General features: G+C 44.3%; 3 protein-coding genes, 1 long non-coding RNA gene and 1 pseudogene across 4 annotated transcripts; 2 read left to right on the top strand and 3 right to left on the bottom strand.

The window, feature by feature from the left end:
• Positions 3,756–4,239, top strand: LOC110435332. Its single transcript, XR_002452978.1, has 2 exons — positions 3,756–3,825; positions 3,903–4,239. It is a non-coding gene; the product is annotated as an uncharacterized LOC110435332 (long non-coding RNA).
• LOC8082057 (G-type lectin S-receptor-like serine/threonine-protein kinase At1g61480) lies at positions 13,226–18,573 on the bottom strand. The gene is made up of 9 exons (XM_021461713.1): positions 18,451–18,573; positions 17,730–18,162; positions 17,544–17,607; positions 16,374–16,462; positions 15,370–15,631; positions 15,029–15,251; positions 14,776–14,932; positions 14,421–14,617; positions 13,226–14,203 (listed from the first exon to the last, which is right to left on the bottom strand). The coding sequence occupies exons 2-9, from the start codon at positions 18,153–18,155 to the stop codon at positions 13,474–13,476; spliced, it is 2,148 nt and encodes a 715-aa protein (XP_021317388.1). The 5' UTR covers positions 18,156–18,162; positions 18,451–18,573; the 3' UTR covers positions 13,226–13,473.
• On the bottom strand, positions 28,679–33,620 carry LOC8082058 (annotated as a pseudogene).
• Positions 42,005–45,598, top strand: LOC8082059 (disease resistance RPP8-like protein 3). Its single transcript, XM_021462169.1, has 3 exons — positions 42,005–42,677; positions 42,706–44,945; positions 45,185–45,598. Exons 1-3 carry the CDS (start codon positions 42,197–42,199, stop codon positions 45,293–45,295), a joined length of 2,832 nt encoding a protein of 943 aa, XP_021317844.1. The 5' UTR covers positions 42,005–42,196; the 3' UTR covers positions 45,296–45,598.
• On the bottom strand, positions 53,515–56,163 carry LOC8082060 (putative disease resistance protein At1g59780). Its single transcript, XM_021462170.1, has one exon. It carries the CDS (start codon positions 56,161–56,163, stop codon positions 53,515–53,517), a length of 2,649 nt encoding a protein of 882 aa, XP_021317845.1.

Here is a 71,843-nt window from a genome sequence, read left to right on the forward strand (position 1 = left end):
TTGAGGTTGCTGCAGCTCGAGATCTGGAGGAGACGTTGTCTGACGTCGAAGCTTCTGTCGGTGATTTGATCAGTGCGAAGGAGTTTGAGGAGATGGCGGCGATTACTTTTGAGTTCGGGCAGTCGACTGTGAGAGCGGAGGATATTGCTGACATGGTTGAGGCTAGGTTTTTCAAGGAAGGTCGGGCGGAGGCTCCTCCTGCGGGTCAGACGGTGCCTGCGCCTGAAGAGGGGTATGCGGTGGTATTCAGGGACTTCTTTACTTGCGGACTTCGGATGCCTCCGTATCATTTCCTTCGCGAAGTGATGGAGAGTTTCAACGTGGAGCTGCAGCATTTCAGCCCTAATGGGATACTGACCCTTAGTAAATTTTCCTGGGCGTGCGAATCCTACGGAGCTATGCCCCACATCGACACTTTCTGCTCGTACTTTGAGCTCCAGCGCCAGCCTAAAAAGGTGAAGGATGCCGAAGGTGTTGAGTGCATTGCGCAGTTTGGAAGCTGCGCGTTCATGCCGCGACGCACAATGCCTGGGCCAAGGTGCGAGATCTCCTACTGCCAAAAGGGGAAGTGGGAGAAGGATTGGATGAGAGCCTGGTTCTACGTGAGGACCCCCGCTGCGTCGAAGACTTTGGATGACGGCAGCGTTGATAAAGTTTATCCTTACGCGTCACTGATGAAGGAGTTGAAGCCTTTCTCGAAGGTTGATCCTTCGCAGGAGATGTCGGAGGAGCGACTTGCTTGTGACAAGGCATTTGCGCTGGCATGCCGATATTCCGGAGGTCGGGATTTGGTTGAGGAGATGGTCGCTGCTGACTATTGGCCACTTGGCCGCAGGACCGATGAGTTCACCATTGAGATGGTGCAAGTTCCTGTGTTTGGTCCTCCGGAGGGGTTGCCGTTTCCCCGGTTTGGCGCCGGTATTCCGGAGGATGAGACCAAGGAGTCCTTCCTTGATCGCGTGGAGGTTTCTGCGCGGAGGATCGTCGGGAAGATCTCGGAGAAGGAATATCTCCAGCGGAGGTCTGCGCTCGGGACGATGCCCCGGTTTAACCGCGTTTTTGAGGAATTGGGGATCGAGTATGAGGATTATGTTATTCCTCCGGATGTTTTGCTTGGGTTGGAGAAGAAGAAGGACTCCTCGAAGGCTGTCGCCTTGGCGGAGTCGAAGAAGAGGAGAGGGGGTGGCGCAGTCAAGCAGCTTGCGAAGAAGCGGAGGGCGGAGGTTGTGCTAGAGACTCCTGTGGAGTCTTCCTCCGCCCGCTCATCTGGTGCCGAGTCGAACTCGGTAGCTTCTGCACCTGCGGAGGCCGCTGCTGCTGGTGGGGCTCCTGAAGTTGAAGCTTCGCATGCGGTCTCCTCTGTGCGCGCGCCTTTCGCGTCTCTTCTTGGGGAGGAGTCTTCCGACGCGGAGGCCCCTGAGGCGAGCCCTGCGCGGGAGGCGAATCCTGCAGCGTCTGAGGGTCCGCGCGTTGCTTCGGTTGGCGGAGGGTCTCCGCCTAGGGAGGTTCAGGTGGAGTCCAGTGACGAAGCTGAGTCCGCCTCCGTTCGGAGGATCAGGAGGGCGGAGGCTCCCCTTCGTCCGGCTGGTGATGGTATTAACTCGTTATACATGGGTAATGATTTTTTGTTGATTATTTTGTTTTTTATGCAAGTTTTGATTGACTTGTTCTCATGTTTTTGGTTTATCTTTCAGCGGAAGTTTTTGCTGGGCTGGCTACCGCGGAGGAGATGGCTAAAGGCGCCAGCGTTGCGCAGGAGGGGCTTGCCGTTCCTCCGCCGCGTGAGCCTGCGCCTTCTGCGTTGGCCAACAGGCCTTCGCCTGCTGATGTTATTGGTCCTGGTGAGTTTCCTCTTTTTTGGTTTCAACGGTTTGGTTTGTTTTTGGCATCTTATTCTAAGGTTTGTTTTTGTTATGTGCAGGTGCTTCTGAACCTTCGATCACAGGTTGGACTGATGCCTTGCGCGAGGTTCATTCCTTGGTCGGAGGTTAGTGTTCTGGCCTCCGCCAATGGTTTTTTGTTTCTTACGATGGTTTTTCTTAATTGTTTTTGGTTTACAGATCGTTTTCGTCAGAAGCTTCGCGGCATGGACTTTGACACGCTCCTTCGCGTGCAATATGAGCACCATAGTCTTGTAAGTTTGCGCTTTGTTGTATCTTCCTTCGCGGTTTTTCACTCGGAGGTTTGTTGTAACTATTTATTTTTGAGCAGGGTCATCACATGGCTGCCGCCTTAGAGGAGCGTTGCTCCCGGGAGGTTATCTGCCGTGATGAGGCAATTGGTGTTCTGAAGAAGGAGAACGAGACCTTGGAGGCTGAGAAGGCTCGTCTGTCGGAGGAGGTTAGGGAGTTTTCCTCCGTCAGGAGGGAGGTTGACTCCCTGAAAAAGGAGAGGGATGACTACAAGGCTGGGTCGGAGGCTCTAAAGAAGGAGAAAGAGGATGCCGAAGCTTCGGTGGCGGTCCTCCGCACAAGTGTTGCTGAGGCGGGGAGAGTTAGGGACGTAGCCCTGCAGCGAGCTGAGAAGGCGGAGGACATTGCTGAACGCCTTCGCAAAGAGCTTGACGCTGAGCGGACGTCTGCAGCTGAGCTGCAGACTCGCATACAGAAGGCGGAAGCGGAGGCTGCAGCTATTGTCGGGCTCTATGCCGACTCGCTTGCGAAGTTTGGGGGAAGCACCTCTGCTCCTCCGCCCGGCGGCGATGTTGGGGCTGCCCTCGCGTGGCTGAAGTCTCATATCCGCATGCTCCCCGACTTTGTCGGAGGTGCTGTTGATTTTGGGGCTTTGGCCGCGGTTAGCTCCTTCGCTAGGCTTTTGCGCCGCGGAGGTTGCTCTCACGCGGAGGGAGTCGCCAAGGAGGATTTTGCCGCGGCGGAGGACGTTGGCGAAGGGACCCCTTCCCTGCGCAAATCTGTCCGGAACTTTATTAGTTCGTTCTGGATTAGGTTTGGGCGGGATGAGGCGAAGAAAATGGCGGAGGATCGTCGAGCTGAGGTTTGTATTATTTGGTTATTTCTTTTTGTACTTTGCTTCGCTGCTTTGCAATGTTAATTAAGATGGGTATTTTGTAGGAGATTGCGAAGAAGAAGGCTAAGGTTGTCAAGGCCGGTCCTTCGCGTCCACCGAGTGAGGCGTGTCCTCCGACCCAGCCTGAAGCGGAGGCTCGTGATACTGGTGCCAAAGCTCCGGAGGGATCTGGTGCCAAGGTTTCAGAGACGCCCGAGGCTCCTGCTCCTCCTCCGCCTCAGGTGTGAGGCTTTTTAGTTTTTAGGTTTTTCTTAGTCTTTTTTGCGTCCAAGCATGTGACGCTTTTTTGTAAGTAAGGCCGGAGGTTGTGTTTTATTTTGTAAAGACTGCTGAAAATATAATATATTGAGTTGTTTTCAGATAAGCCTTTGTTTTACACTTTGATCCTGCGCAGGTCTCTGGCGGAGGACCTGCGCAGGATCGTTTCATTACTCCCCTTTCGTTTTTTTACAAAGGGATTTATGTTTCTGGCGAATTGTGGGAGTATTGGCAAGTTGCCTTCCCTAACATGAGATTGGTGGATATGTTCGAGTTTGTTGGATATGATATTGATGGCGAAGGATCTGGATTTATCCAGTCGTTTGCGCGCCGAGGTTCATGGCCTCCGGCTTAGGTGGATGATTTTGTTTTTCTTTTCGTTTATCGTAGGTTTTGGTTATATTTTTTATGACATGATTTGATGTGTTTATGTAGTTGCCATATCCTATCCTTCGCATCTTTAGTGAGAGGGATAGGGTACGCTGGGTGGCGGAGGCTTCTGAGGATGTTGCTGAGCCTTTTCTTCAAGGTTTTCCGGAGGTTCGAAAGCTTCGTTTGGCTTTTTAGTTTTATCCTTCGTTTTTGTTGGATTTGAAGTTGTTATTTTCTGCGCGCAGGTTGTGAATTCCTCTCCGTTGGAAGATCTTCCTTCGAACTTTGTCGAAGGAAGTTACGTTACCCCGGTGACGTTCAAGCGTGGAGATTTGTACGCGAGGGGTTATCTAATTGACTGGTGGCGCCACAAGTATCCTACGCGTAGTATAGATGACTTAGTTGATTTCCTTGTTCGTGATTACTGTGATGATCTTAGGCTTTTTCCAGATTCGTATGTTAGAATTGTGCGAGGGTCTTAGAACCTTCGGCGTTTTACGGTCGGAGGATGTTTCTCATTTTTTGTTGTAAGCTTGTGTTATGTACATTGTATACGGTTAATAAAGATCAGACATTTTTACTGCATGGTCTTCGCGTCTTTTAATTTTGACAACCTTCGCGCTTATAATTTGTATGTGACTCATAGATCCTTCGGTTGTTTAGTTGAAGGAGGATTTTTAAGTTGAACTTGTACAAGCTACCTGTAACCTTCGACTTTTTCTGGGTCGAAGGATGATTTTATTCATTTTATGTAAACGAACTTTTGTAATGATTTCTTCATTGATAATAAAGTTTTTAAGTTTGCTACAACCTTCGATCTCATTTTTATTACAACCTTCGCGCTACAGCACTTATATATTGCAACGTTACGGTGGTGTTGATCCTAAGGATCTTTGTGTTGCTGTGGCTTGCTTGTTCTTGATGCCTGATGTTGCGAAGGAGTTGTTGATTTTCTCTTTCGCGGAGGATCGCCGCTTCTTGGCCTTAGAACCTTCGACTTTTTTGGCGCGAAGGATCCTTCGCCGAATTGTGCTATTTTTTTCCTTTGCTCGACTCCCGTGGAGTGTTGTCGAGGAGAACCTTCGGCTGTTTAAGTCGGAGGTTCTGAAGGGATGTTACGAGACTTCGTGCGATACCCTTCAGAGACCTCTGAGTCTGACTTCCATTGTTTCTGTTGTGGCTGTTCACGACTTTGTGGTCGATGTTCATCACAACGCCGTAGTTCTAGTATTACGAAGCTTCGTGCGATACAAACTTGTGTTGGTGTTGTGAGGCTAACTCCTGCTTCCATGGTGGCCTAGGATTTTGCTTTTTGACTGCTAGGTTTGCACTCGATGCTCGGGTCTTTGTGTGCTGATCCTGATTGAGGGTGGTGGTAAGGTGAGCCTGGTTTTATAGGCTTTCACGCATTTATTTTATGTACTCCGTTAGGTCAAAATTTATTATCGGGTTATTGATGGTTGTTGTGGTAGTTGGTTTTGCTGTGTCTGAGAGAGGGTTATTGTAGTTCCGTTTGAATTTCACACTTTGTTTGTTGGGGGTCTGCTTAGAGTAGCAGGATACCTTCGACCTTATTTTGGTGAAGGTTTTGTGAATTTTGTTGGGGTCTGTCCTGTGAATGTTAGACCTCTGCTGCCTTTTGGCGAAAATAATGTGGTTCCTGATGCCTGATTCTCCTCAGGTCTTTGTCAGGTTTGAAGGTTTTGCTCCTTCTGGCCATGTTGTGATGCCTGAGAAGGACAGGACTTTTTCACTTTTTTGGCCGTGTTATCCTTGCTGCCCGGCTCTTGGCTAGGTCTTTTGCTAAGGATCTGGTGTTTTTTCACCTTTGAGGACGTTCCGAGCTTTCTGAGCTGTTGAATGAAAGCTGCGGAGGGTCCTTGTGATGACGTGATGTTTTGTCGAATGCTGCAGCCTCGTTGCTGGCTGTTTTTCGACTTTTTGGGATTTGGTTCTGGGGTGGATTCCTCTTTATATTTCAGAGGTTTTTACATAGGTTCTGCCTCGTTAAAAACCTCACCTCCTGGTAGGAGTACCCCTGTGAGGAAAAGAGTGCAGACCTTGGAATGCGAAAAAGTAGAGAAAAAGAAAACTAGCGTATTTAGGGATGTGGATGCCGCCGCTTATTTTGCAGGGGTCATCCTTACACTCAAATGTAAAATCTACGTAGGTTGTCGACGTTCCACGTGTGGGTGGAGGTTCTTCCTTCGAGGTCTTTCAGGTAGTAGGATCCCGACCTTCCTGCTTGTATTGCTGTGTAAGGTCCTTCCCACTTGGGTTGAAATTTACCAGCGTTTGGGTGATCTCCTTTTTTCCTGAGCACCAGGTCTCCGTTTTGTATGTCTTTTCGTACTACCTTGCGGTCTCTCCAATTCTTGGTTTCTCGTTGATACCTTGCAATGTTCTCCACTGCCTCAAGTCTTATTGATTCTAAGGTTTCCTTGCAGTACTCTTCATCTTCAGCCAACTGCTGCTTCATGGAACGCAGGCTTTGGTGTTTGATTTCTTCGGGCAACATTGCCTCTTCCCCATACAAGAGCTTGAATGGAGTAAATCCAGTTGTTCTTGAAACTGTTGTGTTATGTGACCATACAACTCTTGGTAGTTCTTCAGCCCATTTCCCCTTGCGTAGGTTGAGTAAGGTCTTGGAGATTGCGGAGAATATTGTTCTGTTTGCTCTCTCTACGGCCCCGTTTGACTCTGGGTGATAAACAGACGCGAAAGCAATTTTGGTTCCTAAGTGATGGCAGAATTCCTTGAACCTGTCTGAATCAAACTGCTTCCCGTTGTCAACTGTGAGCAAGCGTGGGACTCCGAATCTGCAGACTATGTTCTGCCAGAAAAATTTCCTGATTGTTTCAGAGGTTATGGTTGCCAGTGGCTTGGCTTCAATCCATCTTGTGAAGTATTCGATGGCCACGACTGCGAATTTGTTTCCCCCCTGGGCAGTTGGCATTGGCCCTACCAGGTCCATTCCCCATCTCTGCAACGGCCATGATGCTGGTATGAGCTGAGTTAGTGCTGAAGGTCCTGACTGAATTGGTGAGAAGGTTTGGCAGGCTTTGCATGTCTTCACTATTTTTTCAGCATCTTTAATGTGAGTTGGCCAGTAGAAGCCTTGTCTTAGTGCTTTAGCAGACAACGCGCGGGGTCCAATGTGAGACCCGCACATCCCTGAGTGTATTTCTTGTAGGAGTTCTCTGCCCTCGCTTTGTGATATGCATCTCAGCAAAGGTTGGACTACGCCTTTCTTGTACAGGATCCCGTTAATGGAGGTGTAATTCCTTGCTCTTGCCTCCATCCTCTTGGATGTTGCTTCGTCATCTACAGCTGTCTCGCCTTTGAGGCAATCAGCTATTGCCTGCCTCCAATCTTCGCTTTCTGTCAGCAGGACTGAGCGAAAGGCTTTTGGCAACGATTCGGTTGCGGGTGTTGTGACAATCTGGTGGAAGGTTCCTTCTGGCAAGGGGGTGTTGTTGGCTGCTGCCTTCGCTAGCTCGTCTGCTTCGTAGTTTTCGGCTCTTGGAATGTACTGCAGAGTGAATCCCTTGAACCTTCTCTCCAGGCCTCTTACGACGGCCAGATACCTTGCCAGCTCCGGGTTGTGTGCTAGGTATTCCTTCTCCACTTGCCCTGCCACCACCTGGGAGTCTGTTTTGATGAGTAGGGTTTTTGCTCCCGAAGCCTTAGCTTTGTTTAGCCCGAGGATGAGACCTTCATACTCGGCTATGTTGTTTGTTGCTTTGAATTCGAGCCGTACAGCGAACTTTAGTTTGAGTCCAGATGGTGTGATTAGGACGGCTGCTGCTCCTGCTCCCGCTTGGCCCCAGGCGCCATCTGTATACAGCGTCCACGGCTGATCGACTACCTTCTCCTCGTTTTTGTCCGAAGGTGTCCAATCTGCCATGAAGTCAGCCAGGGCTTGAGATTTGATGGAGGTTCTGGGGACATAGGTGATATCAAACTGTGATAGTTCGGCCGCCCATTTTCCTATACGTCCGGAAGCCTCTTTGTTCCTAAGGATATCACCCAATGGCTGTGAGGTGGGCACTTTAATCTCATGGCTTTGGAAGTAATGCTTGAGCTTCCTTGATGCACACAGGACCGCGTACGCGATTTTTTCTATCTCCGTGTAGTTCAGTTTTGCTCCTGACAGAGCTTCGGATACGTAGTAAACGGGTCTTTGCACCGTTCCCTTAGTACCGCTTGTCTCGTGCACTAGAACACCGCTGACAGCGTGCTCGGAAGCAGCCACATACAGTAGTAGTGGAGTGTCTGGCTCGGGCACTGTTACCACCAGGTTGGTTGCAATGTAATTCTTGAGTTGCCTGAAGGCCTCTGATTGTTCCGGACCCCATTCTGTTTTACCTTCTCCTCTCAGCACTTTGAAGAATGGGAGGCTCCGTTCTGCCGATCTTGATATGAATCTGTTGAGGGCTGCTATTCGGCCGGTCAGTCTTTGCACTTCTTTCTTGTTTGAAGGTTCTGCCATTGACATGATTGCTTTTGTCTTGTCTGGGTTAGCTCTAATTCCTTCGGAGCTGATGATATACCCCAGCATTTTTCCCTTGCTGACCCCAAATACACACTTCTCCGGGTTGAGTTTCAGCCCGGCAGATCTAAGGTTGACGAAGGTTTCCTGCAGGTCCTTGATATGATCTTCCTTGCGCTTGCTCATGATGACAACATCGTCGACGTAGGCTATGATGTTCCTCTGTAGCTGACTTCCTAGAACCTTCCCCATCATTCTGGAGAAGGTTGCTCCAGCGTTTTTGAGACCTTCTGGCATTCTGGTGTAGCAATACGTGCCGAATGGTGTCGTGAAGCTTGCCTTTCCTTCGTCTTCTTTTTTGAGCCAAATTTGGTGGTAACCAGAGAAACAGTCCAGCAGTGAGAATCTCTGACAACCAGCTGCTTTGTCCATAGAGGTATCTATCCTTGGCAAGGGGAAGGAGTCTTTGACACAAGCCTTGTTGAGATCTGTAAAATCTATGCACATTCTCATTTTGCCATTTTTCTTGGGGACCAAGACCACATTTGCCAACCATTCCGGGTATATGACTTCTCTGATGACCTTTGCGTCCAGGAGTCTTTGTACTTCTGCCTTCGCGGCTAAGGTTCTTTCTTCAGACATTTTCCTCTGTCTCTGCTTCTTCGGCCTCATTCTCAGATCGATGTCCAGCGAATGCTCTATTATGTCTCTGCTGACTCCTTGTAGGTCAGCGGCACTCCAAGCGAAGATATCTTGGTTCTTTTGCAATACGTCTAGCAGTTCGAGTTCTTCCTCTCTACCAAGGGTGGCGGAGATGGTGACCTTCTTATCTGGAACAGCTTCCTGCAGAGGGATACACTTCGTTTCCTCCTGATCAGCCAGGTCTGTTTTCCCCCTTGGCATGTCTGGCGGCTGGGAAGCTTCATGCTGCGCAGAGTCTACGGAGTTTATGTTCCGGAAGGATTTGTAGATTGCTTTTTCTATGTTCCTTGCCTCCTTTTGACTTCCGTGAACCGTTATCACTCCGTGCAGAGCCGGGATTTTCATGCATAGGTATCCCATATGAGCGGCTGCATTGAACTTGTTCAAGAATCCTCGCCCGAATATGGCATTATATGGGTAGTGCAAGTCTACCACATCGAAGGTGACGTACTCTGTTCTTGCGTTCTCTGTCGTGCCGAAGGATACGGGCAAGGCGACCTTTCCCAGAGCATGTATCTGCTTTCCTCCGAACCCGATTAAAGGTGACTCCGAAGGTTGGAGTTGGCTTCTGCTGAGCTTCATTTGGTCGAAGGTTCCAGCAAATATTATGTCTGCGGAACTCCCTGAATCCACTAAGATCCTGCTTACTCCCCAACCCGCAACATTTGTTGTTATGACCAAGGCGTCTGTGTGAGGGTAGCTTTCCAATCTTAGGTCTTCCTCGGTGAAGGTTATTGGGGTTCTGGACCAATCAGTGCATCTCACTGGCCCTTGAACTGCAACGTTGTTGATGAGCCTGAGGTGATCCTTCTTCTGTTTCTTTGTCTGGAACTCCATTGAGGATCCCCCAGCTATTGGTAAGATCATTCCAATTGTGGGCAGGGGTGTATGAGGGCCGATCTGGTTATCAGGGTGGGGTTCGGTTTTTGGTGGTGGTGGGGCTTGGAGTAGCTGTAGCTGGTTTGGGGGAGGAGGTAGTGACTGCTGGTGGGGTTGCGGGGTTTCGATGTACGTGATATGTGGAGGTCGTGGAGGAACATAGTTTGATGGAAGGTTGTGGTTCGCGGTTTGCTGAGCTGGGCGCCAAGCCGGCAGGAAGCTGGGGTAGTAAGCGGAGGCTAGCGCGCTGGACTGAAGTGGAGCTGGGTGCTGCTGGCTTGAACCTCCGACATATGAATGGTAGAAGGTTTGAGGGAATGTGTGATTTACTTCCCGAGGCTGAGCAACTGGTATCGGAGGTTGCGAAGCTGACCTGCTCTTGATCCTCTCCTGAGTTTCTTTTGCATCTGGGCAATCTCTGGTGGAGTGACCCTTCTCCTCTCCATGGAAGAAACAATACTGTTTCCGTGGTCGCTGACTTTGATTTTTTCGCCATCCCGCATTTCGACCCCCTCTTCCGGCTTGATTGGGTGTGCGTTCCGAGCTCCGCGCTTCCACTGGCGGACGGTTATTTTCCGGCCTGTCATTTTTTGGTTGCTCGATATTCATCATCTGTCCACCAGCCTCTCGCTGTGGCCGGCGCTCATCCTGGCTGAGGTTCTTCTTTTGTGAATTTCTATCATTGCTCTGCTTCTTCTGAGAGTTTTGGTCTTCCAACCTTTTGCGGTAGTCGTTGTCTGATCTGCAATACTTCTCAAACTCGTGATACAGCTCGTGCATGGATGCTGGCTTTTCTCTGGCCAAGTGAGCCGCGAAGGGCCCTATGCGAAGACCCTTGATGGCCGCTTCAATGGCAACCTCCTCCGGCACGCCAGGTGCTCTCGCCTTAGTCTGCACGAACCTTTGGAAGTACTCCCGCAGTGCCTCTCCCTGACTCTGGCGACACTGGAACAGGTCCGTGGAGGTTAGTGATTCAACTGCAAATCCCTGGAAATTCGCTAAAATCTTGTCTCGAAGGTTCTCCCATGAATAGATCGACCCGGGTCTCAGCATCGAATACCATGCCAAGGCATCTCCCTCGGCTGCGATCACGAAGGATTTTGCCATCACAGTCTCGTTCCCTCCAGCTGAGGCCACGGCTGCCTCGAAACTCATCAGGAATTGGCGCGGATCGGCCTTTCCGCTGAACTTAGGGAGCGTGATTGGTTTGTAGGTTGTTGGCCAAGGCGAGGTCTGCAATCCTTCGGACAGAGGGGAACGGAGGTCCAGCGTGCCCCGCCGCATGCTGCCATAGCTCGTCGGCTGCACATCTAATGTTGGGCCGGCGCTGTTCAGAACGGCGGGCTGAATTATCGGCTGAGCTGGAGGTTGCATGCTAAGGATTTCTGCCTGCAGGAGCGAAAGCTGCTGCCTGATCTCGGCCGCTTGCGTCGCGGCTACCGCTGCCTCTTGGCTGGCGGCGTAGGCAGCAGCGATCCGGTCTCGCTCTTGCTGAAGGTTCCGCAACTGCGCTTGCAGCTGCTGGAGCTCTTGCGTGACCGGGGGTTGTGCCGGGTCTGCGGCGGGAGGAGGTTCCTGGCGTGTTTCCGGCTGCTCGTTCTCTGGCTGCTCGCCCTCAGAACCTTCTCCCTCCACGGTCGCGTACGCGCTCCGTACGGCCCTCCTTGGCCTTCCTCTCCTGGAGGGCTCTCCCCGAGGTCTTGTGGTGCTTGTTCTCTTTCCAGCCATCGCAGGTTATACTTCGGCCCCACGGTGGGCGCCAATGTTGGGGAGGTGCTCGCCGCACTCCCCAGCAGTACGACGAATGATGAACCTTCTCACTCGGTGCCGTGAGAGGTCTAAGCTTCAACAGGCAGTAGGCTCAACAGTAGTTGAATACAATGAATGCTCTCTCTCTATTAATGGCGGTATCACGCCCCTTATATAGGGCTCGGAAACCAACCTAATGACATTTACATAAATGCCCCGTGACGGTGGGGGAATATTCCGGTATATCCTTTCATCGCAGTCTACTGACCCTAATGCACCTGCGTAATTTCACATTGCGAACCCTTCGTTCATCCTCTGACTGGGGCCTCGGCAGGTTGGAGGCTTGGATCCTCCGCCCGGTTGCGGATCCTCCGACGCTTTGTGTCGGAGGTTGTCCGACCCGGCCACCCCGGGAGTTCCTCCTTAGCCTGGTCTAGTCGGAGGTTCCTTGGCCTGGCTGCGTCCTCCCGCCATCCTCGGACCCGGGAGGGTCGGAGGTTCCAATCTTTCCTCGCTCGTGGACCTCCGCCGATGTCTCAGTCCCTGCACACATACTGCACGACCAGACGAGTCGTCAACATTAGCATTTCCCGTCGAAGGATATCCTCCGACGTTTCAGGCGTCGGAGGTTCCTCAGGTGAAGGATAACCTCCGACGCTACCAGGGGGAAGGATGCAGCTTTTCCCCAACACACTGTATCCGAAGAGAGATGGATACGTGACCCACTTGGGCTTAAGCTAGGCTTGTTTTGGTCGCCCGGGACCGGTAAAAATAATAATACTGAGAAATGATTAATTAATTAATTTGGGTGGGCTGCTTTCACATGTGTGCAATTTTACAAGACAAAAAAAGACTTCTCATAACAAAAAATATAGAGACAGATGTTCAAAAAAAAAAATAGAGACAGTAGCGCAGGGTGCTGCCACAAAGGAACATACTCCGAGGATGCAGTCCAGAACGCGAAATGACAACCGATAGAGGAAAAAACATGCATAAACAACACGACGAGCGTTGTTATTACCTGCCGGCTAATTAAATCACCCGCTAGATCAGGCACTAATGCTCCGGCCGCCGTCGACGAAGATGACTTGGCCAGTGGCGTAGGTCGCCGCCACCATGCCAAGGAACGGCACCTTCGACGCCACCTCCACTGGCTCGCCGCGCGCTGTATGGGGACCCTGGATAACGATTGCTCCGCGGCCTCCGGTGGTGCCTATTAGGATTATGTACATGTCATGTCAACAACTAATTTCATGTAGGCAATCTCTTATGACGACACCTCTGAAACTTCCATCGACATTTCAGATGGCGCCTTTCATAGTAGGCTTGTATACTTACATGGAGCATGTTGTAGATGCACCTATATATGGCAGCAGTGATGGCACTAAAGGAGGTCGTATTGCTTTTAGCTCAACAGATGGGATGCAATGATTTTATTAATTATATACTCATATAGTCTGGAGATTGTGGACACAATTAATGAAAAGCGGCATCGCATCTATAGCAGGGGCATCAATTTTTGATGAATGTTTCCAGCTATATGACAAAATTTTGAATCAATATCTTTGGACCACTGCCATCGGGAAGCCAATAATGTTGTGCATGAGTTAGCTAGAGTAGCTTTATTAGTAAAAAAATTTGTATTCGGGTCGACGAACCCCCGATTTTATGCTTGAAAGCCTTGTAAACGATCGATGTAATGGCTTCAGAGACAGGTAGAGAAAGACGGGAACGTTTGCGCTGCCTGAACTGCCCGCAGCAATTTTCTGTTTAATCTTCTTGCTACTGAAATTAAAGGAGATAATACAGAGGAAATAGCCACACGCATTCCATGCATATGCATGCCGAGGCCGAACCGACCAGCTAGACTCCATGCATGCAATCGCCTTATTGTAATTACATATAAGAAGTATATATATATAAAACTTAGGTCTCACATTGGTAGCAGGATATGCATGAATTGAAACTTGTTGGACGTGCATGGTGCGCGCGCCTCATGGCCTGGTGGCCTCTAGGCGCGCATGCATGCATGGCTTCGGCTTGTGCGGGGAGCTGTGGCACCTGGAGCAGAATCTGTGGCCGCAGCTGCAGACCACGTCCATTGCAACCCCGATGCGGTCGTCGTCAAACATGATGGCAAGACCACATTTTGGGGCAGGGCACCACATTGTCCTGCCGCCACTGTTATCCAAGTAGGAGTCGAACAGGAACTTGAGGTACCATTTCTTTCCCTTGCTACCGTCCGGCAGTCTGTTGACGAGATCACGGAGGACGGGCACATTGCACGACGACGACGGGCACCGCAGCGGCAAGTAGTGCTGGACGCCTTTGTTCGCCAGCTCGTCCTCCAGGTGCGTGCTCCAGCACCCGTTGCAGTAGTAGTGAGAGCAGCCGGGCGACATGAGCAGCCCTGCGTTGAAAGAGCCGCGGCATTTCATGCAGGTCCTCACTTGGGTGCTCGGCTTCACGGGCTTCATGGCGGCATCGATTGTCAGACCCATGTCGTTGAGGAGCTTGTCGGGGCGGTCGTCGTCTTGCTGCTGCTGCTGCCACTCTGTCTGCACCCTTACGATCGACCAGTCGTAGTTCTGCAGCAGGAGCTCGGCGACTCCAGGCTGGATGCCCAGGGCCTTGGAGATCGCATCAATATCAAACTCTTGCTGGGTTTCCAGGACGTCTTGAGTAAAAACGGTGTACCCTTGATTCTTGTCCTGCGGCGATGTCCTGTTGAAATATACCAAAAGATTTTTTGGATATGCATGCATTCTTCCCACCCAACCCTCGAACTTATAGGTGTTATTGTTTGAGATAGGAGAACAATTATATATATATTGGAGGAGACATGGATATATATATTTGGTTTTTGTTTGATACACCTATATATATATATATATATATTATGTTTAAGAGAGCTAGCTCTTTGGAGAGACGATGGTCTTACCTAGTGCTGCCTGCTTCCCCCGTAGCAAGCATGGAAACAACCTGCTGCATGGACGGCCGGTGTTTGGGATCACGAAGAGAGCACAGCACCCCGACAAGCACACACTTTGTTGCCATCGCCACGTACTGGTCAGTTACCAGTTTCTTGTCGAATAAATTCGTGAATTCATTTTCCGGCTGTAGCTGTATCCTATTAATCTGTGCGCCAATGAAAAAAAAATATATGAAAGAAATGGATTATATGATCATCAGCTGTAAGTTTGAGAGAGACTGGTCATCAGTTACCAGTTTCTTGTCAAAGTTGCTACCTGTTGCCGTCATATGTGTTAATATATAGTGCGATACTACAAACTTACCCATTCTTCATGGCTACTCGGAAGACGGTTATGTTCCTTTGTTGTAGCGCACATGTGGCTAATGGTCTCAAGGAGCATGACACCAAAGGAGTACACATCGGACTTGGTTGACGCTCTAGGTTCATCTAGAGATAGTTCTGGAGCCCTATATCGCTTCCTGAGCAGTTAAATTAAGTGAAAAAAAAGGGTCAGACCGAACACGGTATGTATATATGTATAAGGATATTTAGTAGATTGGAATTGCGCATCTCACTCCAGGCCAGGTAAGGTTTTCACACCGAGACGGATCACATCTTCAGGGCCTAACTCCTTTGCTGTACCAAAATCATTGATCTTAGGAATCATATTATCGTCCAAGAGAATCGATTTTGGCTTCAGATCCAAGTGAACAACACGTTCCTTATGCATGTAGTGCACACCGTCGGCTATTCCTTGGATTATCTTGAAAACAGTGGGCCATTTAAAACGTTCTTTCCCTGCATAATACAATCGAAGGCGTTGAAGAAACTACTAGTTACAGTATGGTAATGTCATGAGAAAATTTTGTTCGCACATGTGAATTCTGATCAGAACTAAATTTTAGTGAAATTGTACCTTCAGTAACTCTGATCATGCTTCCTTTGGACATGTATCTGCTGACAAAACAAAGCTGACGATTTTCTTGAACTTCGACAGACGATTTGCCTTGGTCCACCACCAAAATATCATCGCTTTCAAAGCAATATCCCAGAAATTCAACAATGTTTCTATGCCGGAGCTTCAAAATCATTCTAAGCTCATTAACAAAGCGTTTCTTGGTGCCTGTCTTAACGTTAAGAAATTCCTTGATTGCAACTGACATCTTGTATAATTCACCCTGATATTTTTAAGTACAAAAAATAGATTAGCAAGTTATTAAATTATGCAATCATTTCCATAAAATAAGAGAAACAGAAAAAAATAAAATATCATCACGCCTTTAAGTAGCGGATTAGTTGGCTCGATTAAAATGATGATATTTCGTAATATTGTGACGTTCATGTTATCAAACTTCGATGGAATAAAAAGAAGAATTGCATGAACATGATGCCATGCATGCATGTTCTCTGTTTGTATTGTAACGCTATATATATATATATATATATATATACTGGATTAAAAAGAAATAGTTGTTTTCTATTAAGTCTTATTGAAGATAACCTTACCTATATTTGTTTATTTAAATATAATCAGAAATTAGTATCTTTGAAAAGCCAATAGAAAATTTTGTGCTTCATTTCTACTGTAATATGTTCGTTGCTCTGCTTTCTCTAGCAGTTACTCTCTCCATCTCAAATTATAGGTTTGCTCAAGTTTTTCTACTAGGTACGTTATTTTTTGTTATGTGTGTGTATATATATTAATACGTCAAAGTGCATAATAAAAAGCAGGTGTCTACAATATCCAAAATGACGAGGGTAAGTGTACTAATCATTTGTACAGAAATAATGGTTGTACCGTATCATGCGCGCGTCAACCTGCTAGCTCCTAAGAAAATCAAGTCTGGGAGTAATTGCCTGAAAGCCGTACCACAAATTAAAAAAAAAAACTGGCAACCAAGGACATAGCTAATTGGGTACCTTGTAGACAGCACTTTGGTTACTTTGAGAAATTGGTGATGACGATGTTTTGCAACGATCCAAATCAGACCAACTGTAGTCGCGTAAACCTGTCGTGCCAACACAATGACAGAGGCCAGTTTATTATATATATATATATAGTAGTTACTTCCATTTTCAATAAACCATATTACGTATATGTTCATATTTGTTTATCGATTTAAGTATGTTTATATACTCATATTAAACTATTCTAGATCTTACCATGATTTTTTTGAAGGAATCCATATTTTTCAATATATTACTAAAATGTTACTATTGTAGTATATATAATAAGCTTAACATATATTACTAAAATGTTACTACTTAAGTATAATCATATACTCCATGTACGTATACATACTTAACATATATATATCACCTTAGATAGTCCAGTATGATCATATACTTTGTCTACATATATTTCGTTCGGTCATATATACTATAAATCTAAAGATATATACAAGGGAGTAACTACTCCTAAAAGTACAAAGTAATTTCTCTCTCTCTCATATATATATATATATATATATATATATATATATATATATATATATATATATATATATATATATATATATATATATATATAGAGAGAGAGAGAGAGAGAGAGAAGAGAGAGATATAGAAACTAGTGGGTGTAGGGCACAAATTACGTTAAACAATAAACTTACACATTTGGATTTGTTTGGGAAAGCACGCACGCAAATGGTGCGTAGTACATGTTTGTTATGACAAGTAGTTTAGCACTAGCCTAAATTTGTTGTATGTTATGGATATTTCTAACAGTCCGTACTATTTTAATCACAATAAATAGTAGCCCTATATATATAATTCGGAGTTTGTGTGTTACTAGTTATCATCCCAGAGATTTTGTATTTGATTTGGTAGCTCGCGATTTGCTGAGCATGGGTCAGTTAATACCAGGCCCTGAGAAGCATATAAGTGTGAAAAAACCACTGATTTATTTTGATGGGAGAAAAATCCGAGATACCATATATTCACATGGTTATCTGAAGGATGATGAAGCATTCAGTGGACCTAGAATGCGTTCCAACTTTCGAGCCGATTGCGTACGTTGCCGACAAGTGTATTATGAAGAAACGGTGAAAATATCTAATTCAATATGCACCAGTACTAGCACCACCGTACCTGCTCTTCTTGTGGACGTTTTGTTTTGATTTGTAGCATCGTTAGTTGAATCATCAGTGCGATGCTGCTCCAATCGTCCGACCGAAATATATCAAATTAAATTAGAATAGATTGCAGTGCTATGACAGCGCCACACACACACACACATATGGTAATTAAAAGGGAAAGTAAAACGGCCGGTAGTACCTTGGATTGCAGAGACTCAAGGAGAGAAATAGCGTAATCTATTTTCTGATCCATCCTGCGAAACTGGTTGGTGGTGCTGACGCTGGCAACGAGGGCAGAGTGAAGCATACTCTGTGATAAATCTTGTCTCAGCTGGTTCAGCTTAGCGGCCGTGCGATTGGCCTGAAAGAATTGGACCAAGTCGTTGCCATCTTGGAGCTTCTTCACTTCCGTCTCCGTGCTCACCAGGGTGTCCTTGAAACGCTGTAAAGCTGCTTGCACGCTGGTGTCCATTACCCCCTCGGTTAGCGGTTCCAGTTCCTCGCGCAGCGCGTCCATGAGGCCACGCATCTCTCTGCACTTCTTCTTGTTCTTTGGAACCTTCATCATCATGGTACTGATGCTGTTCAGGACATTGATGATCTGCGTCACCAGACCGCCGTCCATCCTTACCCTGCCACCAGACACCATGATCAGCAGATTATCTATCTATCTATCTATCTATCTATCTATCTATCTATCTATGTGTGTGCACGTGCGTGCATGCGTATGTAGATGGTAACAAGACAGACACGCACATACGCACTCATATGATTCAAGAAGCGGTTGTTATAGAAAATATAATATCAAATGAAATGAAATGAAACGAATCGAGATTCAGATTATTAATTCATTCAAACAAGAAACAACACAATTATATATATATATATATATATATATATATATATATATATACACGTACCGATCGATCAAAACCAGCAGATTTCCGCAGCTTGTAATAGAATCGATCAGAGAGCTCCGAGCTGATCGACTGGATAGGTACTATCGAGGGTCGTCTGCACTAGCTTGTTGCTTAAGTGCAGTGAGTATAGTAGTGTCTAGTAACATGCAGGGACGACTGTATATAGAGGAGGGTGATCATCGAGGGGAAAGCTAGAGGGAGTGGGGGTGGGTGGTACGGGGATAAAGTATACGGAACGGAACGGAACATGTTAATTTGTGACGTGCATGTGAGAAGCACGATCGAGAAGCAACAAGCCTACACCTTCCTCCTCCACACCTTTCTGACTAGACCTCCAAAACTAAAAGTTGGACAAGAGGCTTCGGCACGCGCGCGGCTCCGATCCCCAACTAACTCATAAGGGCACTCACAATGCAGACTCTATCATAGAGTCTAAAGTTATTTATTACCTCGAACAATGTGGATTTAGAGTCTAAATAAGACTTAGAGTCTTATTTTTTCTACCTCTTTCTTTAATAAATATGCTGCCACATCAGCAAAATACCATAAATAATATGTAATTAATTGTCTTGGACTCTATGATAGAGTCTTGCATTGTGAGTGCCCTAATGCCTCCTTCAGTTATACTACTACTAATCAGCCAGTGCAAAACGGCACAAGATCCACTGTAGTAACCCAATCACGCGTTTGGCACAACTTCTCAGAATCTTCACACAAGTTGTTTGGAGCTATTTTTTGCTAAACGAGTGAAAATATTCACAAGTAGATCGTGTTTCTGAAAATATTGAATCATATGATAGGATGATGAGTGACGGATGGAACTAAAAATATCAGCTTCTCCAAGCGCCCCCCCCCCCTCCTCTCTCATAGGCCCCAATCTTCCTTCCGAGTAATGAGATTAAAGGCATTGTCAATCTTGCATACAGCTAGCTAAATACTCCCTCCGTCCCTGAAAGCTACAACTTCTAGAGTTGTCATAAGTCAAACTTTTAAAATTTTGTCCAAATTTATAGAAAAAAACGCTAAGATTTATAGTACCAAATTAATACCATTAGATTTATCATTGAATATATTTTTATAAGATACTCATTTTATGTATACATATCGATGTTCTTTTCTATAAAGTTGGTCAAAATTAAACAAGTTTGACTGACACAGATTCTAGGAATTGAAGCTTTCAGGGAGAGAGGGAGTAAGCCTTAGAAAAAAATAGAAATTAAAAGAACAATGTAGTGGAGGTTTACGTGGTATGTGAGAGGGCTATTATATTTTGGAGATTGTGTTAGACTAGTTATTTGAGAGTAGCTAACTAGTTGATTTTTCTCCTAGATAGCCAATAGAATTATTTGTAGACTAGCTATATATTTAGGAACCGTTGGGATGCTCTAAGCGATAGCTATCGTGCAGTCACTGCAATCTGGTTGTTGCTTGACCTTCTGTTTTGGATCTTAATGAGGTGCATGCCACTACCACATGTATTAATTGAGACACTATTACCTTCCTTCCATGAATTAAGACAGCGGACCATTTAATAAGTCCGCCGCCAAAATAAGAGCTATTTTTAGAGACGGACCAGCCTCAGGCTACTATTAGGTGTGAACCATTTTTATTATTTTTCAATTATTAGGTGTCATAGGTTCGTAACCACGATAGGCATTCTATTGTTTGACGGGGTTGATGTGTGTACTTCTAGTGGCTTAAGCACTCAAAACACTTAGTGACACAAGCGATTTGTCATGATTCGCGCTTATGAGCCCTACGTCTAACAATATGATGTTTTTCATGTTAGGAATGCTCAATCGAGAGTCCTTACAATGGGAAAATTAATCGAGAGCAAAACGTCGGGGGTAGCGCGCTAAGCTAATATAGGCGTTCACTCAGGCTCAGGACCAAGCACTCGGTTGTGTTGCATGATCGCTCGAGAAGGAGCCCATGCATCGTGTATACCGATGAGGGCATGAGGATACAATGTGTATGGTTCTTTGCCTAAGATGCTTCCTCCAGGCTTCTGGCCTTACATGAGCCAGCATTCACATCCAGCTATGTTAGGCTCTTATCTCACTAGGGAAAAACATCGTTTACAAAATTTCACTGAAATTTAACCAAAGTTCGTCCACATGGCCCTCAGCCGCTCTTTATTCTTAGCAAAACTATCAGGCACTTCCTTCGAACCTTCGAACCTTGCTTTTCGATCATGTCAGATTCTGTAAACATCTCTTTATACTTGTCCAGTTCTTTCGTGAGGAGGAGCAGATTGGTAAAGGTGTTATTGATTATGACTAGGTCACTGAATCTGATATTGGTGTAAGATTTTCCTTCATTTCTACAGTGGCATCCGGAAACACAAATAGCTATATACTGGAGCCTGCTATGACTAGGTCACTGAATCTGTTATTGATTTATGATTGTATCAATTAGCTGCAAATAGCTATATACGGGAGCCTGCTAGTATTACCTCCATCCGGAAACACAAATTCCAAGAAATTTTTAGACCAACTAAATAGTGTTGCCAACTTGGGATTAGTTGTATTTCCTCCATCCAGAAACAGAACTAGCGCGCATATGCCCCTCAAAGATTAGTTAGTTCGGTTGCCAACTTGATTAGTAATGCATAATTTAAAAAGACATACATGCCAGGCATTGGTTTTAAGCTTTTAGCTACCAATTGTATATGTGTCATTTTGCGCACATTGGAGTTTAAAATGCAAGTATAGATGGGGTTTAGAAGGCAGGCACATATAGATGGGGCTGAGGAATTTAGAATATCTTATAATTTGGTATAAATTTGACCTTTTGGTATCTTGTATTCAGGACCGAGGGAGTATCTTTTAATTAATTAGGTGATTGCACAGTTCAAGCTGGGATATATGTTGGACTATAAATTGGGTTTTTTAGCTTAGCTAGAGCTTTATTGTTACAAGTTCGTTATTACCTAACTTATCCAAAGATTGTTTCTCTCACATGGTTAACTAGTAAACCTTCACTTATTGTACCTAGAATTTGGTTACTAGATTCAAAATATATGTTTTGTATTGGATTTTAGGTTGTTTATAAATGGGCACTATAACCCAAAGTTTGGACGCTTTTGCTCAATTTTCAATGTGATTGCAAATTGGTGCTCAGCCCATATGAATTCCAGAGCTATGTCCCGTTTTTTTTTCGTATGTGCAGAAATTAATAACAACCGATACTACCAACTATGAATGCACACAGATCGATCCACATATTGAGATTTTTATAAGTTTAACGGCTATATGCATTTGTAGTTGGTGCAGAGGCTCAAGGTTATACGGCGTTATGTTAAGAACATAGACATTTTATTGTTTTATTGAGTACATGTCTGTACCAGTATTCAAATAACCCTTTTATAAGTTAGTTCACACATACTTTTATAAGTTATTGATGCCGTGTTCACAGAATTCACAGGAAAGAGGCTTTCGTTGTTTCTTCTTTTTCTTTCTTAACTAATGACCCCATCAAAAGTCTGTATCCTACTTTTATTACTAAATACAAGATAAAGGTGTCCTCATAATGTGGTTAGTTGTAGTGCTAGCTCATATATATATATGACTGAGAAAATTTGTAGTCGCTTTAAAAACTTTACCTTAACCTTTATTTGTCCTATAATTCTCCATCTGGTCAAGTCTAGTTGACGCAGATCGTGAGTAGCCCATATGTTATGCTCGTTGAAACAAAGCGAGTGCACTAATGCATACATTCATTTATTTAAATGTCATGCTCTAAATTACACAACCAGGATACTTTTATTTTTAATTCATTTTAAATCTTATTTTAAAAATAACCCAGCCCACTTTTCGTTTTTATTGTTACCCTTTTTCCCAAGCCAACACGCCTGCTGTGGTAAAATCATGCTGCCAAGTGCAATGGCGTGGCAAAATCCACTAATTCATTAGCCTCAGATGGTTGATGCCTTCTAAGCCAGTGCTACCACTATGGAGCAAACGTCTGGTGGCCTTTTTCCTACCTGCATGGCTTTCTTCTTTGTTGGGGATATCGCCTGGGCCGGGGGGCATCTCTTCTGATTCTTTGGCGGGTGGAGGGGGGAAGATGGAGTAGCACTCTGATGATCATCATGACCTGGAGGACTTCGGTTCGGAGACCTGCTGTGAGTACAGAAGTGATTGGGAGTGCATTGTTAATACGCGAGAAGAGCCCACTAATAAATTAAGAATGGGGTTACTAAATATTAAAAGACTGTTTTATGAACTTTAATCTGCACCTATCATGAGCTAGTTGAGGAGGAGGCGATGGTGCCCTTTCTGCCGGATTGGGAATAATGATTTAGCGCTTGCGCCATATAATGCATGAATGCTCCGCTTGTCCTAGGGTCTTCTCCCCATCACCTCCTTCCATCTCAAGAGCCAATTTCCTATACTCATCGACAACTCTATCCAGCCCGGCATTATAATAACTAGCTGGAATTTGTTTCCCATAGCTTGTTGGTGCCTCCTCACCAGGGACCACGGGAGAAATGATACCGTACGCCACCAAGACTGTGGCAGCGGTATTCACCATGGGAAAGTGCAGCCCACATGGCATCAAAGGCGCTGATATGTCATCCATGGGGAAGCGCTGCAACGTGTCATCTTGATTTACAGGGAGCTTAGTGGAAGCAAAGCTGCTTCGGTGCTGTGTAGGGCTAACGGTGGCTCCATGCTCCGATATTGACTGCCTTTGGCTCTGTACCATGTTCTCTAACTCTTTTTGACTGCCTTTGGCTCTGTACCATGTTGTCTAACTCTTTTGTTCTCTCTTGCATGATTTGTTCTGTCTCCCGTGTTTCTTGCATATCCTACTCTAACCTGTGAAGCCGTTCTGCCTCCTCTTCCTTCCTTCGCTAGCGGCTTTTGTATTTATCTGCATCCGTAGGGAAGCCATATATATGTTCGCCTAGGGTGTTTAGGAGTCTGGAGGGCGTACATGAGCTCATCCTTATCTTGTCTAGGCACAAAGACACCATAGGCAGAAGCATCTACAACACTGAAAAGTCTTTCTGTTGTTGTTGTGAGTGGTGGACTCATACGACGCGGTGCCCTGGCCTTTGGGTCTAGTGACCCCCATGTGCTAAAAACAAATTCTTTGAGTGTTTGGGCTAGTTCAATGAAACACTAGTACATAAAATTTAATAGAGGTGGTCATTTTTTGTTAATGGAGACGGGCTTTCACAACCGTCTCTAATCGAAGGCCTCAGTTAATGGATGGATAACCGATGCAGTTATCCTGTTTGCCTCCATTAACAGTATCAATGGATGTAGGCGCCATAAAGCCACCGCATTCGTTAATATGATTAGTGGAGGCAGACGATGCCAGCGACTAGCCAAGCTGGCCTGGCCGAGGAACAATGGTGGTGGGCAAAAAGTGTGCCCGCCTCCAATCAAAAAACCACAAGGCCAAGCAAGTTAAATCCTATAGTAGTGAAAATGTATTGACCCCTTTGGCAACCATATCTTGTTCCATTCTTTCCCACTTTGGAATGGTAGTCTTGTATCCACCTGATTCGGTGTTATGATGGTATACCTTCTTCTGTGCATTGTCTTGGTTCCTTCGCACTCGTTTTTCACCCTCTTGTGAGGTCTTGTACCTCATAAATTTAGACCACTGGTCTCTCGACTTTTTGTGTGGGCTACTTTGATTGAAGGAAGGAGTCATATTCTTCTTGACAAACTCGTTGTACAGCTTCTTCTTCCTAGTCTTGAATTGTGTGGCCACCTTTTTGAGAGCCCAGCTTTTTACTAGTTCATCGACATCTTGTGGTAGAGTGAAATGTTCAGTGATTGCATTCCAAAGAAACTGCTTCTCTAGATTAGAGATAAATGGAATCGTAGGATCATCCTTCCTCTTTTTCCATTCATGGATGTTGATCGGGACCTTGTCCCTAACAACAACCCCACATTGGTTTACGAACTTCCTTGCATTGGCTTTAGGCAGGAGTGGTTCATCAGTATTTTGATTGACTTATTTGATGTTGTAGTGGCCCTCCAATGGTTTGGCCGGGCCTTGTACACTTCTCGTCGACCTCGTATTAGATCCTGAGCGCTACATATGTTTAAACACAAAAGATTCAGTAATACATTTATATATATACAAATTGATGAATTTTTTATTGATATATATATATATATACAAGTAGATTTAACAAATATAACTCGCCAACACTTTTTTCTGCACAACAGGTTTTTGCACATGAGATTGTGATTGCTCAAATTCTAAATTTGCTAAGAACCGATTGAACTCTTAGTCGACCTCATTCTGGTTGGGGCCATATTGACTACCGTTGTTGATAATATTCAACATGGTCTCATTGTGGTCGATGTTGTCTTGTGGCCCGACCATCTTAACTACCACAACTATATATAAATGAAAACCATTAGTCATAGCGGGGTTAGGGTTTTGAGCTAGCGGGAGCATGGCGGCATTAGGTTTGGAGGCGGAGTGTGGCGGAGTTAGGGTTTGGAGCTAGCAAGAGCGTGGCGGGGTTAGGCTTTGGAGGCGGAGCATGGTGGGGTTAGGGTTTGGAGCTAGCGGGAGCGCAAGGGGTTAGATTTTAGAGCGCGGTTAGAGTGGATATATATATAAATCAAACATAAATCCACCATCATTCTCAATCTAAAAAACCATAAAATTCTCTATATCTAGACCACGAAATGAGCCATGCCAGTGATGAAACATGAGAGGATGAAGCTGCTAACCTTTTAGCATAAAAAATGGATGGAGGAATCGAAGGAGGTGTTGAAATGGCGATCACCGACGAGCAAGAACACACGAGATGAGCATCAAGAACAGTGAGCTAGAATAGAGAGCTGCAAATGGTATTAAAGCTTTAGCCACGGCTGGTGGCTCCAATCGGGATTGGAAGTTGACCTTTAATTCTGGTTTGTGGTTAAAATTAGGACTAAAGTTCCCCTCTTGCTCGCTCTCATGCAAAAGATACGCTTCTAACGCTTGGGCAGGTACTTTAGTCCCAGTTGGTATTTTCTACCAGGACAAATACTAACTTTTGTCCTGGGACCAAAAATGACCAAGACTAAATCCTAAGATGGAAAGTCTGTACTAGTGTATGCATTCGTAGTTGGTGCAGAGAGGGTCAAGGTTATATGGCGTTATGGTAAGAACATAGACATTTTATTGTTTTATTTGACTACATGTGTACCAGTATTCAAATAACCCTTTTATAAGTTAGTTCACACATACTTTTATAACTTATTAACGCCGTGTTCACAGATTTCACAGGAAAGAGGCTTGCGTTGTTTCTTCTTCTTCTTCTTCTCTCTTAACTAGTGACCCCGGCCCATCAAAAGTCTGTAACCTAATTTTATTACTAACACTAGATAAAGGTGTCCTCATGGTGTGGTTAGCTGTAGTGCGCGTATGACTCAGAAAATTTATAATCGCTTTAAAAACTTTACCTTAACCTTTATTTGTCCTAATAATTCTCCATCCGGTCAAGTCTAGTTGACGCAGATCGTGGATTTGCTAATGCTAAAACTTTATTAGCCCATATATATGTTGTGCGCGTTCAAACAAAGCGAGTGCAGTAATGCATACATTCATTTATTTAAATGTCATGCTTACACAATTAGCATACTTTTCTTTTTAATTCTTTTTAAATCTCATTTTAAAAATAACGCAGCCCACTTTTCATTTTTATTGTTTTTCCCAAGCCAACACGCCTGTCGTGGTAAAATCATGCTGCCACATGCAATGGCGTGGGAAAATCCACTAATTCATCAGCCTCCTAGATGTTGTCGCCTTCTAAACAAGTGCTACCGCGCGCTATGGAGCAAACGTCCGGCAATCTTCCGGTCCGAAACGTTCGGACCGGAGTCGCCCTCTGATGATTCCCGTGCATGCGTGATGGGTCGCTAGGGACGCACGTTTTCTTTTTTTTTGTTTTTTCTTTTCTTTTCTTTTCTTCTTCTTTTCTTTCTTTTTATGTTTCTTTTATTTCCCCGCCCCCGATCATTGCTGTTAGTTTTCTTCTCTTTTTTTCTTTTTTTTCTTTTTCTTGCTATATTTTATTTTCTTTAATTTTTTTCATTCTTTTTTTCATTTTATATTCCGTTTGGTTCTTTTTTTATCTTTTTTTTGTGCTTTATTTTTATTTTCCTTTTTTTTTGTATATTATTCTTTGTTTTGTATCTTTTCTTTTTTCTTATTCTTATTATTTTATTTTTTCCTTTTATTTTTTAATTATGTTTTGGTTTATCCATGTTTTATTTCTTAATCTTTCTTTGTTATTAATCTTTTTTTTTTGCATCATTCATTTTTTTGTGTTATGTGTCTAATTATGTTTTCTTTCATTCACGTTTTTACTTTTTAATATTTCTTTATTTTTCTATTTTCCTTATCGTGCATCATTCAATTTTTATTTTTCTATTTTATGTCTTTACTATTATTTCAGTTATTTCTATATATTTTTAACTTTCTTTTTATTTATTTTTCTTTTCTTTTTATTTTTTATGATGTTCTATATTGTTTTTGTTATGTTCAAATAATATAGTAGACAAGTTCACGTGCTACATATGTGATATTTTTTGATGTTTTTTTAATGTTCTCATGGTATAGATATGATGTTCTATAGTGTTTTTTACGATGTTCGCGTAATATACGTGTTATGTTTTATAATGTATTTAGTGATGTTGATATAATATATATACGATTGTTTTTTAATGCATTTACTGATGTTCGATAGTGAATTTAGTGACGTTCATTTTGTATACATGTGATGTTTTTGTGATATATTTAATAATGTTCAGGTAATATATATACGATGTTCTATAATGTATTTAGTAATGTTTTATGGTGTATTTAGTGATGTTCACTTAGTATACATGTGGTGTTCTATGATGTACTGAGTAATGTGCATGTAATGTATGTGTGATGTTCTATAATATATTTAGTGATGTTTCGTAATGTATTTAGTTATGTTCACTTAATATACATGTGATGTTCTAAATATACATAAGATATTTCCCAATAGCGTTCTATGTGGGATCTTGTTTTAGGCCTTGTTTAGTTCCGAAAAAATTTCGAATTTCGCTACTGTAGCATTTTCATTTTTATTTGACAAATGTTGTCCAATAATAAACTAACTAGGATCAAAAGATTCATCTCGCGATTTACAGACAAACTGTGTAATTAGTTTTTATTTTCGTTTATATTTAATGCTTCATGTATGTACCGCAAGATTCAATGTGACGGAGAATCTTGAAAACTTTTTGGATTTCGGGATAAACTAAACAAGGTCTTAAAGGATTTGTTACAACAAATTTAATGGTACTATCTAAATTTAATTTAAATATTTAGTTTAGAAGTTATAATTTTTTAATCTATAAATAATTATACAATGCAACGTGGATAAGGTGGGCATGGGCTAGCCTGGGCAAGGGCGCGGCCGCTCCTGAAAATTTCGGTGCTGTAGTTGGCGATTTCTACCCTGCATGGCTTTGTTCTTCACTGGGGACTTCGCCTGGGCCAGGGAGGGGGTGGAGATGCAGCCGTGCCATGAACATCTTCTGGCTCGTCGTCTATAACACTGATGATCATCATGAGCTGGAGGGCTTCTGTTGGGAGACCTGTGAGTACAGAAGTGATTGGGAGTGCATTGTTAATACATGAGAAGAGCCAATTAATAAATTAAAAATGGGGGTTACTAATAAATATTAACAAACTACTTCGTTAACTTTAATCCGCATCTATCATGAGCTAGTTATGGAGGAGGTGATGGTGCCCGCCGGATTAGGAATAATGATGTAGTGCTTGTACCATATAATATATGAATGCTCCGCTTGTTCTAGGGTTTTCTCGTCATCATCTCCTTCAAACTCAGGAGCCATGCAATTTCCTATACTCATCGACAACTCTATGCACTCGGGAAAGAACTGTACTCATGGAAGAGAGGCTTTCCCGAGTGCCGCAAAGTATCTGGCACTCGGCAAAGGCACTCTTTCCCGAGTGCAACACTTGGGGATGAGCCGCATTCGGGGAAGAAAAGCGTTACTTAATGGTCAACCCACCGGCGCTGTTAAAACTAAAAAACAAAAAAAATCTAAGTGCCTTTCCTAACACTCAGGGAAAAGGCCCTTTCACGAGTGCCAGGACATGGCTCTTTGGAAAAAGGCTGGCTTCCCCGAGTGCCGTGGGCCTGGCACTCAGGAAAATGCCTCTTCCTCGAGTGCTGGGGAAGACACTCCGAGAAATTTTTTTATTTTACCCTATTTTTTTGTGAGGCCTTTCCACATTATTTAAAACTCCTTTATTACATTTAGGACAATATTTTTTTGGTATATAGAGACAATAGCATGGTGCCACAAAAGAAAATAGAGTCGAGAATGGAAATGACAACGGATCTGAGGAAGAAACATGAACCCGACAAGGCGTTATTATCTGTCGGCCGGCTAGATCAGGCACTAATGGTCCGGCCTCCATCCACGCAGATGACCTGACCAGTGACGTAGGATGCCGCCGGCATGCAGAGGAAGGACACCATGGACGCCACCTCCACCGGCTCGCCGGCCCGCCGCATAGGGACACTGGATAACGATTGCTCTATGATCTCGGGTGGTGCCTGTCAGGAGTATTTAATTTACACATGTCAACTAATTTTATGTAGGCAATTATATAGTATACTATATATATATAGGCCTTATTTAGTTCCGATTTTTTTTTGGATTTTGGTACTGTAGCACTTTTGTTTTTATTTGACAAACATTGTCTAATCATGGACTAACTAGGCTTAAAAGATTCATCTCGTGATTTACAAGCAAACTGTGCAATTAGTTTTTGTTTCTGTCTATATTTAATTCTTCATGCATATGCCGGAAGATTCGATGTGACAGAGAATTTTGAAAAGTTTTTGTTTTTTGGGGTAAACAAGGCCATAGTATACTAGTTATGTCTTCATTGGAGTATAAATATACCTCTTTCGCCATGTCGGTCATGATGAGTCCAGGTGCCACGCAGTTCACACGGATCTTATCGCTGGCCCACTCGGCGGCGAGGCTCCTTGTTAGTTGGTTCATTCCGGCTGGCATGCGTGAAAAATAAAACAAATTTACCATCAAGGATATAACATATGGTAAGACAAATGATGTATATACCCTCGCTGGCGGTTACCATATTTAGGTTGGTAATAGACACTAATGACGTATATATACATCGGTCTTTTAATTTTCTATGATGAAACTGGAGAGGCCATCAGCGGCCTTCACAGGAATTTATTTAAGAAGTAAAAATTAAAATTCTTACAAACCAAAGAAGGTCAAAGCTCATGAAACAAAAAAAAAGGAAACAAAAAAATGAGAAAAATTACAACAGGTTTTGGATCCCAAGATCAACCGTAGTAATTTTTACATATGTCTTTACATCGGTCTTTTGGGTGTTGCTTGTTATTATAATTTAATTTGTACGAACTTCCAACTCTGCATTCCTTATTCAGGAGGGAAGGAGTATCTCAAACAAGTAAATTTTTACACATGCACTTGCGGTATGTACTAGAAACTGTAGCGCGGCCTTGCCGCGCTTGTCTCCGATATTCCGCTAACATTTGTTTTTTTAGTATTATATATTCAGTAGAATTTGACAATATTAAGTATGTGGCTTTAGGCCTTGTTTAGTTCGCTTGCGAAAACTTTTTAGGGCTACTATAGCATTTTTGTTTGTATATAGTAATTATTATCTAATTATGGACTAATAAGCTCAAAAGATTCATCTCGTAAATTACACACAAATTGTGTACTTAGTTATTTTTTTTAATATATATTTAATACTCCATGCATGTATCATAAGATTCGATGTAATAAGAAATCTTAAAAAAAAATTATTTTTTAGGAGGAACTAAACAAGGCCTTAGCAAGAATAATATTATAATATTAATACATGTAGGGATGAACCTTATCTAATATGTCTGTTTCAATAAAAAAACTTCAAAAGATACAATCTTATATTTTTCTATTTCCCGCTGAATTGAGACGTCTATTCGTTAATGCTATTTAGAGGACCCTAGTGATTTTTGAGTCAAGAGCTATACCTCCTTATGTCGAGTGGGTGAAGGTAAATTGAAATTTTGTGGTGTTTTGCGTTGACATATTAATATTTGGAGCTAACTTTATTTTTATTCGATGTTATATGGTTATCTTGTTTATGTTGTTCATCTAATTGATATCAAGATGGAGACGATAAATTGCAAAAGGTCTCCGGTGTGAAATCGAAAAGATCAATTCCATGCTTAATAGCAATAAAATAAGAAAAAAATACAACAACACATTTTGAAAAGGTAATATAAATGTTACTAACATGTAGAGTTTATTTTTATTATTCTGTGAGCACAAAAACCAAGTTTTATTGAATTAAAAAAATTGTTAAATAATTATATTAAACTACTTTATAAAATGTTGTTAAAAATTGGTTTATGAATTATGATGCCACCAAAAACATAGGTCACCAGCAGCAGCTATTTTTGGTTAAGCTATAACTCAACAGATTTGTTTCTACTGTATTGTTGGATTTATTTTCCTAAATAAACAAATGGCGGGCAGTCCGTTATGTGCCTAGCGGAGGATACAACATCGATGCAGGGGCGCATAGGCGGTGGCATGTCGAGCAGCTGAAACAGCATGCATTACAATTTTTCTAGAAATTACAAATACAATTCCCACTTGTATTTGTGTCTTCGCAAATAGTTGGACAATTTTTCTCCCATCATCTTGCACAAACAACCTTAATTACTTAAATTTTTTTCTTCTAATACAATACTTCACCAAACCTTATAAAAACAACAAAAAAAAATGAATAATTATTTACTTTAAAACATTGGAAGTTATGCTTAGAGAATTGTATTCTGAAATCAGAATATCTGAAAAGTCTTGTGAATTTGGAAAATTATAAATGCTTATATACGTACCTTTGGCGGTGCCATAGAGCGTGATGCCGTGGTAGGCCAGCAAACTTCCAATGGAGGAGACATTGACGATGCCGGCGAGGGACGAGGCGTTAAGGAGGAGAGGATGCGCGAGCGAGCTGGCAGAGGTGGAAGCACGACTCTAGGTTCGTCGCCATGCAACGCCGCCAGAAGTCTTCCGCTGTGCACTGCGCTACCGGTTTCGCCAACAACTGCGCCGCATTGTTCACCTGTGTACACGCAAAAAAGATTTTGAAAGACAAAATTAATGTTTGATGAACAGAGGTAAAAAAAAGCAATTACTTAGGTAGTCTCTAAAGATAGTTAATGATTTTTTTTTTCAATAGCAGATAGTTAATGATTATCAGAGGCGCGGTCATCAGCTTACTTTGAAGCTAATGACAGTTATAGCAGAGGGACATGTGTCGGCGGCTCTGGTTCGGCTTTTCTGTCATCAAGCTTGATGCCATCGTCGATGACTCCAGTGAGATCTGCGGCAGCGTGTGGCACTGGTCGGCATGCGGACTGCAGTTGGGCTCGGTAGCAGGCCTCTAAAAATTCTCAACACCCATCACTAAAACCTCTTTTTCTGCGCTAGTTTTTTTTTTCACTTTTCCTACTATTGAGTGCCGTAAAGTATATACCGCTCATTATATCAAATGTTTAGACACATGTATGAAGTATTTACGAAAGTAAAAACACAGCTAGAGATGAGTAATTTGCGAGACGAGTCTTTTGAGCCTAATAATTAAGTCCATGATTGGACACTAATTGTCAAATAAAACGAAAATGCTACAGTACCGAACACCCTCTTAGTCGATTGAGATGTGATGGTTGTTCAACCGACAGCGCCCGCGCCCCTTCCCCACAGGCATGCACACACATGTCCTTCTCTCCATACGCTGTGGCAGTGACGCTGGTGAGGTAGACCCTCCTCCTTTTTCTCCTCTTAGATTTGCAAATTAGGGTTCCAGTAAGGTTCTCCTCTCACTCCCCTAACTCCGGCACTCTTATCATCTCTCTCTCTCTTCCAACTTCGGTGACCTTAGTAAAATGAGGGCCTTGGGGAGATAGACAGGCCAGGCGGTGAGGACGGTACCCTAGTAGTTCGGGGCCCTAGTGACGGTGAAGGTGGCCAGCTATAGGTGGGGAATGGGGAGTTTGGGCCATTCGTCGGAGTTGAAGAAGAAAGCGGCGTTAGGAGGAGGGGAAGATAAGAGGGAATCTACCACAAGTGCATAGGGTTTTACCAGAGCTCCATGGCTGTGGCTACAGCAGCGGAGCTATGATAAGACCCTGACGCGGTGGGGCAGTGGGTGGCTGCGGGGGTGACTTCTGCAGTTGCGGGGTGTGAGCTGCTGGAGCCTAGTGGAAGAAGATGAATAGGGGGCTAATCTGAACCGTTTGTTTCCGATGCTAGGACTGAGATGCGTCGTCTTAAATCTAAAGGCCTATTTGGCAGGGCTCCTCACGAGAAGCTCCTCTGCTTTTTATTAAAAAACAGTTTCTCCAATAAAATGTTTGGCAGAACTCCTCTATAGAGCCAGAACTGAAACCGGAGAAGAGCTCTGCCAAACATGCCATAAATCTCACGTGCCTAGAATATAGCAACATCTTCTTTTTTTTTAGGGAATTGAGGGAGCTAATAAATGCCCTATAGGAAAGGATGCTTTAAAAAGAACAGGACCAAGTTTTACAAATGAGAGGACGTGCATGGACGTGTACCGCTCAGTATGACGTATTGACGTGTGATCTGCCGTCGTCGTTGAATGGACATGGATAGGATGCACGGGAGTACGACAGCAGGTTTCAAACACCTTACCAGAATGTCGAGCTTGCCGTCGAAGGTGGCCTTGACAGTCTCCATGAGCCTCTCCCGGTCGGCACGCACGGCGAGGTCACAGGCGGAGACTGTGACTTGCAGGCCCTTGTCGGACCACCGCCGGCGGCACGCCTCAAGGTCAGCCGCGCTGCGCGAGCACGTGTGCACCCGCACGCCGAACGCAGCGAGCTCCTCGACGATGGCGTGCCCGATCCCCTTGCTGCCGCCGGTGACCAGCGCCGTCGCGCCCGCCAGGCTCCACCGCTTGCCCTTGTCAATCTCGCTGCCGCCGGCCGCCATGGCCCTCTCTCTCCCTCCGATCCGTACCAGTCGTCTACGCAAGTATTGCTAGGTAGCTAGGTAGCTGCTTCAGTAACTCGGTGCTTTGAGAGCAAACAGTAGACACCACACGAAAATCTGGTAGCGAGCTGTGTGTCGCCTATCCGATCCGACGCCAGTCGCTACACGTCGTGGAAATTGGCGACGCCAGAAGAGTGTATTTTACACGCTTTTGTTTCCAGCCGTTCATTTGGTCGATAATATCTGGACAAGACTTGAGCGTCTGTTCCTTGCATTGAAAAAAAAGACAGGGAGGGCTGTGGGTAGGCAATTACTATTTTTTAGCAATAGTAGATATATGTATCCGTGCGTTGCGCGGTGGTCATAACTTTTTTATCCACATCTACTATATATGCAGGATTTGATCGTTTTCAGAACATAATAAAAAGTAAACGATTGCACTTGGAACCTAAACTATTTTTAAATGCATTTAGGCTAATTCACGCGTATGCTAAATCTTTTGTCTAGATCGAGTACGACCCTCACATGCATCTAGCCTCTATCGATCTGCACACGCAGATTGATATTCCTTACTTTCACTGTTACAAGACCGACCTCTAGTCCCAGATTGTGAGCCGAGATAAAGGTTTCGAGACTAAATGCCCCGCCTTTAAATTTAGTCCTGATGTGCAGACCTAGGACTAAAGGGGACCTTTAGTCCTCTTGGTAATACCAACCGGGACAAAAGTGCTCGCCACCAACTGACGTTGGTATTACAAGCCGGGACTAAAGGTTTTTTTTCCTTTTTCTTTTCAATTCATTTTTTATTTTGGTTTTCAATTATATTGTTTTCCAAATTATTCTTCGCTGCTATTATCTGTATACGTTGCACCTATACGAGAGCGTTATTATTGCACACAAGTAAAGTATGAAACTAAATATATATTATAGAGCTATACATATACGTACATACACATTACATTTACAATAATATACAAGTAATCAAGTGTGTTCGGCCGCCGGTTAAAGGTTGTACAAATGTTTGCCCTCCACTCAAAGCTCATACAAGTGTTTCTCCTTGTTTGCACTATTCAATCCCAACCTAGGGTTGTAGTGGAACTTGACGTCTTTTGAGATGACATAATCGTTGATGAAACTTGTGATCGTCTCCTGGATTGCGACGAGTATTGTGTGGTCGAACACTTGTTCTTTCAATTCTCACTCCTTCCATTTGCATTAATTAAAGAAAAAAAATATTAATATACATAAGATTTATCTTGTTTCAACAAATAAATAAGATATGAATTTAATGTATACACATGTTACTTACTTTGAGCATCTGTTTAGAAGGTGTAAATTTGGTACACCGCATGTACTCGCAAACGTAGTATCCACATAAATTGGTACCATACGGCTGCCTGGGCACCCACCTATGTAGAATAGGAACGGGAAGTGGCGCTTTCAGATTCGTACGAGATATCTTTGTATGAACCAAGCCCAAGCCCTGCCCAATAAGTCGGTCGTTGATTAGGTATAGCATAGTAAAGTAAAATAGCATGTCCGATATTTAAAGAATGATATAACGTACCTCTAGATCATGTCTATCATGTCTTGGTACATTGCCAGCTCTTTTCTCATTGAGTTCCAAACACATATACATTGGTCCTTGATCTTAATCTCAATGAGTATCCAGTAGAGTCAATCTATATATATATATCTTAATGCTGGATTCACTAAGACATGATATAACACAACAATTTACCCATATTATAAGGGAAGAGTATTAAGTCCTTGTGCCTTTGGTTATAAAAGAACCTCCGGAGGTTCTTCTCCATTTCCTTAGGCCTCAGATTAAATGGATCGTTAGTCTTGGTGTCCTTGTACACGACGTAGGGATCAATAAAACCAATTCGATCATCTTGTTTCAATCTAAGTTCTCTCATCATGTGTCTGCATATCGTGAGCATAGTAATTACGAATACGTACATATGCTAGAGTGAAATTATCGATTAAAAGGAAGAATCACTTACAAACAGTAGCAACAAATGAGAGATTTATCGAGAGCATCCATATATAGAGAAGCTGTTGTACTTCACTAAACTGTACCCACATGACGTCATCTCTAAGAAAGTAGTGACGGTCTCCGACTTGGACGCCAATATATTGTTCAAGTTCATGTTGTCGACAGAAACTCATGTAGTACTCGTGCAGCTTGTACATTTGCGTACGAAGTTGTTTTACATTTGTAGGGTTGCATAGACTCTTGCTAAATCTATACTGCCACTGCCATTCATCAACAACTTCGGCTTCTTTAACACAAATTATAATTTCATGATAAATATTTATAAAAATAATGATTGATTAATTGATATATTGATTCAATCGATAAATATTATTAATTAATTTAGTTGATAACATTATATATTTGTTGAATTGAGTGAATATTGGAATAGACATATGAATCGAGACATTTGTTTTATATTCGTATTCTATAAGATCGTCTGTATTTGAATCCCAGGAGCTTGGCTATAAGTGCGCATGGAAATTGAAGTCTTGTATGTGTACTCTGTCAAGATTGGTGTTAACGTGATCCTTCTCAGGGTCATGGCTCCGTGCTAAATAGAGCCAGGAACAGCCCGTGGCATGATTTATATCTTGTACAACAAGTTGATACATATTATCTCTATCTTTACATAATTATGCTACAAGACTACAACTAACTAGCCTATACTTCAGGAGCCGCAACACCATGCAATGGATAGTAACAACCTCGGTTATACCTGATGAAGATTAGATATTTTAACACTCCCTGTCAATCACAACGCATCAGTTAAATTGAGATTGTTCCTAAACTTCATTATCAGTCTTTCTGGGAGTGCTTTGGTAAACCCATCTGCTATTTGATCCGTTGTGCTGATGAACCTAATATCCAAGAGCTTGGCTGCAACTTGTTCTCTCACAAAATGATAATCAATCTCGATAGGTTTTGTGTGTGCATTAAATACTGGATTAGCGGACAAGTACTTGGTGCCAATATTATCACACCACAAACAAGCTGCTTAAGGATGTGAAATTCCAAGTTTATGAAGTAATTTTTGTATCCACATTACCTCAGCAGTTGCATTCGCCAAGGACTTGTATTTGGCCTCAGTACTAGACCGTGACACTGTTGCCTGTTTCCTAGCACACCATGATATCAGGTTACAACCAAGGAATACAGCAAAGCCTCATGTACACCGTCTATATTAGGAAAGCCGGCCCAGTCTGTGTCTGAGAAAGCACCCACAAGCGTAGAGTTAGACTTTCTAATTTTTTATACCCAAACTAATTGTACCCTGAACATATCTCAAAATTCTCTTTACCGCCTTGGTGAAGAAGAAACTGACAAACTTTGTCCACTGAAAAGGATAAATTCGGTCATGTCAGAGTGAGATATTGGAGTGCACCAACAATACTTTGTATCTAGTAGAGTCTTCAGTTCCTAGCTGAGTTCCATCAGTGACTGATAACTTCTGAGAGACACAAAGTGGTGTCTTCACTAGCTTACAAAGTTGCATATTTACTCTTTGTAAGATCTTAGAAGCATACTGTTCATGTGGCAGCAGTAGTTCACCCTTCTTCCCCTGCACTTGTATTCCCAAGAAATAGTGCAGTTCTCCAAGATCCTTGTTTCCAAAATCCTTCTCAAGGTCCCAGAGCAATGCGTCTATAGCTTCCTGTGAAGAACTAGCCACTATGATATCATATGTGTTCGTGTTGCAAGCGGGTGGTGCTTGTTACTCTTTGAGGTTGCCACCTCCTAGACAGCTTGGTGGCTTGTGACTCTGTCGAAGCATGTAAGGAGATTGTGTGGTGCTCCGGACAAGAGATTGTGAGGGGTACGGTGCTCACCCCATGGGGATCGCGAAGAGCAACTCTAGTGGATTGCTTGTGGCTTGGAGGATCCCCATCTTGAGAGTGGATGTGTGGCACCTGCTGAGAGTTTGGCTTCAGATTGCCAATTAGCTCGTGATCCATCAAGTGGGCGAATCGCCACAACGAGGACGTAGCTTTGGGGTAACCAAGTGAATCTCGATAAAAATCAATGTGTCAACATTGTCTACTCTTCACGGTTTTTTGCATTTGCTATACACGAGCTTATATTTATATTTTTTATATACTTGTGCTTGTGTAGTTGCTTTTGTAATTAGTTAGCTTGTGTAGCTTGCTAGTTACCTTCTTGCTTGTGTAGCTAGAAGTAGTTCCCTTGAGTGGCTAATTTGGTTTGTGTAACCTTGTTAGTCACATTGCTTAGTTTGTGTAGCTAAGTAATTTGCGCTCTCTAATTTGGCATTGGTTGCCTTGTTATTGAGCATTGCTAGTGAGCTTAGGAGCTTTGTGCTTTTGCTTACTAGTTGTGTAGGAGCTCTCTCGGTTTGCAAAGTACTAGTGGCATCGGTTTGTATGACCTTGCTCCTAGAATTGGTTAGGTGAGCTCTTGCTAAGGAAGCACCTTGTTTGCTTGTTTAGGATCTTTTACAAGGTGCTAGAGAACATAGATAAAGGGGTGTAGTCTTGGCTAAACCGGTAGTTTTAATTCCGCATTTGTCTCGGTTAGCCGGCGTGATAAGTTTTAGAAAGGACTATTCACCCCCCACCTCTAGTCCGCCATCTCGACCCTACACCAGAGTGCGGCCGGAAGGGACAGGTGGCGAGCGCGGAGAGGACGTGTTGGATCCCAACACGGGCAACAAAAGGACGGATGACAGAGCCAGATCCGAGGATGCTGGCACAAGCAGATTAGCAGGTGTATCGACATTGGAGTCCACGCTTGTCCTTGCCAAAAAAGGAAAGCTCCCAGGGAGCATGAAATCATGGTCGTTTGGGGGCAAAGTGGCATCAATTTGATCCATATTTTCAGCAGAACCTGCACGCTCATGACACGGATTAGTGGATAGGGAACCATTACCAAAAGAGGTAGAAGAATTGTCGTCCCTAGAGTGTGATGAGGGATTTAGAAATAGAAGGCTGGGTGGGAGGAGTAAAATTTCAGATTTTAGCCGAGCGCCTACATTTGGGTGGAGATGAGCAAAAAGATATATACTCATCAAACACTACGTCATGAGAAATATGGACATGACCTTCAAAGACATCTAAACACTTGAACCCATTGTGCATATTAGTATAGCCAAGAAACACACTTTGTTTTGACCGAAACTGCAATTTGCATGAGTTATATGGACGCAAGTTTGGCCAACATGCACACCCAAAGGTTCTAAGCATAGGATAGTCAGGTTTCAGGTGGAACAGGCGCTCAAGAGGAGTCTGATCTTGTATGACCTTGCTAGGGAGATGATTTATCAGATAGGTGGCAGTAATGAAGGCTTTGTCAATAAACTTCAAGGGCATGGAAGCATCAGCAAGCAAGGAGAGACCGACTTCTACTATGTGATGATGCTTTCGTTTGGTAGATCTATTTTGCTGATGTGCATAAGGACATGAAACATGATGAGAAATGCCTATGCGCTGAAAGAAGCCAATTAATTTTTGGATTCACCTCCCCAATCGGTTTGGATGGCTAGAATTTTTGTGTTAAGTTGCCTTTCTACCATAGATTGGAAATCATGAAATTTTTGGAAAACTTCAGATTTATGATGCAACAAATAGATCCAAGTGAATTTACTGAAGTCGTCAATAAAATTAACATAATAATCATTCTTTCCGACAGAGGTCGGTGCAGGACCCCATACATCCAAAAACACAAGTTCAAAAGGAATTGATGACACACTAGTTGAACTTGGGTAGGGTAATTGATGACTTTTACCCTTTTGGCAAGCATCACATATAGTGTCTTTATTGGACTCAAAAATAAGTGGAATATGACTCTTGCTAAGGACTTGGCGAACTATTGCAGAAGATGGGTGGCCGAGGTGACTATGCCATCTAGACGACGAAGACTTGGCGGCACCATACGTTGCTTTATTGGAAGTAGACCTAGATGACTTTAGTGGATAGAGACCTCCCTCGCAGTTCCCCCTAAGGAGTGTTTTTTCTTGGATTGGTCCTTAGTCAAGAAATAACTTGGATAATATTCAATAAAAACGTGATTATCGGATGTAAGACGATGAACAGAAGCAAGGTTCTTTCTAGCCTCAAGAACATAAAGAACATTGTTTAACATGAGATTTCAATCTGTGGTACGAACGAAACTCAACCTATTTGATTGATTCTCATACCTAAACCACTTGCCATGTGAACCTGATCGGTGCCGCGGTATTTGTCCCTCACGGTGAGTTTTTCCAGTTCTCCCATGATATGATCAGTAGCACCGGTATCGGTGTACTAATTTGTATCCACATTGTAGGATGTGGTTGCTGTTGACGCCGAGTGCTTCTTTGGCTGCCCCGTAAAGGAGGCATCAAAGCGTTTGAAGCAGCAGATGATGGTGTGTCCCTCTCTGCCACAGAGCTGGCAGATGTCAGCATTGGTGTTCTGTTGATGACGTTTGTTGTTGTCGGTGCCGCCGTTGTTGCCGCGGCCGCATCCACGACCACGACCACAACCGACCCCGCCATGGCTGAAGCACCATGGCCACCATGTGTAGTAGTGTTGGCCGATGATCCAGAGCCACCATCTTGTTGCAGATTGATCCACTGCTCCGAGCTCACCAGCTGGGTGTAGAGTTTGGCGAGTCTCAGCGGCTCCACGTGCACTGATATTGAGGAGACTACAGGGTTGAAATCCATGTCGAGGCCCGCCAAGATGTATAGGATGTGATCTCATCATCTTCTAGCTTCTTTCATGCAGATGCCATATCATCGGCAAGAGATTTGATTTTACTGAAAAAATCAGCAATGGTGGATGACCCCTTCTATGCATTGGCAAGTGTTATGCGCGTGTTGATGATCCGGCCGCGAGATTGCGATACATTCATGTCTTGGATGGCCTTCCAAACTTCAGTAGATGTGGTGCACGTGGAGATTTGCACCATGACCTCCTTAGATACAGAAGACAACATGTAATTGAGAATTTGTTGATCCTTTGCATACTAGGTCTCATACTTCGGATTGGAGATGAGTTCATCAGGCTTGGCCGTGGACTTGGCTATCTTCATGGGCGGTGCCACTATCTCAGGATCAAGGTAGTGGCCAAGCTGGGCGCCGCGGATCACCGAAAGGACCTACATGCTCCAGAGTAGGAAGTTGTTCTACCCTAGCTTCTCCGAGATGGGGCATCCGATCAGGGAGAACACAACAGGTACCGCGGAGGATGAAGCCACGGATGAGTTTGTGGAAGTAATCAACTCTGATACCATGTCAAGATTGGTGTTAATGTGATCCTTCTCAGGGTCATGGCTCCGTGTTAAATAGAGCCAAGAACAGCCCCTGACGTGGCTTACATCTTATACAACAAGTTGATACATATTATCTCTATCTTTACATAATTATGCTACAAGACTACAACTAACTAGCCTATACTTCAGGAGCCGCAACACCTTGCAATGGATAGTAACAAGCTTGGTTATACCTGATGAAGATTAGATATTTCAACATACTCCTCATAGACATGTACATGCAAGCTCTTGAAAAAGGGATAGTCCTCACAAAAAAACTTGTTGTTTCATAGTATGACAATGATGATGAGTCATACTTCATAATTGTTGAGGTGGCAATTTGGATATTGATTTTTGGGTTATATGTTAGTTTTATAAGACAAAGTAGGTGGAATATTTTTTAAAGAACTAAATATATCTGAATCAATGTGTTATGAAAAAAAGGTTCAATTTAATATAAGCCCGCTAGGTGTTGGTCTCCCCCACGAGCTTTAGTGGGCTGGGCCTAGATAGGATTCCAGCTACCTAGGAAAAATTTCGGACCATGCTCGCCCACTCTCAATCTACATCCAAAGCATGCCACCATGCTCGCCCGCTCTCACATCTTTGCTATGCCGCACTAGCCAAGATTGAGAAGGAGATGATCGTGAAAAGGATGAGTAGAGAGATTTAGGTGGGAATAAAATGATTGCTCACAATATGATTATTGGACCTACATGAAAAAACTATGAGAGCTGTAGTTTCTATACGTGATGTCTAATGTCTTACCACTAGGAACTCGTATAGAAACTATAGTTTGAGTCTAGTCTGACACAGCCATTAGGTAGATGTGGATCCAGATGCTCTGAGGTCTTAATAATTAGATTCCCATTAAGGCAGTAGTAGTACTCGCTCTTGCCCATGTGCACAACTCAGACTCAACGGACACAAGATGGTTGCAAGAGAACACGGGAATCACGACGAGGATAAAGAAATTGCATGCCTCCTTGTCAGTCATCGCTGGCGGTTCTCTAAACATATGAAGGATATATATATTTACTCATAGCTAGCTTGGAAATTAGAATCGTGCATGTGATTAGCGACATATGCGGTGGCTTTTGTATATAGCTGTCTTAAGGTCGGGACTGAGATTCGGTTTCTGTCAAGTGTTTTTCTCTCATAATAAATCAATAATAATAATACTTTCAGCTATGACTTTTTAGTCAACGCTTCCAATGAATAGTATAGTCAGCGACAACAAGCATGATTTCCCATAAGTTTGGCATCTCCACCAATCTCTCCTTCTGTCTGCTGCCATGTCCTAGGCACCTAGGTAGCAAAGCTAGGCACCATTGCATCCACCACCATCACCAGCTAGTCTCTCCAAACAAGAGGGTTAGACAGATATCCACAGAGAGTGTAGCGGTGGTCGGAGATGGACGCCCCGGGCGCCCTGGACTCCTTCCTTGGCCGCCTCACCACCGTCCTTGTCAACGAGGCACAGCTCCTCGGCAGTGTTCGTGGCGACGTGGAGTTCATCAAGGACGAGATGGAGAGCATGAACGGCCTGATCCTCCACCTCACCGAGGCCCAGCACCGTGACCACCAGGTCCGGGCGTGGATGAAGCAGGTGGTTGGCCTCACTCGGGACTGCGAGGGCAACGTCGAGCACTACATCCACTACGTCGGCAGCAGGCCCGACGACGACGGCCTTCTGGGACACCTCCGCCGTGTCCTGCGGTTCCTGCGGACGATACCAGTCCGCCGCCGCATCGCGACGCGGAGGTCCGCGCACGGGACGTCGGTGACAGGCGGCAGAGGTACGGAGTCACCGTGCCTGCGTCAACCCCAGGACCAACATAGATGTTGTGGATATCGAGCCTGCCAAGGAGGAGGAAGATCTTGGCCGACGCTCTATTCTGCTTTATGGTGCTGAACCTCCAGACAATGATGAGGTGGGTATGGTAAGGAGAGGGATCGATACTCTGGTCAAGGGGCTGTCCATGGAACCAACAACAGAAGATGAAGATGGTGCCCCGCCGCCACAAGTAAGGGTGTTCAGTATTTTAGGGACTGAATTGGCAAGTGAAGTTGCAGAGGGAGTGTACCATCAGCATTTGTCTGTGGCCACCTTATTCTGTTGTAAGGCCTCGTCCTACTGTTACAGAGATGTAGGAACGGGACTTACCAAGATACTGAAACAAGTAGGAGATGTTCAACTTCAGCCTGGCCAAGAAGAAGACGAGGCAACAAACCAAGCCTTGATCATGGTTAAAGGCAAGCGCTTCTTGATCATGGTACTAGATGTTTCTCGCCATTTCATCAGCACATGGAAGCGCATGCTAGATGCTCTGTTACAAGCTGCCGATGGGTGCCTTCCTGGTAGCGCCATAATAGTGACCACATATGACTATGAGCTGGCCCTGTTGTCTTCTCCCTACAAAATCATCAACGCTAGTGGTACAAAATTTAAATATGCATATGAATATGAGTTCGACTTCTACACAGATCAAGTGATAAACCTGGGTGCAAACTACAACTGTAATCATGGCTTTTTTGAACTTTGCAAGTTCGACACCTTTGCAATGAGGACGTTCCTGCATCTGCTCTACTCTAATCCAAACAGGACAAAAGACGAAGTCCAGAATTATAAAAACACTATCGAAGAGTGCAGACGGCTCAAGAGAAGCATTTCCAAGCAAGTGCTGCTATGGTGCTACAATGAGTTGCCTAGCAAGTACAGGAGCTGCTTGCTGTACCTCACTGTTTTCCCAGAAGTCGATGTCATCAGGACTAGGAGCTTGGCTAGAAGATGGTTTGCCGAGGGCTTGATCACTGCTACTACCACAAGTACTCCAACTGATGATGAAATACGGAGTAGTTGTAGTTCAATGGATGAAGCCGAGCATTACCTGGATGTGCTTTTCACTGCAGGGTTTGTGTCTCCTGTTGAAATCGGTGCTGCAGGCAACATCAAGAGCTGTACACTACATCGTCAAGTCCGAGAGTTCATCGCCAGGGTAGCTATGGATGTGAACTTTGTGGACTCCAGCCTACCGCCACATCTGGCTCGCTACTTATCCATTCACAGCAGAATAGGTTTGCAAAAACCTCTTTCAGATGCTGACAGCAAAGATATTGCAGCTTATCTTCCATATTTGTCTGCGTCTCCTCAATGGCAGCTGTTGAAAGCGCTGGACCTTGAGGGCTGCAATGGTTTGAATAAGAAGAAGATTCTGAAAAGCATCTGCAAGATACTGTTGCTGAAGTATTTGAGCCTCAGGAATACTGATGTGACACAACTACCGAAGCAAATCAAGGATCTCTGGTGCTTGGAAACACTGGATATCCGGCAGACAAAGGTACAGATTTTCACCAAAAAGACTATTGTGCTTCCACTTCTGAAACATTTTCTTGCTGGTGACAAGATCTCTGTAAGCAATGACGCTGGAAAATGTGATGAATCATTTTCTGCAGTGGATTTGCCCCTTGGCATCCACAGAATGAACAACTTGGAGATATTGTCCCATGTCCAAGTCACCAACAGCAGTAGTGAGTTAACTGGCATTGCTGAGCTTCAGAAACTGAGGAAACTTGGTGTAGCTCTTTGTGGACCAAATGCCAAGCTGAGTGATCTGTTTCACCAAATTAACAGACTGCATAAATGCCTTCATTTCTTGTCAGTCTGGTTTCGTCAACAGGCTTTTGGTGAAAAACATGATGCTTTGACCCCTCCAAATTTCATCACAAGCCTAAACGTCAGTGGCCTCACTAGTGGCCTTCCTCACATGATTCAAGAGCTCCATCAGCTTGTCAAGTTAACCCTGACAGAGACATACTTGAAGAAAGATGGTCTGTGTATCCTTGGCAAGCTTCGTGGCCTGCGCTTCCTGAGGCTTCAGAACAAAGCATACATTGAAAGTGAGCTCTCCTTCAGAAAAGAAGAATTCCAGACACTCAATTTTCTGTTCGTCGGAACCAGTAACGTCACCAACATTAGCTTTGCCCGTGGGGCAGCTCCGAAGCTCGAGAGGATCATTTGGTCTTTTCCAACAACCGCATGCGTTTCTGGACTCGAACACATCCGTGAGCTGAGGGTGTTTGAGCTCAATGGTGACTGCAACCCAGATCAAGTGAGAGATGAAATACTGAGTCTTAGAGACTCCATCTTGGAATATAATCAGGTATCCTAGAAATTTTAGACCAAGTTATTGGTTTAACCAAATGGCAGAAGTAGCTGTCACTTAACTATATATAGAGATTACTATATCTTGAGTCTGGTAGTTGATACTTATGGTAGATACACATATGTGACTGGTGGTTTTTTTTGTTTTGGTGTTGTGTGTGTGGGGGGGGGGGGGGGATTTAATTCACGTAAAATACCATATAATTTGGGATAAAAAAATTGAATATTATGTTTCAGGAGAGATTTAAGGAGAGACTTTGGAAATTACCTGTCTTCAAGCATAATCCACATGTCCAGCGGCAAGACGACAGAGCTGCGGCATCAGCCTCGTCATCATCAGGTCCATGAGTACTCATCACTCTTCGTCGACTCGGAAACTCACTTGGCTATTTCTCCTTTGATGTCTTTAATAAAGATGCAGCTGACGGGAAAGCCCTGGCCATCCCCGTTCAGCCTCATGCATCACAGACTTTGCATTCCTTTACATTATGTATGCCATGCATGTGTGTTTGGTTTTAGATCTCTAGACTGGAAACCTTTTTATCGCCAATTTATGGGCTAGTTCGTGTGTATGTGCGCAACTTGATTTCTGTATATTCTTTTAATCTGAATATTTATTGTGTGTGATAACAATTGCAAAAGAAATTACATCTTGTGGCCTTGTTATGTACTACTCCTTGTACTTTAAATTGTAAGATATTTTGGCTTTTCCTAGATTCATAGCTTTTGCTATGCACCTAAATATATACATTATGTCTAGATGCATATTGAAAATAATGTAGGTAAAAAAGACAAAAATGTCATATAATTTAAAATAGACGTAGTACTACACTAGAACAACTGTGTACTTGTGTCTTTTGGGTCACATCTCCATCGCAATTCGCAATAGGTGGACTATGCTTTGGGACTGAACCAGGATGGTCCCATGAAAATGGTGAAACAAATGGTCAAATCGCTCGCTAATCAACTAGTGTTACATGCATTTGGTTGATCTCATGGACTGATACTGAAATACAAGAGTGAGTTGATATAATTGCTGCCAGTGGCGGAGCCACCACTAGGGCGAGCTAGGGCGGCCGCCCTAGGTCCCTGTGGCCGAGCACGCCGAGCACCCCTTCCCCCACCCCTTGGAGCTGGCATCTAGTGAGGGCGCGATGAGGTTGAAGACGATGGCGACACTGGTTGCTTGCTTCGGTTCAGTTTGGCTATCTGAGAGCGGAGACTGGAGAGCATCATGGGCCTTCCTCTTGAGATTGGGCCACGACCATTTCCATTGTGCCGCTCCACGGTTCTAGCTCCCAACATGAACAAAGAATGACACACCACCATGGCTTCACTGCTCGCGTTCACCGAGTCGCCCTCACCATCCTTGGATTCAGTTCGGCCATTCCCTAGGCGCCCAGCGACCGGGCCCCGCTGCCCCAGAGCCCTAGCCGACCGGAGCTCCTGTGGCCGCTCGCTTCCCGCAGCGGCGTGGCTCGCAGCTGGCTGCCCGCGCCCCCTCCTCGTGCCAAGGCTCTCGTTATTGTCCACTGACACAAAAGCTACTCATATGAATTGCTTAGTCTATATTTATTGTGGCTGATCTAAGTGGTTCAAATAACAGCTTCAAAATTGACAGGTTCTATACCGTATTTCTCCATAAAAACATGTACTATTGATAATTCTGATATTAAAAACTAATGTTGGTTTTTATTGGCGGTTTTATGGCCTTAACATGCATGTTGTCATTGGTTAGTCAAAATTTCATATAATAAGTTCGCCCTAGGTCATTTCTTGCCACTATCTGGTGCTACTTACCCATATATGTAGATGGATGTAATAAGCGGCGTGTTGAGTTGAGTCTGCGGAGCAGGCGCCAAAGCCTTTTTTTGAATCGCCAGCACAGGGACCCCTTTAGTCGCCGCCGCCTCAGGGTCGCGTCCAGACCACATCAAGTTGTTCGGTCCTCCGCCGTTCGCTAGCTAGCTCCACCTCTTGCTCCGGCGCATTATCCCTGCCGAGCCCACAGCGCCATCCGCTGCTGCTGGGAAATAGGATCGGATGTGCTTCTTGATTTGGTCTAGTTGTTTAGATGGGACTCTCTGAGAAATAGTAGACCGCAACAAACATAGTGGACCGACCTAAGAAATTGTTGTGCCGAGTGTTTGGTTCATTTTCTAGACAAGCCTAACTAGCAAAACCAAGACAGGCCAACTTTAGCCAGCTTTAGTCAATGCAAGCAGCACATGTTTGGTTACCTGTATTAGCTAAGTCTGGCTACGAATCAGTGTGTTTGGTTGCATGTTCTAGTTTGCATATAATCACCTCTTCCTTTAAGTGGTATGTTTACCCCTTTGAGGACCTTGATCGAACAAGTGGTGGGCATGCTCGGCGAGTGGTCGGAACCTGGACCGATGCTAAGCTCGAAGATGACGATAACGGTGAGGATTGCGCGGTGGAGTTCCCATAGTCGTCCATGGTTGTGCTGCTCCTCTAGCCTTTTGCCATGGTCGTGACTGCAGCACCTCTGCCCATGAACACTGACGGTGGATCTGGAGAGGGGGAGATGGAGCCAGGGCCGGGGGACTTGGGCAAGCTGTGTGGCCTTCAAGCCAGATGAGGCCCTGGTGGCGTGGGGGAGCGACTCGCCCTCCTGGCGGCGTGGGGGAGCAGCGCGCCCACCCTAGCAGCGGCGAGGATCAGTAGCAACGTGAGCTCGCCCCGGCGATAGCTGGGAGGGTGAGGCCTGGGAGCTTCTGGAGCTCCACCCGCAGTTGAGGAAGTAGGGCCACACACCTCCTGGGAGCTCCTCGCCATCGAGAAAGATGCGCCAGGAGGAGGAGGTGAGCCGCCCACGGAGAGGGACCGGAAGAACGTCCTCGGGCATGGTGGCACGGACGCGGACGTGGACGAGGCCTCCTGCTGGCGCGCGGAGGCAGTGGATGGGGTGCGGCCGGAGCTCCTCGCGAGGTCGACGTGGAACAGCCTGGAGCTTGCGAACCCATCGAGAATCTCCCCGGAGATCCCGCTGTTGTTGGCGAGGATGAGAACCTTGAGGCTAGGCGAGTCGGACAAGAGCAGCTCGGGCGGTACGGCACCGTCGAGGCGGTTACCCCGAGGTTGAGTGTGTGGAGGTCAGGGAGCCCCACGAGGGAGGCTGGCACGACGCCCGTGAACTGGTTCTCTGCCATCGAGAGGAGGCGGAGGCGGCATAGATCCATGCCGAGGCCCAACGAGCAGCGTAGCGAGCGTGGAGATAGCAGCGGGATACGGGTGGCTCCGACGAACTTGGCGATGGGATGCGGGTGGAGGCGTTGAGCTCGAGCAGCAGGATGCGGTGGAGGCGTGGTGGCCGGTAGGGTAAGGAGAAGGTGAGCGAACTCATCCACATCGCGAGCACAAGCCAGGCTTCGAGAGAACGGCCGAATCAGCCGTTTCAAGGAAGCCATCCAAATCCCCCAATCTGGCTTGCGGTAGTCTGGCTAACAGGCCAAGCAGGCATCCAAACAAGCCCAACTTGTATTACATAAGCCTGGCTAAGCTCTAGTACAGAGAACCAAACACACTCTATGTGTCCAAAGATGTATAAAAATCTAGAGCACGAGTCCATGCTGAAATAGCATGGTCACTCGCCATATGCCGGCGAGCACCCCCGACAGCATCTGCACTGCACACCGAACAGTGTGCCCATCGCTAGCAGCTGCGACACGAAATCCGAATGGGATCGAAAGTAAAGAGCCAAGACTCCAGCCCAGAACAGAGAAGTCCTTGCTGGTTCTTAATTAATTCCAGCGCGGAGCATCTGGCTCTTGCCAACAAATTTGAACCCGTAAGGAATGTCTTAGGAAGGTGCTGTCCGGATGCCTTTGCGTTGCTGATGCTCGTTCATCTACTTTATGTCAATCCTAACTTGTCTAGGGACGAAACCTAAAATTCACTAGATTACAACAAAAAAAAGCACTGCTAATTAATAGAAATAAAGAGTGCTCTTGTTCTGCTTCCTGTGTCTACGTATCTATCATCGTGCAGGACCATATAGATGTGTTTGGTTTGTTTTCTAGATAAGCCTAGCTAGTAAAACTAACACAGGCTTGTACAGGAGATGGATTGCTGAAGGCGTGATATATAGCAGAAAGAAACACTACCACAGAAAACGATAATGCCAGGTATGAGATCAGGATCGATGCTTGAAGATCAAAGCAGAACGCATCTTGGATGCGCTATTCAGTACTCAGTGGTTTTCTTCACCCACGTGGGACAAGCATTTTAGGCAACACAAGACAAAGAGATGATTTTTGGGATAGAGCATGTGGCCTGGTTGGAGATGTTTTTTTTAAATCGATAACGCTAGCTGTTCATGTCGGATCATTTTTATATTTTAATCTTTTTTTATTTAATATAATAATTATAATCGTATCTAATTTTTTTTACAATTCTAATCTTTTTGGTCGCGCCATCACATCTAAATTTGTTTTTACAGATTTAAGTTTTTCGGTCACGCTAGTCTCGCATAGAAAAAGATAGCGGGCTATAGCGGCGCTATAGCTGCTGGACAGGCCTGCCGCTAAGCTATTTGTATTTTTTCCGCTATTACAACTTTCACCGCTATTACACGCTATAACGCCGCTAAGTTACATTTGCTATGATAAATTTCACCGCTATTACGCGCTATAGCGCCGCTATTATAAATTTTCTTAGTCTGACTCTCAAAACTCCCTCTTAGACTAGATTATCATTTATCAGTTACAACTAATTTGGTATTTTGAACAATGAAGTTTTCATAAACCATGCTATAATGTCACATTAGTACTTAGTAATGTTACCTAGACTTATAAAAACATATTTTTATTCATCAAAATTCATATTTACCATGTCTTTTTTATCAATTACTCGTGTTTTTCATGTATTTTTTATGAAAACGCTATCTGTCATAGCGCCGCTATAGCACCGCTATAGCTGCATAGCTGTTGAAAAAAAGTTGCCGCTATTTTCAATAGCCCGCTATTTTAAACTTTGTAGTCTCGCTAGCGTGACCAAATAATGCACAGTCATGCTACATATATTGGCGCGGCAAGACATGCCACATTGGATGATGTTTTCAACGTGAAAAACCTTGCCACGTCACTCTCGCTAGCGTGACATTACAGTGGATGTGTAGTGCCACGTCCGAGAAGGCCATCGTCACCAGGCCTGCCAACATAGTGCGCGATGTTCCCCTCACGCAGTCTCTTGTGCTTGAATATAAGGTCTTGTTTAGTTCGCAAAAATTTTCAAGATTTCCCGTCACATCGAATCTTTAGTCGTATGTATGGAGCATTAAATTTAGACAAAAATAAAAACTAACCACACGGTTTACCTGTAATTTGTAAGATGAATCTTTTGAGCCTAGTTACTCCGTGATTAGACAATATTTATCAAATAAAAACAAAATGCTACAGTACCCAAAAACAAAAAATTTTACAAACTAAACAAGGCCTAAATGCATTCCTCTCTCACCTCAAACATGTACAGCGAATCCTTCAGTTTTCTCAATATGCGAGTTGAAATCTCCATCCTTAACACCGGCATAAAAACTTTCGCTCATGTGGGTTTGATGTGCTAAATATTTTCAATTTTTATTTTTTTAATATTTAAATTGTGCCATTGAACAATCTGACGCTATATATATGTAGATCATTGGATGATCTGACGGTATATGTTTGGCCAAGGAGTGTCTGACACTAAACATTGCCATGAGACTATTTGACGCTAAAAAATTACACAGCAACAGACTATCTGACGCTAAAAGTCTGGTCTGACGCTATATGTTTTTAGCGTCAGCACTTACTGCGTCTGCAGAAGTCTGACGCTATATGTTTTTAGCGTCAGGCCGCATGACGTTGTAGCGACTTTCAGCGTCAGATCATCCAACGCCAAATCTGGTGTTGTGGTGTAGTGGCTGCTCCTCTCTCTGTTCCCAACTTCCCATCCCCCTCCGCCTCCCACCACAGCAGCTTGAGCCCCATTCGTTGCGTTGAGGAAACGCCGTCAATTCATCACTCCAGTACGAGACAATAATGCAAAGTATTTGTTGGTGACTTTTGTTGTTTTTCTCTCTTGTGTGCTTGGAGAACTTTTCACGACATATTTCGATCTTGCATACTTCTCTATTCTCAGTTGCTGTCTTTTCTTGATAGCTATACGATGCGATAGGAATGCCACGACATATATTTATAGTAATAATTGTTTTTCGGAAAATATTTGTTGTAAGGAATGATTAATTAGCTGGGATATTCATTGTACATTTCAATTTTAGTGTACCAGTATAACTTTGTAACAGTGAGGTCTTGTATTATACGCACGGGAACTCATCGGTGTTGTACATCTTGCCGGTTTCTGGAGGGTCGTTGGTTGTTGCGGCCTCTTGATAGGCAGCAACTTTTGTTTGTTAAACAGAAAATATAGTTGCGTTCTACGTCGTTGTTCCTTGGTTTTTTGCTCGGGACTTGTTTAGATCTAATTTTTACGTATAGGATGAATAGACTTGGGATACGATGTGACGAGTATTTCAGTCGAATCCCAGATCTTTGGTGATGACTGATCCAGCTCGCATCCTTGGTTTTTTACTCGGGACTTGTTTAGATCTATTTTTTTTAGATTTGGATACTGTAGATTTATCTCGTAAATTACAGACAAACTGTGTAATTAGTTATTTTTAATCTATATTTAATGTTCTATACATATGCCGTAAGATTCGATTTGACAAAAAATCTTGAAATCTTTTAAATTTTTGGGTGGAACTAAACGAGGCCTCAGATCTGGCATGGGGACCGGCCCCTGCCCTGCCTGCCCCCGCCGCCCCACGGCCTCGCCGAGCCGGCGACCACCGCCACCCAGCCAAGCCGCCCAGCTCTGACTCCCCTGAGCCCTCACCCCTCTGCAGTTTGGCTCCAGACTCCACTGCTGCAGGTCTCCAGCAGGCAGCACCCGCAGCAGTCACGGTGAGAGCCCCCAGTCCCCAGGCGCTGCTGAATACATACTGAATAGTGAATACAGATGACAGATGCCTTAGTTTTGTTTGATTTCATACATAGTTTCTAATAACTGCATTTTACTTTGCAAATTTCAAATGTAGGGGATAAAAGGCTAGACCGCTAGAATGGAAAAGTATTACGCTGAAAAGATTTATCAAGCTTTGAGCATGGGGGTCCAAGGTGTGAATTTTTCAAGACTGAAGACATGTGATTTTTTGGGGTTATGGAAGGCTCTCTTTATTTGGTACTTTTCTATCCTCATTGTTCTATGTATTGTTTGAGCGCTCGATGCTAATCTTTTTTATATCTATTATTCTGCGGCTAGATAGATTTCTAGTCTTGTATTATTTAGCCCCTCTTTTAGTCGGTTCCTAGATCCGCCACTGGACAAGAGATGGACTTACTGAGATCGATTTACCAAATCCATCGTTGTTATCAATATGTTTTCCGTTGTTCACAGAAGAAAATATGGTAGGTAATATTTGTCCATTGAGCATATAAGAAGTGCAGCCGCAACATACCAGACAAAATAAAATCCAAATGACACATAATTAATTTAATTTAGATCAATATATTTAAATATGATTCCCATTTTTATTTCTTCTATGCCCTAGTGTGTTAGAGTTGCTTCTTATGTTTGGTGCTTGTGTACTATTCTTACACATCATAGGACACACAGGTTTGTTCATGTCATCGAACAAATGTTAGAGTTGTTTATGTTTGGTGCTTGTGTACTGACGCAGATATATACATGACTGCTGACATATTCCCTAGCAGCGGCGGACGACGGACGGCAGAGAGGGCTCGCCAAGGATAAGTAGTATAGCAGGATGGCGGTTATAATGGCGGCTGTGTAATTGTTGGCGATTCGAGGAAGGCTCGGTGCTTGCTACTCAACTCTACATGTCGCTGTATTAAATCCCGTTACATACAGGTAAGAAGTAGCAGAATACTATAGCAACTTACTCTTGTATTTTTTTTTTTTTTGACGAAGCTGGAGGGGTTTACACCCCTACAGGAATTCTATTGAAAGCAACTTACTCTTGTATTTCAGTATCAGTATCAGTATCAACCCATTGACATCCTTACATGTAAACTAGTCAATTACCGAGGCATTCCACCATTTGTTTCACCATTTTCATGGGAAAGATATACATAGTCCACATGTTCCAACAGTTGCGAGATACAGTACAACCCAAAAGGCACTAAAGTACACAGCTGTTCTAGTCTTGTGCAGAGTAGTGCATAACAAGGCCACTAGTTGTAAATCATCTCACACAACTGAAAGAACAGAGATACATCAATTCGCACACATACACACGAACTGGCACACTTGTTCACAGAAAAGCAACAACAAGATAAAAGGGTTTCTAGTCAAGAGACCGAGAACGACATACAGGCAGACAAATAACTGAAAAGATACGAACACCTCACACCTGCAGTGCAAACTGATGCATGAGGCTGAACGGGGATGGCCAGGGCTTTCCCATCAGCTGCATGTTTATTCAAGGAAATTAAATGAGACATACCCAAGTGAGCTTCGAGTTGACGAACAGGAAATGATTGAACTCATCATAGTGCTGATGAGGATGAGGTTGATGCTGCAGCTATGTCTTCTTGCTTCTGAACATTTGGATTATGCTTGAAAACAGGAAGATTCCCATGCCTCTCGATTTCTTTTCTCACTTGATCTGGGTTGCAGTCACCATTGAGCACAAACTCCCTAAGCTCAGGAAGGTGGTCGAGTCCAGACACGCATGCAGTTGTGGGAAAAGACCAAATGATCCTCTCGAGCTTTGGAGCTGACCCACAAGTGACAAAGGTAATGTTGGTGACGTCAGTTGTTCCGACGTGCAGAAACTTGAGTGTCTGGAATTCTCCTTTCTTGAAGGAGAGCTCACTTTGTATGTATGATTGGTGCAGAAGCCTGAGGCAGTGCAAGCCATGGAGCCTACCAATGGTACTCAGATCATCTTCCTTCAATTGAGCCTTGGTCAGGGTTAAGTTGGCAAGATGATGGAGCTGTTGAATCATGTGAGGAAGGCCACTAGTGAGGCCACTAATGTTTAGGCTTTCAATAAACTTTGGAGGGGTCAAATCACCATGATTCTCACTAGCAGCTGGTTGGTCAAGCCGGACTGACAAGGAACGGAGGCTTCTATGCAGCTGCTCAATTTGGCGGAACAGATCGCTAAGCTTGGCATTTTTACCACGAAGAGCTATACCAAGTTTCCTTAGTCTCAACAGCTCAGCGATCCCAGATAGCTCAACAGCGCTGTCGGTGACTTCGACATGGGACAATATCTCCAAGTTCTTCATTCTGCAAATGCTGAGAGGCATATCCACTGCTGAAAATTCCGTAGCTTCGTTGCTTACAGAGATCTTGTCACCGGCAAGAAAATGTTTCAGAAGTGGAAGCACAATAGCCTTTTTGGCGAAAATCCGTACCTTTGTCTGCCTGATATCAAGTGTCTCCAAGCACTGGAGATCCTTGATTTGCTTCGGTAGTCGTGTGACATCAGTATTCCTGAGGCTCAAATACTTGAGCAATAGTATCTTGCAGATGCTTTTCAGAATCTTCTTATTCAAGCCTTTGCAACCCTCTAAGTCCAGCACTCTCAACAGCTGCCATTGAGGAGACACAGACAAAGATGGAAGATAAGCTGCAATATCTTTGTTGTCACCATCTGAAAGAAATTTTTTGAACCCTATTCTGTTGTGAATGGATAGGTAGCGAGCCAGATGTGGCGGTAGGCTGGAGTCCACATAGTTCACATCCGTAGCTACCCTGGCGATGAACTCTCGGACTTGACGATGTACTGTACAGCTCTTGATGTTGTTTGCAGCACCGATTTCAACAGGAGACACAAACCCTGCAGTAAAAAGCACATCCAGGTAATGCTCGGCTTCATCCATTGAACTACTCCGTACTTCATCATCAGTTGGAGTACTTGTGGTAGTAGCAGTGATCAAGCCCTCGGCAACCCATCTTCTAGCCAAGCTCGTACTCCTGATGACGTGGCCTTCTGGGAAAACAGTGAGGTACAGCAAGCAGCTCCTGTACTTGCTCGGCAACTCGTAGTAGCACCACAGTAGCACTTGCCTGGAAATGCTTCTGTTCCGGCTTACGCACTCGGAAATAGACTTTATATACTTCTCCAGGTCGTCTAGTGTCTTATTTGGATTTACATAGAGCAGATGCAGGAATGTCTTCATTGCAAAGGTGTCGTACTCGAATAATACTCTAAAGAAGTGACGACAGTATTCTCCACCAAAGAGACCCAGCTGTTGTGCTTGGTCCATGTAGAACTCATATTCATATTCATATTTTGTACCCATAGCGATGATGATTTTGTAGGGAGAAGACGACTGGGCCAGGTCATAGTTCTCTGTTGTCATTATTATGGCGCTACCAGGGAGGCACCCATCAGCAGCTTGTAACAGAGCTTCTATTACGCACTTCCATTCGTTGATGGAAACCCAAGTAGAATCTAATTTGATCAAGAAGCGCTTGCCTTTAAGACGCTCCTGAATTTCACTGATGAGTCGCTTCTCCCTGTCCTCGTGGACTATCATCCCTGCTACTTGGTTTGTTACCTTGTATTCTTTTTGGCCAGGTTGAAGTTGAACACCTCCTACTTGTTCCAGTATCTCGGCAAGTACCCTTCCTACATCACCTTTGTAGCACTGGGACTGGGACGAGGCCTTGCAACTGAATATGGAGGAGGCCACAGACGAATGCTGCTTGTACACTCTCGTTGCAACTGCAGACGCCAATTCTGTCCCTAAAATACTGAAAATCCTCACTTGTGGCGGCGGCGCACCATCTACTGTCGTTGCTGGTTCCATGGACAACCACTTCGTCAGAGAATCGATGCCTCTTCTTACCACCTCCTCAGCATTGAGTAGTGGAGGTTCAGCAGCAGCATCACGTAGAAGAGCGCGTCTCCGAAGATCTTCCTCCTGGTCTGCAGCCGTCTGTGGAGACTGTTTGTCGTTGCCGTCGTCATAGACATTGTCATCACGCAAGACCAAATCATCGGCTGGCACGGTGACACCGTACCTCAACCGCCTGTCACCCACGTCCCGTGCCCGGACCTTGAGCTCCCGGATCCGCGTGGCGATCCGGTGCCGAGCCGGGAGGGAGGCTTTGCAGCAGCCGGAGGAGCCGACGCAGGTACCGCAGGAGGCAGTTTCCCGAATGGTGATCGGCGGCGACATGGTGGAGATAGATCTCGACGTTGCCCTCGCAGTCCCGAGCGAGGCCGACGACCTGCTTCATCCATGCCCGCACCAAGTGGTTGCGGTGGTGGGCATCCGTGAGGTGACGGAGCAGGCCGTTCATGGTCTCCATCTCGTCCCTGATGAACTCCACATCGCCGCGGAGGCCGCCCAGCAGCTGAGCCTCGTCAAGGAGCATGGATGTCAGCCGACCGAGGAGCGAGTCCACCGCCCCCTGTGCCGCCCCGGCCATTTCCTCCTCCTCCTTTGGTTCTTCTCTCCCTCTACTCCAGCTATAGGCCGATCAATGGCAGTTTCGTTGTTGGGAACAGATCATGCAAGCATGCAGCTGCTTATCTCGGTAAAAGGTTAGCCTCTAAGATGGTGTTGATCCGATGTATGGACATGGACGCTGGTGAATGGCTATAGAGCAAGGAACAAGATGCCATGGGGGTTGGAGCAAGTAATAGGAGGCCATTATTGCCGCCATCATCCAACAAGGCAAAGCAACCACCAACGTCAGGACCATAGCATGCATAGATGCTTGGATTACCGCTGAAGCAAAGGCTTTATACGTGCAGCTAGCTGCTGCACTTTGCCAGAACCAGCTTCTTTGCTTTGCTTGCGAGTCAGTCACCTAGCGCATATGCCTGGCTTGCTCAGAAATGTGTCATCTTCGGCTTTTGCCTTTTGTTTACCACCGAAACATTCCACTTTATGAGCACTGTCTTGTCTCCCTCTTTCATTTGTACTTTCCTTTTATAGCAGCCTCTGCATCATGATAATTAACTTTGAATTTTTGAGATTTTTTTCAGGCCTTATTAGCCGTAATTATGATATAGTACTTCAATAATATAATAACCATTGTACAATCTTTGTTTGATGAACAGAATACGTTCTTATGTTGGATGAACAGAATAACCATTGTATAATAAGCATCTCAATAACTTGTTTATTTGGAGCTAGCTCTTGGAAAATAGTAAAGGCCTGCCTTTCTTTCCTTTTATAGTAGGACTAATTTAAAGCAGAAAGTTGATCACTTGCTACAATGTGCCCAAACGAGTTGTTAATTGTACAAATTATAAGCTTGCATGGTCCAGCAATGTGTGGCTAATTCGTTACATATGCCCTTGTGGTTCGATTTGTGATGAGTGATTATCAACGTGATCCACGACCTAGGTTGAGTTGGTTACTAACCTCTAGCATGAGTTGGGTGTGCGACATGTCTCTTGCCTTGTGGTGTACAGGCGTGGAGCTCAGAGGCGGTGGTCTATGGCGAGGAGAAGGTCAAGTAGAGACGTGCCATGCCGATGGACCTAGAGCGGTGAAGGGCGGACGTGAGGCTTGGACTGAGGACCAGGAGGCCGGGTGACGAATCGCGGTGGCTGACACCTAACATCAATGAGTGCAAGTGTACATGGGAGTGACCGTGTTGACCAAGTCAAGACTCAAGACGGCGGACATGCGAGTCGAACGAGGCTCAAGAGGACTTGGCGGGCCGGCCGGTCGAGGACGGCGGTGACACGTGTCGAGTGGCGAGGGAAGCATATGGAATACGCTACTCGTGGTGGTTTTCGTAGGTTTGGGCCTCAAAACCCGGCGAAGGTTCCGAGGAACGGACAACACGTGGTGGCATCGAGGAGTTAACGTCGAGGCTAAGCTACCTCACGAAGGGCGCGGTAGCCGTCGGATCTAGGTATGTCGAGTTAGACCAAAATGTCCCTATGGATAGCTAGTTTGCTTAAAAATATTCAGAGGCAATTAGGTAATGTGTAATATACCTGGGAGTCCCCCATCTCCCTCACCTCTCTCCCCATGCTCATTCTCCTGCTTTCTAGTTTTCGTGTAAGCATCTGAATTTTTGAGGGGAATGGAGGCCTAAATGCTCCAGTTGTCCTCCGGTATTCCAAATTTTTGCCTGTACTGTGTTCTTGAGTTTTTTTCCATTTTCGTTCATAGCTATGATCTGATTTTCCCGGAGTTCGGGTAGGCGATGATTTCTTGGGGATGTGTTTATGCTAGGTCAAATTTCATCTAGTTGAAGTTTGGAAGCGAATCCTTTTGTTTTGGTTTGGTTTTTGGTAGATTTCTTTGGTCGCCTGTTCGTTCTGTTCATGAGCAGCAGTCTTTGTTCTTTGTGTGGAGACGCAAACATGTAGGCCTGCAGCACTCAGGCCAAGATGGCCTCGTGCTTCACTCACAGGATATTTTCTGACTGTATTCGAGATCGAATTCGTTTTAAGAGGCTCAGATACATCCGTATTTGAGTTTGAATATTCAATATCCGAAATTGTATCCGCATCCGAGTACTTAAATCGTATATTTATGATGTCAACATCTAATCATATCTTATCCAACATAGTTGACATTATCCGTATCCGAATCCGTTTTTATCCCTAGGTGCGTCTGTGCAGCAGGCAGGCTATTTCTGCCGGCAGCTATTCACTCAACAGCAGGGCTGTTTTGCCCAAGGTTTTGGGATTCAAAATCTAAAAAAAAAATTGGTGCCTGTTGAATGGACGAATTTCGAAAAATTCGGACCGGGATTCACTCGTTTGACCAGTCAAAAAATTCGTAATCTGGTGAAATTTGGCCAAATTTTGACAGAAATTGAAAAACAATGGTACTACAGCCCTTGCCAGTGCATCTATGGTCAGCGTGGATTATGCATCCCACATTTGAGTGATGTCGTTGATGCCTTGAGCCATTAACCACCACCGGTGACACTAATTGAGTGTGTTGTACCTCCTGACCATGAGACTCAGCAAGAATGAAGTTGAGCAATAGAAAACCAAAGGAGGGGATGGGACGAGGGAGATGGACGGGTGCATTGCTTCAGCATGGAGCTTTGCCACCAGCGGCCGGCGGCCAGCCACCCAGGGAGAGGAAGAAATTAAATGATTAGGGTTCCTAGGATGAGGTTCATGCTTATATTATATAGCTGTGGGAGATAAGTTTGGGCTGGCTTGGACCTTGTGTTGGGCTAGAAATTCAAATTAGGCTGAATTTTTTTGGCCGGATTGTATTCCTCTCGGGCCTCACCAAAATGGGCGAATGTCACCGAAATTCGGCCTATTCAGGGCGAAACCCAGATCCTTGGTTTTATAGAAATAGGAGGTAACGGGATGACCATCCTGGTTCCCGGTTCCGTGTTTATATAGTGAAGGGAAGAGCCCCCTTCGTGGCTGTACATGGAGATCGTTTACAATAAAGACTTGACTTAATCTACAAGCTCTTCTAGCCTATGCATGTATGGCGTCTATTCAATACTGCTGAATATTGTGCCATGTGTCATGCTTCTAACATATTCAACACAATAACATGCACCGCTAACACACACACACTATTTTCAGCTACTATATTCTAACATCCTCCTTCAATCTCAGCCACTTTGGAGGTTGAGATTGTCTCTAAATTTCTTCAATTTGATTACCGGTAATGCTTTGGTGAAGCCATCAGCTAACTGATCTCCAGTTGAAATAAACCTGACTTCTAGTAATTTTTGTGCCACCCTTTCTCTGACAAAGTGAAAGTCTATTTCGATATGCTTTGTTCGTGCATGAAAAATTGGATTTGCAGAAAGGTAGGTTGCACCTAGATTATCACACCATAGTCGTGCTCTAGGTGGGTGCCTAACCCCAAGTTCATTCAACAACTTCTGGACCCATATCATTTCTACAGTTGCATTGGCGAGTGCTTTATATTCAGCTTCAGTGCTTGATCTTGACACTGTTGGTTGCTTTTTAGCAGTCCAAGAAATCAGGTTGTTGCTAAGAAATACAGCAAAACCTCCAGTAGATCTTCGGTCATCCACACAACTGGCCCAATCAGCATCTGAGAAGGCACTTACTAACATGGATTCAGATTTGCTAAACTTAATGCCAAGTTTGGTGGTCCCTTTGATGTACCTCAGGATCCTTTTAACAGCGCTCCAATGTATAGTGGTAGGTGAATGTAAGAACTGACATACCTTGTTTACTGCGAAGGATATATCTGGTCTTGTTAGGGTTAAATATTGCAATGCTCCTACCACACTACGGTACTTAGTAGCATCTTCAGATCCAAGTTTGTTCCCATCTTCTATACTTAGTTTCTCTGAGCTGCACAGTGGTGTATCAACAGGATGACACTTGTCCATACCAGATCGTTTTAGTACCTCTGTGGCATATCTCTCTTGGGTGAGAAGCATACTAGTGTTTCCCCTCTTGACTTCGATGCCCAAGAAATAATGAAGGTCACCTAAGTCTTTAAGTGCAAAGTCATGTTGCAGATCAACAAGCAAGGCCTTGGTAGCATCGGGAGATGAACTAGCTACTATAATATCATCAACATAAACAAGGACAAATAGAGTGTACCGTCCCTTGTTGAAGTAGAAGAGTGATGCATCTGCCTTGGAAGGAACAAATCCAAGAGACTCAAGTTTTGCACAAAGACGAGCATGCCATGCTCGAGGAGCTTGCTTTAGGCCATAAATAGCTTTGTCTAGTTTGCAAACATAGCCTGGATACTTGGAGTCAACATAGCCAGGTGGTTGATGCATATACACTTCCTCTTGAAGGACACCATGAAGAAAAGCATTTTTGACATCCAATTGGCGAAGAGACCATCCTCTGGATAGAGCTACAGCCAAAACAATGTGAATTGTTGCAGCTTTGACAACCGGACTGAAAGTGTCCTCATAGTCAAGACCATAGCGTTGTCGATAACCTTTGGCCACCAAACGCGCCTTGTACCGTTCAACTTGACCATCAGCTCTCTTTTTGATCTTGTACACCCATTTGCATCCAATGACATTCTTGCCACATGGAGGTGGGACCAAATGCCAAGTGTGATTATTGAGAAGAGCACGATGTTCTTCATCCATAGCCATAGACCAACGTTTATCTTGCATGACATCATCAACAGACGATGGCTCTTCTGTCGTGGCAAGGTTACACCAGCGGACAGTGCCGTCAGTGCGGCGCTTAGGCTGCACAATTCCATGCTGAGAACGAGTGGCAGGACGAGGTGGTACTAGAATAGAGGGAGTCGGTGCAGACGTGCATGTAGGAGCCGCACCAAGTTCAGGAATAGACGCACCAGACTCCACGGCCAAATTTGGTTGTGCGGCCGCATGCTGCTGCGATGAAGCTGCACCAAGTCCAGGAATAGGCATTCCAAACTCTGAGGCCAAATTTTGTTGTGCGACCGCATGATGTTGCGATGAAGCACCACCGAGTCCAGAAATAGGCGTTCCAGACTCCATGGTCGAATCTGGTTGGGCAGCTGCATGCTGCTGCGACGAAGATGGATCGGATGCGACGGGGTCAGCGGTTGGCCCTGACAAGGCCGCATCTCCATTGGTTGGAGGAGGGCCTGATAGACTCGCAGCTGCGCCTGAGGTCGTCAGCGATCCGGAGAGGAAGCTGATCCCATTTGTGCATGTGCTTGTTTCACCTGCAGTCATCAATTCTCCAGTAGAATTTGATGATAAGTTAGTAGGTAATGAAGAACTCACACACTGATCAAGTACTTGAGTTTTCCCAAATGTGGAGGTTGGGTTGAGAAGGATATCAGGTAGAAGGGTAAGCTCTGCACGGAGTTGGGCACCCGCATTAGGATGAAGTTTGGAAAATGGAAATAGATGTTCATCAAACACCACATCACGGGAAATATAAATGCGACCAGTAGTGGACTCAAGACATTTGAACCCTTTATGATGGTTACTGTAACCAAGAAATACATATTTTTTTGATCGAAACTCAAGCTTTCGAGGATTAAAAGGTCGAAGGTTGGGCCAACATGCACATCCAAAGGTGCGAAGAAACATATAGTCAGGAGCTTGTCCATGAAGACGTTCATGAGGTGTGTCGTGGTCTATGACTTTGGTGGGTAGTCGATTAATAAGAAAGACAGCTGTGATGAATGCCTCATCCCAAAATTTGAGAGGCATAGAAGCATGGGCTAAAAGAGTGAGGCCGACCTCGACAATGTGTCGATGTTTGCGTTCGGCGGCACCATTTTGTTGATGTGCGTGAGGGCATGAAATGTGATGGGATATCCCTACACGTTTAAAGAAGGAGCTAAGAGTTTGATATTCACCACCCCAGTCTGTTTGCATAGCACGGATTTGCAATCGAATTGACGCTCAACAAGTTGCTGAAAATCAAGAAAGCATCGAAACACCTCAGATTTTTGACGAAGTAAATAGATCCAAGTATGTTTACTATAATCATCAATGAAACTTAAATAATATTTATTCTGACCGACAGATTTGGGAGCGGGGCCCCATACATCGGAAAAAACAAGATCAAAAGGGTGTTTTGACACACTAGTTGACCTAGGGTAGGGCAGCTGGTGGCTTTTTCCTTGTTGACACGCATCACAAATACTATGTTGACTGGAATCTTGAACAAAAGGGAGCTTATGGTGGTTGAGGACACGCTGAACTACTGGAGTGGATGCATGACCAAGTCGATGATGCCATAACGAGGTGGATGGTTTGATGGTGGCAAGCACTTCTTTATTGGATGACTGGAGTGGGTAGAGGCCACGCTCACATCTGCCTTGGAGTAGGGTTTTCTTCGTTCCCTGCTCCTTGACCAAAAAATGATCAGGGTGAAACTCAAGAAACACATTATTATCACGAGTAATGCGATTGACACAGACAAGATTCTTATTTGCTTCTGGGACATGAAGTATGTTACGTAGACGAAGGTTGCTATTAGGGAAACTCAAAGTACTGTGACCAATGTGATTGATCTTCATACCTGATCCGCTAGCGGTGTGTACATGGTCGTTGCCGTTGTAGCGATCGTGGATTGTAAGTTGATCTAGCTCGCTAGTGATGTGGTCCGTGGCACCAGTGTCCATGTACCAGTTGGTGTCCACGCCGTAGGAGGTTGTTGCTGCGGATGCACTCTTCTTTGGTGGGTAGCCGACATACTTGTAGCAGCGATCCGCACCATGGCCTTCCCTGCCACAAATCTGGTAGATCACACCTTCGAGAAAGGTGTTGTTGGTGAAGTTGTTGTTGTTGTTGTGGCCACCACCACGACCACCATTCCGACCGCTGTTGCGGCCACGCCCGAAGCCGCCGCGACCACCACCACCACGGCCGCCACGGGAATAGGAAGGACGACCACCACGACGGCCGCCCTTTTCTGCAGAGTTGACGGAGGAGTGGGAGCCGCCATCGCGGATCTCACGGCGTTGTTCATGGCTCACGAGCTGAGCCTGGAGCTCTGGGAGAGAAATCGGGTCGGTACGGTTTGCAACCGCAGATGTAACCGACTCGAACTCCTCTCCAACACCCATGAGGATGTAGGAGACGACCTCGTCGTCGTCCAGCTTCTTGCCCGCCGACGCCATCTCGTCGGCCAAGCCCTTCATCTTGGTGAAGAATTCCACGGTTGACGACCTCTTGGTTGTCGTGGCGAGCGCCATCCGCGTGGACATGATCCGGGCGCGGGACTGGGACGCTTGGAGCGTCTGGATTGCGGCCCACAATTCAGCCGCCGTGGTCGCGTCCGCGACCTGGGAGAAGGTGTCCTCGGAGAGGGATGTGAAGAGGTAGCTGCGGACTTGGCTGTCCTTGGCCAACCACGTCTCATATTCCGGATTGACGGCCGGTTCCGCCTTGTTGCCCGCCGCCGCAGCAGCGGCGGCGTCGACCTCAAGAAACTCAGGAGGGGGTTTGGTGGTGGGTTTGGTGAAACTCCAGAGCAGAGCGCCCTGCAGAGTGGCTGTGACTTGAGCAAGCCACATGTTGTAGTTGCTACGAGTTAGTTTCTTGGTTACTGGTGGGAGAAAACTAAAGAAGGAAGCGGCAGCTTCAGAGGAGGTTGCCATGAGGATCGATGTATCCGTGAGGATTTTTAGGCTCTGAATACCATATAGAAATAGGAGGTAACGGGATGACCATCCTGGTTCCCGGTTCCGTGTTTATATAGTGAAGGGAAGAGCCCCCTTCGTGGCTGTACATGGAGATCGTTTACAATAAAGACTTGACTTAATCTACAAGCTCTTCTAGCCTATGCATGTATGGCGTCTATTCAATACTGCTGAATATTGTGCCATGTGTCATGCTTCTAACATATTCAACACACTAACATGCACCGCTAACACACAAATAGCTACTATATTCTAACAGGTTTTGGCTAGTGCTCTTAGTTTTTACTCCTCTAGTTTCTGATTGCTTTGTTTCCTTTCAGTTCGTTCTTCTCTATTCATGTGCTCGTGTCTGTGTTGAGCAGGAGCAGCTGTCCTGCAGTCCAATCGCAGACACCAAGCGAGCCTGATTTGAGCAGCATTTGCCGTAGGTGCTTGTGGCCGGCTGCTCGTCCAGGTGTTGATTTGTTCCATGCGTGATTGTCTGGTGTTGCTCTCCAGCAGTGCTTTTGTTCTGGAGCAAATCACAGCAGCTTGTTCTCTTGTTTTTGATTGGTCAGAAGCCTACTTGTTCCTTCAGTGATTTATTAGTGCAATGATTGCTTAAAACTTGGAGCATTAAATCACTTCTTGGTATCTTCGGTTGTGAATTTGTTTATCTCTGAATGGATCAAGGAGAACAGAGACAACCATATCCCATGAGCACCTAGCTTTGCAGGCCGAGTGTCCTTCTCTCTGCAGTGTGTTGAACGAATTATTCAGGGATTTTCTGTCCAATTTTTTTCTAGCCATGATTTCGTGTTTCGCTCGTAGTTTGATCGTTTGAGTTTCGATTCGTGTCCCGTCTATTGCGTTGATCTTCTAACTTTACGAGGATTTTATCTAAGTGCTCTTGTCACCAATTGGCTTGAATAATTTAGTTTTGGGTACTCGCTTGTGTTTTGCAGTGTTCCCCCCTCCCCCCTTAGGTCGCCGTTTCCGGTCCTTCAGTTACCTTGCATGGTCCAGCAGGCATTACAAGCCACTGCAATGGTCCACCACCATGGTCAGCGAGCACGATGGAAATTAACGGCGGCAGCAACCATGGAGTGCCTTCTATGCGGTGGCTTGGGAGCAGGCTTGAGCGCAGGCCACACAACGGCAGTGGGCCGCTACTTTTTTTTTGTCTCTCATGTTTTATAGAGGCAGCCATTGCAGGCTTGCAACCCATCTCATACCATACCTAATTAACAGAGACCTGGTCGAGCCCATTCACTTGTCTTATAAGCCCTTTTTTTTACCAGCCAACAGTATTTTTCGCTCACAACAAATCAGCGAACAGTACTTCAGCCATAACTGGTGCTGCCTCTATTACTTCAGCCAACAGTATTTTTCTCTCACAGTAGTGGCCCAAGTTGTGGATACATGATGGATCAAATGATATTGATCTACGGCTCTACTAACACAAGGACAAATTATATGTGGTGGAACCCTAATAGACGTTGTTAATTGCATCAACCTTGGGGTAATATAGAGTACATAAGAAGTTTTTTAATAGGTTTAAACATAACATACCTTTGGCATATGTGTACCACTATGTTTATATCAAACTGTATATATCAATACCTCTAATATGTGGCATATAAGGATAGTGTGTGTGATGTGGGTACAATAAATTATATCATGTATCTACCATTATAGTCTATGATCATTTTCAAAAATACACTTATATAAGTCTATGTGCGGCCGCCGTGACGATGCCTTTTCTTTGTCGAGTGTCGCGATAGCACTTAGCAAAGTCTTTATCGAGTGTCTGACAAATAGCACTCGGCAAAGAGGCCTTTACCGATAATTTTTTTGCCGAGTGGTCTTTACTAAGTGCAATTAGGCATTTGCCTAGTCTCCAGTAGTGTATCTAATCTGTAAGATTTCATGCTAGTACTGTGTATTAAATGAAAATTGAAATTCAGTATCACATGCTTGACCCTGCTTAATTCCATGTACGTACCATAGAATAAATGAGATCAGCACCACATGCTTCTACATAATTTTCCATGATTACAAAGTCAAATAACTTCACATGCATGTGATTCTAGATGTACTCGCAGGTGTATGATACGTTGTGTGTATTATCTAAGTAAAGGAAAAGAAAATGAAATTTCATATCATAATTTAACTATTACATTTTGTTAATGTATCAAATATATGTAAACGTACAAGTTTTTCTTTACTGGGTGGAGTGTAGATTTATTGACTTGTTTTAGGTCTAATAAGCCTGCTTTTACCCAGTTTGGATCAGATCTATGCAACTAACTATTAGGTTTGTTATTCTGATTTTGAAAGGAGGAGTATTTGAAACCTTAAAGAATTGAAATGAAAAAAAATCAACTGTAAAGTTGAAGATATCATCGAGATTTCTACAACTTTGGTTTTGACCATTTCTCCATCCTAGGTCTTTTAAAATTTTTGAATTTCAAATGTGAGAAATTAAAATATAACTTTCCATGGATTGATTATTTCAAATGAAAAAGTTCTCAGCTACAAAGTTGTATAACTCTTAGAGATTTACAACTTTTGTTTTGGTTGTTTCTCCATTCGGGGCCGTTTAAAGATTGAAATTTTACTATGTTGCACAGACAACAGTAGATCTGGTCACCTCTAAAAATTGATTTTTAAAGACAGCTCTAGATCCAGCTGCCTCTAGAATTGGCTTAATGTACTGAATTGGCTCATAAATATATACGTATGCTCTTTTCTAAAATTTAATTAAACATAAATAAAATTAAATGACTATAGACAACTCTAGGAATTGATTTTCTTAGCAACATGAATAAAACACTATATTGAGCCAGCAAATCAGCAGTCAAAGAACAAGTTCTTAATTGTCTCTTCTTGACGTCAAAAGAACAAGTTTTGCTACCATGCCAATTGTCTTAAACTAAACGTTGTTTCATTTTGATCGAAATTACAATAAAGAGAGAAGATTTAGAACACCTAATAAATTAGTAAATTATGGAACATATTCTCATAATGTACTGAACTGGCGTCATAAATATATACTCCACTTATGCTCTTTTCTACAATCAAACATAAATAAAACTGGACTTTAGACAACACTAGGAATTGATTTTCTTAGGCCTTGTTTAGTTCCTGAAGAAAAACATTTTGCGAAACTGTAGCATTTTTGTTTGTTTGTGGTAATTATTGTCTAACTATAGACTAACTAGGCTCAAAAGATTCGTCTCGTCAATTCCGATCAAACTGTGCAATTAGTTTTTATATTTATCTATATTTAATATTTCATGCATGCATCTAAAGATTCGATGTGATGGGGAATCTTAAAAAATTTTGGGTTTTGGGGTGGAAGTAAACAAGGCCTTAGCAACGGAGAGAGAGCATCCCCACTTGTATGCATTTTTGTTACGTGTCAAAACCACAGCCGCGCCCATTGCACAACACGTGCACACCTGTTTTTATGTAAAGTCAGACACAGATTCCATGGTTTTGCTGCTACAAATAGCGCATCTCTGTTTGCCCAATACAGGCATCAGGCCATCAGCTGACACTGCAAATCTTATTTTGCTCCCTTCATCTACCTTCAATAGCCACTCACGTCTAATAAGCTAGTAGTGCTGAACTGCTGACCAATGGCTTCCGCTAATGGCGCCGTGTTCAGGCTAACCGTTTCTTTAGCTGCCTGCATCGCCCTGGTCCTCTTGTTCATGGGTCCGCCGGCGGCGATGGCCGACGTGCTGGACGACTGCCGCAAGAGCTGTCGTCCGGAGTGCGATGGCTTCTCTGCTAACCTTTGCAGGAACATCACCAGTATTTTCCGTGTGCTGAATTTCGCATATACGACGTGCAAAGTTCGGCTGTCTTCAGAGTGCACGCACATCTGCATCGACGTCTGCAGCCTCAACACCCTGACGCCAGGGACACCCCTGCCGGCAACGGCGCCGCCGGCCAGCTCCCTGTCACCACCATGCAAGCAGCACTGATGCATGCATGTTTGTTACACTTCCACAGATATTATATTGCTCCTCATAATGTCTCTCTACATATGTAATAATAAGTGCCCTAGCTCCCGGATAGCCACAGATACGATGAGTGCAATGGGATCAGCAGTGTATGAGCCAAGTCCCGAACTATACGGTGTCAGCAAAATATGTTTGGAACCGGCAAGAATAAATTTCGGTGTCAAAAAGTTCCCCTGGTTGTAGCACAACGACTGTGTACATGTATAGTTCTATTTCAACGTTTACATATACTCCCTCCATCCCAAAATGAATGCATAGCTTCTGAGGAATCAAACTTACCAAATATATAAAAATGTACTAATATTAATGATGTATGATAAATATTATTAGATTGCGCATGGTACTAATATTAATCTGGATGCTACTACCGTACTTTCCAAAGGATTAGCTTCCAAGGGTATTTATCCCGCAGTAGATCCTTCAGATTCAACCTTACAGCCTCGAGCTCGGATCATTGGCAATGTAACATTTGAACTATTTATACTGTAACTAGCCAACATACTTGAGTGTTGTAATGAGACGTGCTACTCAGTGGATGGTGCTCGTGTTAATGTTAATGAGCTAGCTATTTTTGTTGAATTAAATTGGACTGATCTCAAACTTAAATTAAATAAGATAAGCCTATAATAACTGCTAGTGCAATAAAGGATTAATCCGTGTAAGAAATGAAGTTTTCAATTTCTATCATGGAATCTCCTATTTTGTTGGTAGTTTCATAGCGACTGGGAAATTTTGGTTTCTAGTAGTGATAGGTGGTTATTGTGTATGTGATGCTACGTCAACACGTATAGTAAAAAAAAATACTACGTAAAGAAAAGGGGGGTATGAAATATCCATAGTGGATGCGTTGGATGGACGCCAAGTGATTGATATTAGACCTTCCGGGCCAGAACTTCTTATTTCAGAGGGGGAATCAATCAAGCTTATCAACCATTAACAAGCAATCCTAATGTAGTGGGTTTGGTTAGGGGGGTGCAGAAATAGTGCTTCAGGATCCATTGTGCATCAAAGGCCTTTTGTTCTTCTTCGTATCTGTTGTTTTGGCACAAGTTTTATTGGTTCTCAAAAAGAAACAGTTTAAAAAGGTTCAATTGTACGAAATGAATTTCTAGATCCTGGGATTTCTTACCATCAAGTTAGAAAAAAACCCTCGATTTCTGGAATTCCTTATTTCTATCTCATGCAAAAGAGAGGATCCAAGGCAAAGACGAGAACAATAAAAGCAACAAGTCCTTTTAGGAGGAATTGTGGGTCTTCTTAATCCTCTATTGGGCACAAGAAAAAGGCAAAAAAAAGCCTTTTTCTTGTGTTGATTCTTCTTGTATCGAAGTAAGAATCATTTTTCTTCTTATTTGTTTTGTCAAAGATTACTATTATTCTTTATTCGGGTCTGTCTTTTTTACTTCCTTTGCTTAGGTTCGGGCGCGGTAGTGGACAAACAGAGGGAAAGAAAGTATGGCGGGGACAAATGTCTTGTGAGCAAATAGAATTGCTTGACCTTTTCAATTAAGTTCAACTTTGAACTTACATAAATTTTGTAAACAAAAATCTATACCCTCCCATGGAAGGGTGGTTTTGATTTTTAGGCTAGTTGAATAGTTTTTATTAAGGTTTTATTAGTTTATTACTCTAAACTAAATCAATGATTTCCAGGATACTTCCTTCATGGAATAAAATATTGGATCCTCTCCTTTCTTGTTGCTTCATAAGAGTGAATCCATTTTATGGGCGAAAGGAGGGGGCTTTAAATCAACTGATGGATTGCTTCACTCACTAACATCATTAACAAATAAAAGAATAAATAGAGGGATTCCAACCATCAGAGCAAAGATTTTCTCTTTGTTATTTTTACAAATAGAATTATGAGTTAATAAAGGTTGAAGGTGAGCCACACGCTCAAATGGTGAGCCAACCAGGACTAAAGTTCCCCTTTTAGTCCCGGGCCTGTGAACCGGGACTAAAGGTGGGACATTTAGTCCCAAAACCTTTGTCCCGGCTCACAGCCCGGGACTAAAGACCTGTTTCAACCGGGACAACAAGGCCTTCGTGCAGCAGTGCACGTTGATGATGTGGTGCTATGTAGGATGTCTGACGTAGTGGCACCACAACCAAATAAAACCACTTTAAAACTGCTCATGATGATAAAATGGAACGACTGCAAGAGTTGTTGAAGTCCAAAAATTCAGTTTTTTGATTGAAGGAGGCAAATCAAACTTGTGCATTAGTTTAAGGAGGTTAGATGTATTTTTTTCCTACTAAAGCATAGCGCCTACCATGAAACTAAGGTGGGCCAGATTCTATGTAGTTGTGTGAGACAAAAGTATGATGGTCTGGGAGAAACGCTCGTCTCCATACTCCATTAACGGTGGCGGTCTCCTTAAGACAGCTGCCTTCATTAGTGCTTTAAGAGAGATGGTCTCACTAAGGTGATCACCTGCGATAATGGAGCAATAACAAATCAGGTCACCTTAAGATGCTTGCCACAATTAATGAAAGGCTATAAATACAATAGCCCAACCACCTCATCTTGTGAGCTGCTCTAAAACTGTGAAAAAAAACAGTTTTCAAGGGGGGGGGATTTAGATCTTGGTTTATTCGAGGGAGGTGGTCGTAGGAGTTCAATATGTGCTCTCATACCCTCTTGTGGTGGTCTAGATCTATATCTATGGTGGAGGAGATACAAAAGGGAAGATACTTATGGTGTTAGTTCATGTAAGTTGGTATAGCTACACATAGAACTAGACACATTGTGTGCGCGATAGCACATAGATTTAGTTCACATCATATTGGTTTTAATTGTGTCATGCGTGTATATTTTTATTTGTGTGGGCAAAGAGAAGGTATATACAGGTCCAAATTAATGGCATTCATGTTCTTTTTTTGTGTGTGTGAGAGAAAATACGTACAAGTTCTGCATGCACCATCTCAGTATATTAGATGAATATTCATACATTAATGCGTCTACAACATATATATTTCCTACTAGAAGTTTACCATAATAAAGGTCGCAATGGATGCACAACATAATAAGGCTAGCATCATCTCTCATGGAACAAGTGACAAAGTTTGTTGACAATGCTTGTGTTGGGAAGGAGGTCTCCGCACTCCCCAGCAGTTCGGTGGATGGTGAACCTTCTCACTCGGTGCCGTGAGAGGTCTAAGCTCCAACAAGCAATAAGCTCAACAGTAGGTGAATGCAGTGAATGCTCTCCCTTTTCATTAACGACGGCATCGCACCCCTTATATAGGGCCCGGAAACCGACATAATGTCATTTACATAAATACCCCGTGACGGTGGGAGGATATTCCAGCATATTCTTACATCACAGTCTACTGACCCTAAGTCACCTGTGTAATTTCACATTGCAAGCCCTTCGTTTATCCTCCGTCTGGGGCTTTAGTCGGTCGGAGGCTTGGAACCTCCGCCCAATCGCGGATCCTCCGACACTTCGGTGTCGGAGGTTCCTCAGCCTGGCCGGGCCGGAGGTTGCTCGTCCCGGCCACCCCGGGGGTTCCTCCTCAGCCTAGTCGAGTCGGAGGTCTCCGGCCTGGCCGCGTTCTCGCCATCCTCGGACCCGGGAAGGTCGGAGGTTCCCACCTTTCTTCACTCGTGGTCCTCCGCCGGTGTCTCGGTCCCTGCACACACTTAGCACGACCAGACGAGTCGTCAACATTAGCATTTCCCGATGAAGGATATCCTCCGACGCTTCTGGCGTCGGAGGTTCCTCGGGTGAAGGATAACCTTCGACGCTTCAGGCGTCGGAGGTTCCTCGGGTGAAGGAGGAACCTCCGACG

This window comes from Sorghum bicolor, chromosome 5 (genome assembly GCF_000003195.3).
Source record: "Sorghum bicolor cultivar BTx623 chromosome 5, Sorghum_bicolor_NCBIv3, whole genome shotgun sequence".
Lineage (NCBI taxonomy): Eukaryota > Viridiplantae > Streptophyta > Magnoliopsida > Poales > Poaceae > Sorghum > Sorghum bicolor.

What these genes read in the sequence shown, in the direction of transcription:
- LOC8082057 (XM_021461713.1), bottom strand. Translation starts at nt 18,155, where the DNA reads ATGGACGGCGGTCTGGTGACGCAGATCATCAATGTCCTGAACAGCATC. An exon ending in TTGAGTCTCTGCAATCCAAG is followed by an intron (nt 17,608 to 17,729) that starts GTACTACCGGCC and finishes CGATTGGAGCAG; the next exon opens with CATCGCACTGATGATTCAAC. An exon ending in AACGTCCACAAGAAGAGCAG is followed by an intron (nt 16,463 to 17,543) that starts GTACGGTGGTGC and finishes TTGGCACGACAG; the next exon opens with GTTTACGCGACTACAGTTGG.
- LOC8082059 (XM_021462169.1), top strand. Translation starts at nt 42,197, where the DNA reads ATGGACGCCCCGGGCGCCCTGGACTCCTTCCTTGGCCGCCTCACCACC. An exon ending in AAGATCTTGGCCGACGCTCT is followed by an intron (nt 42,678 to 42,705) that starts ATTCTGCTTTAT and finishes CTGAACCTCCAG; the next exon opens with ACAATGATGAGGTGGGTATG. An exon ending in CCATCTTGGAATATAATCAG is followed by an intron (nt 44,946 to 45,184) that starts GTATCCTAGAAA and finishes ATTATGTTTCAG; the next exon opens with GAGAGATTTAAGGAGAGACT.
- LOC8082060 (XM_021462170.1), bottom strand. Translation starts at nt 56,163, where the DNA reads ATGTCGCCGCCGATCACCATTCGGGAAACTGCCTCCTGCGGTACCTGC.